Source organism: Protopterus annectens, chromosome 2.part0, assembly GCF_019279795.1.
Source record: "Protopterus annectens isolate FY-2018-M chromosome 2.part0, PAN1.0, whole genome shotgun sequence".
NCBI lineage: Eukaryota > Metazoa > Chordata > Ceratodontiformes > Protopteridae > Protopterus > Protopterus annectens.
The window spans coordinates 152,901,700-152,973,788 of NC_056728.1; positions in this window are offsets into that span (position 1 = coordinate 152,901,700).

The window sequence follows — 72,089 nt, forward strand, 5'->3', positions numbered from 1 at the left end:
GGACAGAGAGGGTGTTGGAGGTTTTGGCTTGACCACTCAGTTGAGATCTTAATCCTATAGCTGTGCCAGTGGGGGAGTCTTATTGGGGATCTGCAGAGAGAGGGAGAAACCAGCCCCAGACTGACTGTGATCTCTGTGTGCTCTTAAGGGAAATTGTAATTTACTGTGCATGTACTGTTCATCGTTCCAATGTGCAGATCCCTCACTGGTGTTAGTGGTGAGGATTGAGGCTCCTTGATTACTGGCCAGTGTATGGGCACCACAACAATATATACAAAAAGATTAAGAAAGGAAAATACTTCCCCAAGAAAAATTGTCAGAAGCTTCAAATAAAAAATTCTGATCATTAATAGAACAGATTTGTGAAAAACATTATACAGACCAAGAAACTTTGATCTGTTTGGAAAAAGAAGCATCTGTGGAAGGGCAAAAATATAAACAAACAAAACTAGAGATTTTTAAAAAGTATAAAAGAGAAATATGGACATGAGGAAAGAAAGAGAGATTTGATATGGTGAAATATTTATGCAAAGTCGAAAGTCAAATCAATCAGTACAAAAAAGGCAGCCTCAAAGATATTCAAAGAGAAATACAGGCAAAGACATCCAGATATGGAAAATTTCACAATAAAAATATAATATCACACAGAGGTAATGTAGAAAAGAAGATTAGTAAAGTATAAGCTAAAAAATAGATGTTGAAGTTATGGAATGCCTGCGAAGTGAAGGATTTGGTGTAGGAGGTCTAACATGGGTTACATCACAAATGGAGCAAGTTCCCAAAGTAAGGAGAAACAGGAAGATCAGGAGATATATGAAGAAGAAATATGGCCTTGGGAAAGAAAAAGAGATTTGATATGGTGTAATATTTATGTAAAGGAGAAAGCAAAACTAACCAATACAAAAAGAACAGCACCAAAGATATTTGAAAAGAAATACAGGCAAATGAATCCATACAAGGAAAACTTTACAATATAAAAAATAAGAAGACAAAGGAAAAGAAGATCAGTAATGGAGAAGTTAAAGAAACAGAAACTGAGGTTATGGAGTACTTGCAAAGTGAAGGATTCAGTGTAGAAAATCTAACTCAGAAAACACAACAGCAGGTTAGAGCAATGGACATCCAAATCAAGGAGAAACAACTGGAATGGGAAGCAACAGTTCAGCTGCCATATGAAGATATTTGGAGCCTTTCACAGGAAACCAGTATAAACATTCACTTGAAGCTGGGCAGCAAGGGAAGGAACAGGAAACTGTGGCAACTCTGACTCAATCAATGTTGAGGAGTGATAGGCCAGTTAGTTCCCATATGACAGAGCAATGTGTGGCACAGGATGAAATTGAAGAGAATGTGCCACAGGAAGATGCTATAGAACTTTCTAAAAAATGCCAGCAGGAAATGGAAAATAAAAAATGTGCCCACAGTTTAGAAGAAAATGACCTAAGGGAAGAGTTGGTTTATTTAACATAGATAGATAGACATAATAAGTCTGATGAAAGAAATAGACTGCAGAAGGTCAATAAAACCTCAAAAGTCAGAAGTTTGATAAAACAAATGAACACGTTAATTAGGACTGTCCATAGAGATCCATGTGATATAACAGAAGTAAGCAGAATATATTAGTGCACAGCTAAATTAATAACAGATAAAATTCTACCACAAGAACACAGGGTAGTAAAGGAAAGGAAGGGGAGTAATCAAATACCATCACGGAAGTACTATATAGAGAAAACTATATAACAATTAAGACAAGAAGTGTCATTGTTAGAAGAGTATAGAAGAGGGAACAGATCAACAAAAGTGCTCAGAAAGATAGACGTGATAAAAATAATATGCAGTATTATAACGGATCAGGATATATCATGCACTATCACAAATAATAAACTAAAAATATCAGCACAGGCAGAAAAACTTAGAAGATATTCAGATAAATATAAAGGAAAAGTACAAAATAAGAAATTTATTGATGACCCAAAAAAGTATTATAAAGAATTGGGAAACCATGCAAAAAGAATTGAAAGACCACCCACAAAAGAAGAAATATATACATTTTGGAGAAGTCTCTATGGAGATCCTGTGGAATATAACAAAGATGCTAAATGGATAGAAGAAGTAAAAGAGGAATAAGAAGTTTAAATGTACAGAATATGAAATGGGATGAAGTAATGGCCATAGAGATTGAAAAAAGTTAAGAAAAGCCTGTAACTGGAAAATCCCAGGCCCAGATGCAATACCTAACTTCTGGTTAAAAGTGTTAACATCTTTGCATGGAGATTTAGCCATGAGTAAGAACTATTTATATGTGCACCCCGAACAGACACCAACCTGGCTAACAACAGGTAAAAAAATGCTCATACAAGCTACCCTAAAAACTATAGACCAATAACTTGCCTTCTAACAGCATATAAATTATACACCGCAACTGATGTCAGCAGAGTTTATAGTGATTTAGAAGAAAACTCAGTTATAGCAATAGAACAAAAGAGCAATAAAAGAAAGTCATATGGAACAAAGATCATTTGTTGCTAAATAAAGTCATAATGGAGAACTATAAAAAGGGCAAAATTCTAAATACGGCATGGATTGACTACAAAAAAGCATTTGACAGTATCCCACATTCATGAATAAAAGAGTGCTTAAAAATGTATAAGATACACCCTACACTAATTGATTACATTACAGTGACCATAAAACAGTGGCAAACCACTTTGCAATTAAGCCATGATAAAGGAGAAATTATTATTCCAGGGATAAAAATTCAAGGAGGGATATTCCAGGGTGACTCCCTGTCACTGCTGCTATTCTGTCTTGCCCTTAACCCATTAAGCTGTCTACTTAACAGATTGGCTATAATTTGGTTCCTAGAAAACAATTAAGTGTAAAGACTTGTCATCTTCTTTTTGTTGATAATTTAAAACTGTATAGCTCATCAGCAAGTAGTCAAAACATTTTCAGATGATATAAGAATGCAGTTTGGTCTTGATAAATGTGCAAAAGCAACCTTTAAAGTTCCAAGAAAATATCAGTTTGGGACAGGAATGTGATATAAAAGAACTTAAGCAAGAGACAATGTATAAATATTTGGGAATTGATGAAGGATCAACAATAAAACATGAACAAATGTGAATAAAACTTAGTAAGGAATATTTTAGAAGACTTAAATTAATCCTGAAAACAGCATTGACATCTAGGAACAAAACTCAAGCTGTAAACCAATTTACTCTCCCTGTCCTAACTTATAGTTTTGGAGTGATTGACTGGCCCCAAAAGGTGTTGGATATATTAGACAGGAAAACAAGAAGGATGCTTCATGCTCATCAAATGATTTATAGAAATCAGTGCATACCAATATTATATATACCACGTTCCGAAGGAGGTATGGATCTCCTTGAAACTAATTACATGTATAGATCTGCAGTCATGAGACTGCACACATATCTGATGACTTCGCAAGACCCAAATGTAGTGAACGTTTTGAAATATGAGGAGAATAAATTTAAGATGACTTCCCTGCTTAATCTAGCAGAAGCGTATTGGCATCAAGCGGGAATGGAAATCAAACCAGAAGTAGACAAAAATCAGGCAGCAGCTGAATGTGCCAAAAAAACATAAGAAAGAATATAAGGTGAAGGATCAGATGATAAGGCAAGAAATGTGGAAAATGTATAAATATAAATGCAGGTATAGAAAACTATTAGAAGCACCTCATGTTGATCAGGATCTAATGCAGGAATGGTTAAGGAGAGGCGAATTCAAACCAAATGGTGAAAGGTTAATATTGACCACCCAAGATAGTGGGCTACGTAGACATTGGTTTACAAAGTCCATTGAACATGTGGGAGAAACAGACAAATGTAGGTTTTTTAAAACAGAATTGGAAACAGTCACACGCCTTGTTGCTGGTTGTGACATACTAATTGCAGAAGGACTGTATACTAAAAGGCATAATAATGTGGTAAGACTGATGCACAGGGGATTGTGCAAACATTATGGTATTGAAGTAGCTGAAAAAACACTGGAAACATGACCCACAAAGCATCATAAAAAATAATGAAGTCTATGCCACATGGAATCACCCATTACCAACAGTTTAAAAGATAGATGCGAGAAAAACAGATATAGTGGTTCATAAAAAGAAGGCAAAAGTAGCACTGATCATTGAAATCACTACATCCAGTGACTATAGTGTCTTGTGTACAGAGACACAAAGTCATAAAATATCAGGATTTGTAGGCAGAAATAAGAGCAATGTGGAAGAAAGATAGTCAGACAGTTCCAATAGTAGCAGGAGAACTGGATCTTATAAAAATTAATCTATAGTCATATTTAGATATGTTATCAATACATGTAACTCTGTATGAATTACAGAAGGAGTCATTACTGGGCACGCTGTGGGTGCTACAAAGAGCAGTCCTAGCTGACATCAAAGATTAAAATAATGCTAATTTCATTAACTTTAATTATACTGTGACTTAGGAATGGGGTTCAATCCTGTCATGGTATTAGAAACCCAAAATACTTGGTGAAATTAAAAAAGTGAACTTACAATCACACACCCAGTTGTCAAGGTTGCACTTGAATAGTTTCATTGAGGAACACTGCTTCACATGCAGTGGGAGCCTATTACAGAGGAGTAGCAATTGCTGGGAGATATATCTGTCTCCCCAACAAGTTCTGTTTATGTCACAGGCTATGTTGAGATTCCTGGAGCAAGTTATTCTTGTCCCATTTGATTTGCAGATGTCCAGCATTTCCAGTAGGGCAGGGTATGAGACTGCTCTGTAGGACAGGCATAGACACCTCTCAGTAGCCTGCATGTTACTGAGTACAGTGAAAGGTCTTTCAGTCTTTCCATGTATGTCATGTTTTGGAGGCCCTGGATTCTACTGGTCACAACCTGCTATGTTTTCTACAGTTGCTGCAGGTGTCTGGTGAGGTACAGACAGAAGGGAGCATTGTACTGAATTAGTGATCTCATAACGGAAGAGTACAGCAGAGCTATGACCTCCATGGTCTTGGATATGATGGCCTTATTTATGAGCTGTGCAGCGTAGAATATCTGTCTTACCACTATGGACACATAGTGATTGAAGTTTAGATTGCTATAGACATGTGCTCCCAAGTCTTGCAACACTGTGCTTAACTTTAGAGGGGTGCTATGTATATCATAATTAGAAGTGGTACTTCATTGCCAAAGGGGACAATAAGGCATTTTTTGCTTTAAGGTTCAGCCTATGAGTTTGGCACCAATCATTTGTCTGTGTCAGCCCATTTTGTAATATGTTACCATCACTGTGGGACTCTACACGACTGTGTCTGGTTGACAGTCATCTGCAAACTTGATAGACCACAGACCTTTGCCTGGGCTTCAGAGAAATAGTTTACAAACAGTTGAGGGCCCAGCACAGATCCTTGTGGTATTCCACTTGTAAGTGGTCTAGTGGTGGAGGTGCAGTCCCCACCTTTGACAGTTTGTGCTCTGTCTATGATCCAGTTGGCTATCCATCTAGTAATGTATGGGTTACTTTGCAAATGGGAGATTTTCTTTATGTTAGCTGAATGGGGGATAGTGTCAAAGGCCTTGGATAACTCACCATAGATGGTATGCCCTGTTATCCCTCATCCAGGTCTTTGGGGGTCATTGTCAAGTAAGTCCCACCAGGTTTAATAAGCATGATCTACCCTTGACAAAACCAAAATGGGTCAGGTCAAGTGTGTTGGAGGTCACCTATGTTCCTATGGATAAGGTTCATACTGATTCCTTCCCTAGCCTTGCAGTTAAGGCTTTTTAGGCTTATGGGTCAATAGTTCTAGTTCTGCAATGTTACCAGATTGATGTGCATTGCATATCGCACAACATTTGATATTAATTTCTAAAGTGTAGGTGATATATGTGTGGAAAAGGGGGGGGAGTTGCTGTGCTGGGGGGGAGGGAGCACATGGCTGTATTGTAAATATGTGACATATTGTTAGATAGGGCCTTCAGTTTGTTATGTTTTCACATGTCATTACATGTCATAGACAGGAAAAATACAGTAAACAGCAGTAATACATAATATTTTCTTTTCCACAGAGTGGTGAGCACATGTTTGTGCAATGGCTGGCAAAGTGATTGCACAAGGAAGATATACATTTCGATTCATTTTTCCTGTTTGTGCATAGTTAAGCAGTGCACAAACACATGCCACATTGCTAAAGTCTGAGAGTTAGTATTGAGTGTATGGCACACCTGCTGCTTAACTGACTCTCTAGTAGTAGGTGTAAATGCACTGACACGTTTCTTTTTGAGCTCAGATGATACTGGGTTCGAATTCAAGTGTATCTAATACTTTTAAATACTTTTAAATAAACATTGATAATGCAATGACATGAATTCTTTATAGTACATGTGTTGCTGTGTGTTGGCATAGCACAGCGGGGTTAAGCGGCATTGCACAGATGTACTGAAACTACAGAAGACTCTGCGAGTATGGCAGCTGCAATGTCTCAATATAGGAAAGGCACTTCAAAAAAGTAGAAAGACCAGCATACAATGGAACTAAAAAATACTTTAATAAAAGTATTCTTAAAAACAAACCAGTTCCGGCTATATGGATACAAAGCCTTCAACAGTGTGAAAAAGCAGCAAATTAAGAAATACTTTAAATACAAAAAGAAAAGGACATGTGATCAATTGAAGATGCTCATTAAGTCCTGGTTTAAAGTGATCTCCCAATTTAATAATCCATTTTTTTCTCCATAGTGTTTAACAAATCATGCCAACCCAATTTCTTGTTCCTGGGTTTCATGATTTTATAAATAATAGTGAAATTAAAATAAGCATTTTTGTGTGACAGGGTATGCTTATAAAGGGCATTAGTTTATTTATGGTGTTTTATCTCACTAAGGTGTTCAAATATTCTGAATTTCAGAAGTCTGGAAGTTTGACCTATGTAGAAATCTGAGCAGTTACAATTAGCTAGGTAAATCACCCAATCAGAAGTGCAATTGGCAAAAAATCTAATGTTGTAGACTTGAGGGGTGTTTTGACTTCTAAAATGTTTAGTTTTCAATAACCTGGGACAATGGACGCAATAGCCACAAGGATGGCAACCAATTAAAGGCTCACCTAACAAGGTGGTTTGAGTTGATTTTATATTGAGAGACTGCCCATGTTTGAAAAGATTGAAAAATGCAGCAAGAATTTTGTCGTTCCGGAGTGAGAAAAGACATCTGTCACCCAACAATTCACTCAGTCTAGTATCACGTCAAACTATTCCAGTGTTGTACAATATTCATTAATGCCTTGGTGTTACGTCCATAGGTGGTAATTAGTCTTGGGGGCCTACCCCCTTTATCACCCTTTTCTTTATAGAGAAGAAGGTTATCACGCTCCATGTTATCTACCACATGTTTCATGTGTATGACTTGACCCATTTTGTATCCTCTGTCCCTGAATCTAAGTACTAAATCATCCCTAAAATGTCTATAGGTGTTGTTATTAGAACAAATGCATTTCATTCTCATGAATTGAGATTTAGGGATATTCTTACAGATATGGGGGTGGATGAAAGCTGGTGGCATGGAGAAGCAAATTTTTTTCAGGAAATTTCCAGTAGACTTCAGTGGTCAATGCATGGTCGGGTGCTCTAGAGACCAAAACATCCAAAAAATAATTTTGTTTTTATTATAGCTGACCGTGAATTCAGTTCCCCATTTGTTCTCATTTAAATATGTGACGAATTCCAAAAGGTATTCCGTGTCCGATCTCCACACCAGCCAGCAATCATCCAAGTACCTTCTCCAAATATCCATTTCTTCAATATATAAGTTATGGGAGTTATCGTAAATAATCTGTTCTTCAATATAAGCCATAAATAAATTGGCATATATTGGTGCAAACGATGCTCCCATAGCTGTACCTTTTATCTGTAAGAAGCAATTGTCCCGATAGAAAAAGATGTTCTTTGTGAGCACATGTTGAGTCAAACACAGTAACAATGTATTGAAACCAGGTTTGTACATTTCTGTTTTATTTAACCAATATTCTAAGGCTCCTAACCCTTCCTAGTGTGGAATATTGGTATAGAGAGATGTAACATCTAATGTACACAACAACCAATCTGGTTCTAATTGTACCTCAGAAATGATCTGAATAAATTATGTGGTGTCTCTGATACATGCTCTAACACATTTGAGGAGTGGTTGCAGATATTTGGTAAGAAAATGGACAGAGGTTCAGTGAGTGAGTTTCTGCCAGAAACAATGGGTCTACCAGGGGGATTCTTTGGATCTTTATGTATTTTTGGCAGAAAATATATGTATTGTGGACATGGGTTGGTTATTGTTAGTTGTATTTTTGGTGTTATTACTAATAATACCCTCTTCTACTGCTAAAGAAAGGAAATCATCAATTTTTTGGTTAAAGAAGGGGTGGGGTCAATACTAAGATAAGGGAGGAACAAAGGAGAAGCAGTACAGGAATATGTAGGGGGAAGGTAGGAAACAACCACAGCTATACATTTCATTAACAGTGCAAAATGAAAATATGTAAAGAATATTAACTGATTTTGGATTGTCACCTCAACAAAGAGGGGTGACAACAATGCAATCATGTTGTATAGGCATTTGGACCAAATCAAGTGTGTCAAGAAGACAGATGTAAAAAATGGAGAGCTATGTATGGGACAATTTTTGTTTTTGTGGGACAGGTGCCCATTTTTTCAGTAAGAGAGGAATGTTCGGGAAGGGGCATAGGTATGTCTGGGTCTAGTAAGTTGGGTTGGTGAGGAAGCAAATGGACAAGACAAACAAGATTAAGACACAGGGATGGTGATGGACACAGAAGGTTGAGGACACCATGATTGGGGTGAGGAAGGGGACAACACAATCCTATGCCCATCAAGTTGGAGACAGTAAGAATCGAGTCCTGACCCACTGGATGGTCATCACTGTCACCTTACTCTGCTGGTGGCTGGAGTGCTTGACATCTCTACCTACTTCTATGGACCATGGAGGAGTGCAGCCTCTCCATCCAGTGTAGGCATACATCAATGGGGCAGCGCATGACCCTATGCACCATCTCTATCAATTCGCTGCAGGTGATGAAATCACCACCTCGTACACTGCTCCTGAATGGTATCATTACACCAGCTTCTGGGACACTACTACTTGAGGGCACAGGAAGTGCAGTGGTAGCAGAAGCAGTGCTGCCAGGTTGGCTCCCAGACATGCTGGCTATCAGTGATGGGGCCAGTGGAGCAGAAGCAGGCTGATCCACTGGGGATGGCGTACCTCACTGTGCTGTGCAGCATTTAGTGATGTGGTACACATGGATTGCCAACACATAATAGAAAATAAAAAAGAGAGATAAGGGTTGTGGTGGGAGTAAAAAAGAAATAAAATTGATAGCATCATATGTGACATACAATGCTTTAATACAATTATACAAGTCTTTTATCTGAAGGATTACATTTAAGTATACATCCTAACAGATGCACGCTATACTATAGATTGCTGAAAGTAATCCTTAAAATTTGCATATATTGCACATATTCGTGTTCCATTTATATGGATTACAGTTTACAGCAAGGCATTTGTGCCACTGGTATAGAGATTTTAGTGCAATCTAAATATTATTGAATAAATAACAGTATTGTATAGTTGTGAATTGTATTTGAGCCTACAATCTCTGATTATAGTCTAATATTGGATTCTTACAATTGGTTTGTGCTACAGTCTAATGCATGCTTACTGGCTTTTACATTTGGGATATGCATGCTCAATTTGATATAACTCTATAAAATACCAATAAAAAGCTATAGTTAACTTTTAATGGTACAATAACCCTTTTCTTCTGCTGCATACATACCACTTGCTTCCCTCAGTCTCTCCAGTTGAGTAACATGAGCTTGCCAAATGAACTCACACTCCTTGGCAGCTGGGGAAAGAACAAAACAGCATTATGCATGCCAGTCTTGTCTATATTAAGCTTTCTAAGTCTTACATACTAACACAGTTATACTAAGCATTCTCAAATTCCTCCAACCAATGGTTGGCAGTATCCCTTTTTTCCTGTGTAGGTCATTAAAATGATGCCTACATTGTTCTCCAGTGCACAGGATACCAGTGGCAACAGCCTGGGCCAAACTATTCCATACTTCAAACTTGTACTGGGAGTCAGACTAGACCCCCTGCCGAAGCCATTGGTTGTGGTTCTTTACCAGGAGTCCAATAATATCCTGGACTCCTGGACAACACACCTCTATGCCCTAAATCTGGCAGCTTCCCCTCTAACACCAGCCATGTCTACCAGCTAAACTAGAGAAATGGAGACTGATACTTTCCCGGCCATTCCAGTTATTGCATTTACTGGTAGTGCGCAAACCTGAGCAATGCATTTGTGTAATGTAAGGTGGAGAGTGCCAAGCAGGGAGGAATTAAATGGCTGAAACTGTAAGGTTAATTTGACACTTGGTCTTAGTTTGAGGGGTGTCTACTGATGTAGCCTGGAAATATGTATTGGAAATTGAAAGGTAACTGTTAGGTGAGTTAGGTTTGCAGACATACACTAGGGGCATAAATGTAATGACCGGACATACTTGTTTTTACATTTATACACTGATAAAATTGATTTTTACACAGTGAGATTCAAACATCTACAGTGTTCATTTTCTATCTTTGCCACAGAAGTGCTGCTCAGACATAATCCAGAATCACACATAAATACAGGTGACAGTATGAGCTGTTACACATGTATTTGTGTGACCAATGAAGTTATTGGAAATAGATCTATTTGTGTATGTGTCTTATGCAAATGTGAAGCCCATGCAAGTCCAGAGAGCAGAATTATACTTATAGAACTATAGTACACAGTATACCCTTAATCATACATCTGAAAACACAATACTGGTATCTCAGCCCTCACACATATAATTCATATCAGGTCCACTACTTAAAGCATTATAAGTGAGAGTGAATATAATGGGAAGAGGAACAACAGTAAAAGTGTATGGAGTATCCTGTATGAAAACCCAGGACCACGTGTATGGCAGTCCTACACTTACATCTGTTGCCACAAGAATGTTGAAATAGCACTTGTCTATTTTTAGTTCATTGCTATAAACTGCACTGTCACAACAGTAACAAAAAAGATTGCAAACCCTGTACTAGAACCCAGGACCTACATTTACACTTGCTGCTGCAGGACTTGTTAAATGACATTCCCTAATTTACTAATCATTCTTAAGGTCTCTGTGTTAACCACCATGTAATGCCACTTAGTGGGTTTGCACTGTGCCCAACAGAATTAATTGAATGCATTCGGTTTCAATTATTGTCTATCAGGTCTATATTAGAACATCGAAGTCTTGAAACTTTGAATGTTCTAATATTGACCTCTATTCAGCAAATGCTGAAAATAGCGAAGCTGCAGAACACCAAATATTTTCCTAGGGAAAGAATTTGGTTGGCCGTTTCTGTGTCTTCGCTATTTTAAGCACTGTGGTGGAAAGTTACGGGTCAGGTTCAGTAAGTGTGCGATTGTGTGGATGTGAAGGTTAGGGTGTGGGTTAGGTGAGTTAGAGTTAGGGAGCGGGTCAGGTAAGTGTGCGATTGTGATGGACGTTAGGGTTAGGGCAGGGTAGGTGAGTTAGGGTTAGGGCACGGGTGAGGTGAGTGTGTGATAGTGACGGACCTTAGGGTTAGGGTTTGGGTTAAGGTAAGTGGATAGATAGTGTATGTACAGTTTAGTGTAGGTTTAGATGTAGGATTTTAAGTGTATGTGTGTAGATTGCTGTTTTTTTGGTGTGCTTGTGTTGTGTGTATGTGTTTTAGAACAGCAAATTATTTCCTTGGGAAAAAAAATTGCTGTTCTGCCTGTTCGATATTTTAAGCATTCGCTGAATAGGGGTTGATATTAGAACATTCAAAATTTTAAAACGTTGGTGTTCTAATATAGACCCTGTCTCTCTAGTTCCTGTCTGTAGGTGTTCTGTTTGCTTCCTGGGTGGGCTAGTTGTCCAGTTTGCGCACTACTACACTTCATGCAAATGAAATAAGCACAGCCAAACCTGACATTTATTCTTATCCATTTCCTGTGATCACATGAAGAAGCACATTGCACAAACACTGCCCCCCAAAAAATAAAAAAATAAAAAATAAAAACAAGAAAAAAAAGAAAAAGAAAAAGAAAACAGGGACAAGTAGTTGAAATGAGGAAAAGCAATCTACTCATATGAAATACACACTAAAAATGTTGGTTCACAAGAGATATTTCTACATAGGTCAGGATGTGAACTTGCAATCCAATGAACCTTCAGAGCACAGGTAGGGTGCATTATCCATCTATGCCTCACAAACAGTGTTGCAGCAAGGAACGGAAATCATTCTGCATAAAACCAACTGCAACATCATCTACAGTAAAATGAAACCATACAACTGTTATTTGTGCATTTATTATTTTTGGATGTAGTGCATTAAGTGATCACACAACCATAGTTACAGTATGAATATTGCTTGCAAATATACAGCTCTGTCTTACCTCTATGTGTTTGCTGTTCATTCTTCTCTTATCTGACCAGTAATCTGAGATCTGCAGTCTGTAAACTATTTTATAACATTGGCCTTAAAATGTGTGAGGATATTAAATGGCAATGATATCATATGCAATTGCCAAAAAATGAAGGGGAAATTGATGTTAATGAACAGAACCTGTGAAATGTGTGTTGTTTACTTATTATTGCAACCTTACATCTATCACTTTGTAAGTCTAACCTGACACACTCACTGGATGTAGGGCAGCCTGCAGTGCTGTCATGTTTTCCTTCTCCCAACCAGTAACCATTCACAGTTGCAATCCATTAAACACAAACATTGAGAGAGTGCCTGCACTATGTTTACATCTGATACATGGAGCCAAGTATTTGGGATTCAGCAATTCTAATCAATTCATACCTGATTTACATATTCACCATGCTAACAGCCCTGAATCTACATCATATAAAAAGGCAACTGTGTAGCTAGGAAAACTAAAGTTGAGGAGACTTGTTTATGTGGAGAACACAGAACAGAGGCTATTACTTTGGGATATATCTGCCCAGAGGATTACTGAACTTGAGATGGTATGCTTGCATTTTGTCAATGACATACTACATATGCTGGAATGTAATTAAGAAAAATCTGAAGCAAATGCTTTTACACCTTTATTTGTATTCATTAGTTAGAAGTGGTGTACTGATGCCATGGGCATATTTGTCAAGGCATTTCACATGTATACATGATTGTTAATACCTTAAATTGGAATGTTCTGTGATAAATCTGTAGATACGTTTCAGGGACAGTTTATTTGATAGCACTTTTAGTATGTCAAAGATGGCTTTTTAGCAAAATGTGTAATTTGCTTGTTCTTTTTGGGTGGGAGAAAAGCTGCATTTCTGTTATGGCACAAACAAGGATATGTTGCTATTGTTACTCTCCTTTTTTGCATTCAGTCTGTTGTTTGTATTTCAGATCATTAGACTATCTTATGTTTCTCTAGTGGGTAATAATGAGATTCTACTTTTCCATTTTATCTTGGAACAGATATTTTGTAGTTATGTGATACCTATGTGCATTTTCCTTCCTAGGTGTCATAAAAGACAACAGACTATGCCACCCAGGCTTCTCAATCCTTGAAGATCACCCTTTACTGATGCTGAAAATCAGTTTGAGGTCAACAATTTTAGCAACTTGATGCGTTCCTGCTTGAAAGGCGAAGCGGAGGTATGTCACGCAGAATACAGATTTGGCGGCAGATTGTCGATGATGTTAATGTCATGAGTGGTCATAGCAGGACATATGAGCAGGTGCACCATAAGGCCACTGACATGATCTCATCTGCACGGAGGAGAGCAGCAGTTGTGGGCCCTGATTGGATGAGTACAGGGGGGTCCTGCTACAGAACTACCACTAACAGCAAATGAAGAGTTCCTGCCCACTGTCAGGGATCCAGACAGCTCTGCAGAAAGTGTAGAACAGCATGCCCTCAACAACAGCTTCCAGGTAGGCCTTTGTATCGCATTTGTTGAACAGTGTTGTGTAGTAAAACAATTTAAACAAATACATTACTTTTATTTCACAAGTATTTTTTGGGGAGAACTGAAGATTGCTACAGTAAAAATCACATTCTGATTGATTAGCTTAGGTTGGAATCATCATCCAAGATCTTGTTAAAAGTATAGTTAACAGACATATAAACAGGTAAAAGTATTACCCTCTGTGCTACTGTTAACTGTGATGATGTTGTCCTTACCTTTTGCCTAACTTCTTCCAGGGTCATCTGTGATGCAGAGGTTACCCTCATCTGCAGATGGTAAGCCAAACATGTTTATATCAGTACTGATGAGCTTTTCAAAGAAATATTTTAGTGTGTGATGTTGATGTCAGGATTGGTTTGTGTATTGCTGTACTGTCTAATAGGGCAGCATTTGTTATCATATATTGGAGTATAGTAGCTTAGGTATTAACTGTTCTTATGTTTGTTGCTTAATATCACAGGTGATCCTGACAGTGTTAGTGTGGGACTTCTGCCATCTGATGTAAATGTATCAGCAGACTCTGATGATGACGGTGACCAAACAGAGGCACATTCAGGAGGGTGCAGAGGTTGAATTTGACACTAAGGTTGGCATACATCCATCCACTGAAATTCCATTGGACACAACCAGTAGGCCTGTGGCTACCCATTCCAGTCAGCTCACAATTGATCAGGGTAGTACAGTTACTGCGGCTTCAATGCCAGGTGACTCTTGCTGTAGCCAAAGTATTGGCAAGGTGCCATACAGAAGGGTTGTTAGGGATGCTTGGAGGAGGCCTGCTTTCCATCCTCCACCTAATCCAGGTGTCTCTTCCCATGCCACTCAACATATGTTTAGGGCCATCATGGAGGCAAAGGCACATTCCCATAGGTGCTCCAGACAAATGTTTAGGGTTGTAGATGTAGCAAAGGCTGATGTGTGACTGCCTCCACTGCATTGCCAATTCAATGGATCGGATGAATGACACGTTGGAATGAGGAGTGTTTGCAATGGAATGAGTGATGTCTGAGATATAACATCTGCTGGGAGAGGAACGGCATCTTTGTGAGCATAGGTCAGCCATATCATCTGCTGTTACCCAATGTGGCCATGCTCAGTCACACACCCATAGTGGCAGTGCTTCCACTGCTCCATCAGTGGGTCAGCTGTTCTCACTCAGACATGGCAGGCAATGGGCTCTTGGGCCTGGGCTTCATCTTGAGGGGAGCTCATCCAGCAGACATCAGTCATGTTCAGGAAGAAGCAGTGCATCTGACCATGGCCATGGGAATGCCAAGTGCAACTCCTGGCAGAGCAAGTTCTCTTGCTCAGGGATGACAACAATCAACTGCCACCTCTACCATGTATGGCTCACACCTGTCTGACATACTAAGACATAGAGCTAGCACAGATCATGGCTGTGTTCATGTAGACACTCACACCCCTACAGACACATACACAGCAGTTACAAGGTTCAGCCGTGCAGCTTAAAACTCATTTTGTTTCACTGGCCATTTGCTGGTTTATCAAAATGTCTGCCTGTTTCTCTTTCTTACTCACACACATTCACCAATCTTTTATGTCAGCCTAGGCCTCTTGCCCCTCCCACACAACACCCTGTGCAAGTGACGATAACTCTGCCATATCCCTGTTTTGTATCTCTTAGATTCAGGGATACATAAGCTTTGTGTCTGATGCTCAGGGTGCATAGGTGACAATGCGTAGTATATCTTCATTTGTGACTTTGAACTGGTAATTGTATTTTTGACTTATACTGGTCTTAGAAAGTTAGACACCTAATAGCATCAAAATTTACCAACTTTAATTTGAACAATCTTGTGAGGGTTGTGAAGTCTGAAACAGAAGTGTGTATCATTACTTTCTAAGTTCTCTCTTTAATGATTTTCCAGTACAAACTAAACTAAACTGAGGGCATGCAGTGACCATCAGTACTTTTGAGAAGTATGACTGTGTGAATCTTTGATACATGAGGCCTACTACTTAATAATGGACACATCCAATTCAAATAAGTCTCTGCTGACACATGTTAAGGTAATTTCTGTACAAATCTCCCACCTTTTACTTCCTTACACTACAAAGTAACAAAGTGCAAGGATATGCCACTCATTCATATTATTACACAATATACTCCAGGTTCAATACTTACTTTGTAAATCCACTATTTGCAACAGTTTTAGTTCAGGACTGACTCTGTCTGATGCAAGCAATACACAGCCAATACATGGGGATGTAAAGGTTGTGAGAGTTGCCTGGCATCAATGTTACTATATGCATGTATATAGGAGGAAGGTTTTAGGCCCTTATGTGGTAAGTTAGTGTGCTATGGGTTATCTCTTAGCCAATGCAAGGACATGTTGAGCGCACTTACATCTGCCTGCACCTACAGCAGCTGCTGGTCCCCCCTTTGACTCTTCGTCTGCATGTGGCTGTGGTGACCTTGGCACTGGTAGTAGGATGTGTGCTCCTTCCCCTAGTTGATCCTGCTGAAGCTGTTTTCTCAGGATGATGTTGTGTAGCATGGCACATACTATGAATATTTCAGTACATGTCCATGGATTGTACTGCAGGGCTCCCCCAGTTGTATCTAGGCACCAGAACCATGACTTTAGCAGCCCAAACACATGCTGTATGATATTTCTGGTTTGAGCGTGTGCCTCATTATGGCATTCAATAGTGGATGTGTGTACATTTCTGATGGGTCTCATCAGCCACGGTTACAGTGCATAACCTGCATCTCCCAGTAAATGACCCTGTGGGGTAGCACCCCAGTGAACATCTGATATAGTTAGAAAACGTGCCAGGTATGTGAGTTGTGGTAACTGCCAGGGTTGCCAGCACACATTCAAGATGATTCCTTTGGGATTACACATGACTTGGCAGTTAATAGAGTGTAAGCTCTTTCTATTTGTATAGAGCTATCACTGCTCTCTGGGTGGTGCCTTAATTTCTATATGTATGCAATCTATGACACCCAGTACTGTAGGGTAGTGTGCTACAGGGTAGAACTCCTGCATATTTCTGACCTATCGTCAGGAGTATGGGGAAAATATATGTGGTCACTGGCATGTTGGAGCATAACATTCAAGAATTGATGGAGGATCCTAGATGCTGATGCCTGTGACACCCCCAACATGTCCTCTGTTGGTCTCTGATAGGTACCTGTAGCTAAAATTCTAAGTGCTACACATACCTTTGTCTCAACTGGGATGTGTTCCCCTCCATTTGCCCTGGCTCTGAGTTGAGGATGATAGAGGTTGCAGAATTTTTGTAGTGTGTCTCTATCCACCCTGTAGATTGTGATAAGTTAAATGGGGTCTGAAAACTCTTCTCCTTCTTGACCTTGGTCTAATAACAGCACTGGGACCATAGACTTCAACCTCTTGCACATACAGATGAATTAAAGCAACAGCAGCCCCTAACACTGTTTCTGTGTAGACTCCTTTCCGTTGCTGTATTCTAATAGGTTTTGGAATTTGCAGGGAAAACCAGCACTGAGTCTACATGGTTTCTTTATAACTTGTTGAATAGCTCCTCCATCTTGCATTAGTTGATTAGCATACAGTTCAGCTGCTTATGCTGTAATTAGCATGCCATGGTGATTACTTTGCGCGGTGGAACGTGTCACTTACTGAATCCAAAACATTGTGCTACTGTGTGTGCGTCGCAGCATGACATGCATATGGTGTAAATACACCATGTAGGCTTTATTGAATTTGACTGATAGTTCGTATTCATACAAGAAAACAAAAACACACTATTGCTGTCCTATAAATGCTAAGTTGCTAGTCTGGTTAAGTAAACCACCATCTATTTTTCAACTAACCTTAGATTTTGCAGGACAGAAAAATGACTGGATTTATTTTAAATTTGACTTTACTTCTGTAGATTAATTGGAGAAAAGGGAAAGCAGTAAAAACAGGAACACATATTAAAATATGATAATTATAGTATTTTGCTTCTTTCTAACTAATCATTTCTTATTTCTTAACCTATTTTCCTTTCTTTTATTACAATAGAGTAGAATTTTACAGCTATAAAATAAAGGTAAAAATATGCATTAAACATTTGTGTCTATGATATACTGTTCCATGTATAAATGTCTGACTTTATGGATTTATATTGTCCAATGTCTGTAAAGTATTTCTGTTTTTACTAATACTGTTATAAAATCCTTGACGTCAGATGTATTGTTTGCAATGCGTTAATCAAACATTAAGGTCTATAGAGACAGTGTTTTAACAATTGTAGACAAAGGGAATAACCAGAACTCATACAGGTGAGACAAAGGAATAAAGATATATAACTGTAAAGATAAAACAGAAAGAATTAAGATTCTAGCAGAAGAGGTGAGGAAAATGCAAAAGAGTGATACTTCTTTCCAATCAAAGTTTACGAATTAAGTTAAAATAGAAACCATCTTCTTTTTTCTGCAGATTCTTTCTGTCACTGGACCTTGTTTTTCCTTCTGTTCTCTTCCTTTTTTTCTTTCCTTTCTGTTGCTCTCTTCTCTGCTTTCTATCTGTTTTAGTTATATCGTTAAAATAACATTTTATCAAACTGTACAAAATGTTATGTCTATATTAACAATCACATCTCTTTGAATGCATATATAGGTTACAATCATATCTCTTTGAATGCATGTGTAGGTTACAATCACATCTCTTTGAATGCATGTATAGGTTACAATCACATCTCTTTGAATGCATGTATAGGTTACAATCACATCTCTTTGAATGCATATATAGGTTACAATCACATCTCTTTGAATGCATATATAGGTTACAATCACATCTCTTTGAATGTATGTATAGGTTACAATCACATCTCTTTGAATGCCTATATAGGTTACAATCACATCTCTTTGAATGCATATATAGGTTACAATCACATCTCTTTGAATGCATATATAGGTTACAATCACATCTCTTTGAATGCATGTATAGGTTACAATCACATCTCTTTGAATGCATATATAGGTTACAAACACATCTCTTTGAATGCATATATAGGTTACAATCACATCTCTTTGAAAGCATATATAGGTTACAATCACATCTCTTTGAATGCATGTGTAGGTTACAATCACATCTCTTTAAATGCATGTATAGGTTACAATCACATCTCTTTGAATGCATGTATAGGTTACAATCACACCTCTTTGAATGCATGTGTAGGTTACAATCACATCTCTTTGAATGCATATATAGGTTACAATCACATCTCTTTGAATGCATGTATAGGTTACAATCACATCTCTTTGAATGCATGTATAGGTTACAATCACATCTCTTTGAATGCATATATAGGTTACAATCACATCCCTTTGAATGCATGTATAGGTTACAATCACATCTCTTTGAATGCATGTATAGGTTACAATCACATCTCTTTGAATGCATGCATAGGTTACAATCACATCTCTTTGAATGCATGTATAGGTTACAATCACATCTCTTTGAATGCATGTATAGGTTACAATCACATCTCTTTGAATGCATATATAGGTTACAATCACATCTCTTTGAATGCATATATAGGTTACAATCACATCTCTTTGAATGCATGTATAGGTTACAATCACATCTCTTTGAATGCATGTATAGGTTACAATCACATCTCTTTGAATGCATGCATAGGTTACAATCACATCTCTTTGAATGCATGTATAGGTTACAATCACATCTCTTTGAATGCATATATAGGTTAAAATCACATCTCTTTGAATGCATATATAGGTTACAATCACATCTCTTTGAATGCATGTATAGGTTACAATCACATCTCTTTGAATGCATGTATAGGTTACAATCACATCTCTTTGAATGCATGCATAGGTTACAATCACATCTCTTTGAATGCATGTATAGGTTGCAATCACATCTCTTTGAATGCTTGTATAGGTTACAATCACATCTCTTTGAATGCATATATAGGTTACAAACACATCTCTTTGAATGCATGTATAGGTTACATAGTACCATTTTCCTGCAGTAATGATGCTGCATTTATCTAGTGTGTATTACATCCACTGTAAGGTAAGCCAGTCTTCAGAGCAAAACATTTTCTTAAATTGAAAGAATTAACAAATATAAATATTTTATTTATCATGCAAGTTTATTTTGTATAATGAGCTCACAAACATGATGTGCAATCTGACCAAACATTCCCCCAAAATAAAATATTTCTAAAAACAAATTAAGTATCTCTACGCAAGTATCATTTTCAATCTAAGAATTATGACATAGGGAACTCTCTATATGAGAAATACTTGACCGTCAATATTATCTGTAAATGTGTAACTGTATATGTATGTTATTTCCTATTATATCATTTTATACTTACAGATATATAATTTCTGCATTCTCCATTCTAAATATATACATAAAAAAATCTGAATTTTATTTTTAGTATATTATGTTGTTTAATCTCACACACACACACAACTTACCCTGTGTTGATATAGAAGTTCCAGTTCTTTTGTAGTTCACCATTAAGAGGAGCTGAAGACCCTTTCTGTCCTGCAATCCAAGGCTTGATTTTCTCCATTCCCTACTTTTCTAGAGGTAAAATTCTAGTTGTATCATGAACTCAGTATTCTTGTGGAACTAGATATTAACATTGTTCACATAGCTCAGCATTCAACTTCAGATGGCAGTTATAAACAAGGACTATACTATAGTAATGTCCAAGTCTTGCTATAACCTATAGATGAAACAAATAAAATATTTTATTAAACTAGAGGAATACTTTTCAATTAGCAACAACTTAACAATGAATTAGCAAATAGCTTTCTTATTAACACATCACACAGAATTGCACCAGACACAGTCACTTTAAAAATTACACATTATATCAATATCTAAAAAAATGGTCTGCTATAAATTTATATTAATATTCCCCAAAAGCAATAAAACCACTGTAACCATACTCAAAAATACAAGGCACAATATTCCTTAATGAGGCAAAATAACCAAGACACCAGGCAGAGTAAGGCAATTAGCGCATTTTCCTTACTCTGCCTGGTGTCTTAGTTTTTTGCCTCATTAAGGAATCTTGTGCCTCATATTAATAGTTAAAATATAAACATACAAGACCGTATTTATTTTTATTAGTAGGAAAATATGGTAGTTCTGAAATTAATTATAATATGCAAATACGCTATTGTTAACCTTGATAAAGACTGTTGGACTAAAATGGTAATTCTGTATATTTTAAAGGATTTCATTTCAATTCACTTAGCTTCCAACTACTTATCAAATGCTTCACTGTAATAAGGCTATGCAGTTATATATTAAATGCAGGAAAGGTCTAAAGCCAGAAACATGAAAGTCACTTAAAATTTTCTTCATAAGGCACTCTCTGGATTTGCTATTGTATAATAATTTGATGCATCCCAAGAGTTATATCATTACACAGTAATATCTACCCTATTTTGACTTATTGAGTGTGTAAATAATTGGATATTTGAAACACGGTGAGTGAAGAAAATTTTGAGGAAAAGCTAGATGCATTTATAGAAAAAAGATTTGCATTTCATTCAAGTATGCTGGTCATTAACAGATGTTGGAAAGTTTAGAAATTGTAGCTTTTCAGAAAATTGTTTTGGATAAGAGAGTACCTGTTTTTTTTTTTTTTTTTTTTTTTTTTTTTTTTTATTGTTTATTCTGTTGTGTCAGGAAAGAAAATGATAGAGAGCTACAGTATTGTAGGTTAGACAGCATTTTACATGAGAATAATTAGGGTATAATAACAAATCAAATAATACAAATTTTATTTTGTTTCCTTGATGAAATGCCAACTCACAAGGCAATGGTAACCACAATGCTGAACATTAATGTCTGAAATAAAATGGCAAAAACTCAAACAAGTGTATTTTGCAAGTGGCTGAGCCCCCATACCTCCAAGCCTACATATGCCAACTCCACAGTTGTAGAAACATTTAAAAGGGAGATATCTCCCAAAAGAAAGGACTCACTGTGGGTGCATACATAGAAACTGTACCAACAATGATTTCCTATGGAAAACTTTCATTAGCCTTTGGTTTCTATGTGTCATTTGATTTTGGCATTTGATGCTCATGGAATTTGATGTTAGCCACCTGTTTATACACCCCCTATTTTTAAAGGTGTAATATTTTGTCTTTTTATTGGCGTATTTTTCTACAGTGAAAGCATGTTGTTTTTGGTGATAACGTTGATGTTTCTTGCTTAGTCTTTTTTTTTTTCCACTTGCAGACTTGTTACAGCTTTAATGAGTAACTTTCCTGTTTTGTCAAACCCAGTCATCATAAACTCATGAATGCCTCATTTACCTGGTTTGATTTTATGACAGGTTTAATATGACCCACCTGGCCTGGTGGTGACATCTTCACAAATGAATACCAGCTTTTTTATTTTACATCCAGCATTAATCAAAAATTTGAAAATAGAGTCAAAGACTATTTTATAGGGGTTCCAGCACTATTAAAAGCTTTACCCACTGAAGCACTGTAAGAAATCCTAATTTTGGATATAGGTAGATGAAAGATTGCTGTTTAACAGCTGGCATATACTGGTTCTCAATCAGTAGTTCTTCCTCTTTCTATGCCATCCAGGTTCAGTCTATTAGCTGCATTCCAATTTCCTTTTCCTCCAAAAATGACCAGTACATTAACCCAATGAAGGTTATATTATTATGTCTCATCTCCAAAGCAGTCACCTCTCCTTCTTGTTAACTGTTTTGTTCCGTAAATTTGATACTTTCCAATACTTGGATATTCCTTCTGATTTCCCGCCCATTTTCCTCTTTCTGTATACTCTTTAGAAATCAGGGAATTAAAGGGATTAGTGGTGCTGCGGTAGCGTTTTCGCTTCACAGTAAGACGTTGTCCTGTTCGATTCTCAGCTGGAGCGTCTTCTGTGTGGAGACATGCGTGAATGGGCGTACCTTCGTTGAGGGTTGTGCGTCAGGGCCAGCAACTCGGCACGTACAAATCTACTGTCAATCATTAGTGGACCGGAGTTCCGCTGTAGTGACCCCTAACGGGGAAAAGCCAAAAGACACAACAATAAGTGCCTGTCAATGCTAAGTGAAGATTGTTTCCCTAATGCTACCACTGTTGAAAAATCTGTCTACTAGTAGTATGAGGTTTTTATTTTTTTATTTTTATGTTTTTGAATAACTGATTACAAAAAGAATTAGTTTTATGATCAGTACATTGTAGGGTATGGGTTGTTTGCAAGTTTTGGCATACTTATGTTCAGTGACTGTTAAGTAGGCAAAAGGTGTTTTGGCAGCTTTTTGTTGAGTTTTTGCATTTGGGAAGGTATGAGTTTGAGATTAGTAATGATAAACAATTTTTGATACAGAGCACTGATGTTGAAAAGTACATGTCCTTATTACAAAATACATAGTGCAAGCAATTAAATGCACTGTTTATTTCATTTATTTTTGTTTAGTGGGAAGATCTGATGGGGATAAAACCCATTTTCAGCAGAAGCTCTGTGAGAAAAGCTCCATATAGTTTTGCAAAATATGTTTTTAGAATACACAAATTGAAAAATTAAAAAAATGTGAAGATTATACATTTTTCTCAAGAAATAAAAATCACATTGAAACATCTTTACAGAGATTAATGTGTGGTATACAACAACGGAGAATAGAATTGTATGGACTCAAACTCATATGTGCGGAGTCTAGGATTTGCATGGACAGCTTTACAGTAAGGTTTACATTTGGCATTGTTTTATTGTGGAATCTGATTCACATAGATGCATGAAGACATACTTTAAGTAAGCTCTCTCATGATGAAAAAATGTATTATTATAGGTTGGAAAGGAGGTAGCTGTAGAGATGAGTGAAGAATTCTATCTGTTAGAAAGTTCAGACATTGTTAGAAAGTAAAGAAGTTCTAAGTTATAATGGCAGGATCTTTATATGAGAAAGAAGCCACTATAGAGAAGTGAAGTATAGCAGTGATAAGTGCAAGTGTAGTTTATAGAGGACTGAGGAAACAGGAGGAATGAGAAGTAGTGCAGAAGTGAAGAGATAAGACATATGATGGAGGGAAAGGGTAGGTGAGTGATGAGAGATATCTGAGATAGTAGAGTTAGTTATGTATACTGTGAGGAGAATGTAATGTGGGAGCGTTTTATTTGGAAAGGATTTACAGAATGTGTAAGAATGTGTTTGGGTAAGGAAAAGAGGAGTTGAATGGATGTTTGAGGAAAAAGTTGTAAATGGATAATGGAGTTTTTAGTAGATGGTGTGTTTATATAGATGGGGTGTGCTACAGGGCTATCCAGGATTAGTGCAAGGGCATAGTCAGTTATTGCTAAGGTATAGTTTTAATGCTGATTTGAAGGTGGTCCTCTTGTCTATGAGTTTTAGGTAAAGCAGCATGGGGTTCCACAGCTTAGTAATTTGGTGGGACTATAGGGGTTGCCAGCTGTGTTGTTAGGTTTAGTTGTGAAAAGGAGGGATTTATTGTTGGAAAGTAGGGATGTGGTGTTTGTGTAGGGTTGCAGTACATTTTTTAAAGATTGGCATTTATCTGGACAGTATATTGGATTCTAGGCAGTTACTAATTGGGAGTAGGATAGGTATTGTAGTAGTTCCAGCCAGTTTAGGTCTTTTAGGGCTTTATAGTGTGTTAACTGGGAGGTATTAACTGTGAATTTTGCTACTTTGTAATAGCATGAGTTGAATTTTGTTCTGATGCTGATCTTAAGATTGAAAAAATTGCTGGATTCTGTAGGAGGGAAAGGGCTACTAGATAACAACAGAAAGCCCATAGCTAAAATTTACCTATGAGAAATTGTTTGGCGCTGGACAGGGAGCCTAGCTTTTTTGTAAGTTTTTTTATGGCTTGTAGTATGTGTTGGTCATCGAGTAATGCTCCTAGACGTTTAGCTTGGGACATAGAATCTGGGGATTTTTATTAGTGTTTGGGGTTAAATTGCATTTATTTTATTTTATTTTATTTTATTTATTTATTAATTTCTATTTATTTATTTAGTTTTCTGTTGCAGGGAGAAGCAGGTCTGAACCAAACAGCCAGGATTCTGTGTCCTGGAAGTTTTCTATTGTATTAATTGAGTAGATGAGTGGCATCATCTGCATGCTGGGCTAAGGCTTTTTTCTTTCACAGTGGTGTGGAGTTTAAAGATGTTAAGCAGAAGTGGCCCTAAGATAGATCCTTAGGGTACTCAATTTAACTGTTAGGAAAGGACAGAATTCATGCTCCCATTTTACAACTTTCTGTCTACTTGATAAGTAGCTGAGAAACAAGGAAAGGGATAGGTTATCATGCCCTAGGGTGGAAAGTTCACAGAGAAGTTTTTGATGAAATACTCTACTGTATGCTTAGTCAAGAAGAGGGAGAGGACTGAAACTAGTCTGCTATTGTTTCTGTGGTGGTTAACTGTACTGGTAAAGTTCAGGAGGGCAGTAATGGTACTGTGGCTGTGGTGGAAGCAGTGTTATGTGTTACAGAGTAGGTTGTGATTATTAAGGTATTGCAGGAGTTGAAAGTGGGAAAATTTTTCAAGAACTTTAGGTAGTGGTTATAGTATGGCAATTGGCGTGCAGTTAGTTAGGCCAGTAGAGTTACACCTTTGTGAGGAGGTATTATGAAAGATTTTTTTCCGGATTTCTGAGTCATTGTTTTCTGTTAGAGATCTGTTGATAAGGAAGGAGACAGAATATGCTATGGTTTCAGTTGTGAATTTCAAGTATTTTACTAGTGTATATTTCACCTTATGAGTTTTTAAATTCTGTAGGAATATTGTCAGCAACCATTGCTGTTGGTATATGGTTTAGTAGATGTTCTTTAAGTAATGAAGTGGACTGATTTGCAGTTAAATTATACTGTATTATTGTTTTGAGCTATTGGGGTGAAGAGGGCTGAGTGTATCTGTTTGGTGAAAGATACAATATAGTTAATAAAGTAGGTGTTGAATTAGGTAGCAATACTATCTGAGTGGCTAATATTTGAAACAGGGGCTGATATTTGTTCCTGGTTGGAATAGTTCTTTTTTTTATTGTAGACTAGATTTGTTTGGCGTTATTTTGGTTGTTGATCTGTAGGCTGGAGAAATAGTTTTTTTATTGATGTTTATGTGCTTTTTGTAAGGTTTCTCAAGTGCCTAAAGGTTTTGAGGGCAGCCTCATTCTTGACTTTGAATCATGTTTTCCAAGCAAGTTCCCTCTGTATAAGCAATTGCCTACTGGATCTAGTTCGCCATGGGGCAGTGTTTGATCTAACCCTCTTAGTTCTAAGGGGGGTATGTTCATTTATTGAGAAGACTTGCTTTGTCTAAAGTCAGTCTTTTAAGGATGCTCAAGGTATATTAAGGGTTAATTTGAAGATGTCTGGGATAAATTTTGTTAGGTTGCAAACTTGCTTATAGATTATTTGCTTAGGCTATTTATTTGCTGTCTGATGACATAAGTTGTCAGGTGACCATTGATAATGTCTGGTATCGTCCTTACTGATATCATGGGCCTATTTCTAAGGATCAAGTCTAGAGTGGATTCTTTGTTTTATTATGTACAAATGTGGCAACATGTACTAGTTGTGTAAAGCCACATAGATTTATGTAAGCTGGTTTCCAGTCTAAGTTTACATAATCCATAATAATGTTTTTTTGGGGAATGTTATTTAAACATAGTAGAATTTCCTCTGCAGTGAATAATTCCATTTTTTCATCCATATTTTGGCATTATTAACTGCTTCTTGAACTAAATGTAGTAGTAGTATATTCTTGCATCTGTAAATATGTCTACATATATATTTTTAGCATATCTTTATATCTGTAAACATGTTTTGTTAATTTCTTATGTGGGCAGGACCTTTTAGATCAGTGCACTAACCCAATAAATATAAAAAATATAAAATGTATTTATTTATTTTACATTTGTTTACAGGGAAGGTCCGAATGGACAGAGATAGCCCATTTTTAGGGGAGGCCCAGGGAGAAAAGCTCCAAATAGTACATCATGATACAATAATTTTTCATGAGCATTCAATACAGAAAGACATGCAACATAATCACAGTACAAGCAATTTTCAAAAATTCTGTACAAAAAATATACAACATAGTCCTTTTGAAAAATATTTGAACAATACATAGAAAGTAGTATACCGATGCATAACATGAAAGAGTGATACACTTTGAAGTATTCTGCATGTTGCTACAGTAGAACTTAAACATTTAATATACCAACTGCAGTTAATAATAAGAAAGAGCTAGATATTTATTAGGTTAGTCTAGGTCTTGACAGTTGCATAACCAGGAATTGGATAGATATGACTTAAGCTGACTTTTGAAGTTAAATTTGTTATTTCTGATATCATTGGGGAGGGAGTTCCAGATTTTGGCAACTGCACTTGAGTAAAGGGAGTCAGCAGCCATATATTTTCTTAGATATTTCCAGTAGCATTTTGTTTGTGGATTTTATTTGGCAGTTGTTGTAGAGGCTGAGTAGACCTGTTAGAGCTGGTACTTTATTGAAGTGGTAGACTATTGTCATGGTAAGTTGGTTTATGTTTAATAAGTTGGGTAATTCTAGACAGCCTAATTGTTTAAGGGCTTGACAATAAGGAGCTGGTCACAAATTTTGCTATTTTGTTATAGCAAGTGGTTAATTTGTTTAAGTCACCTTTGTTTAGCTTGGTTAGAACATGGGATGACTATAGTAATATGGAGAGTAGGTGAGTTCTAGCTACAATAGCTTTACTGTCAGTGGTCAAATAGTTTTTGCATCTCTAAAGGGTGCTGAGTTTTTTATGAACTTTGGTTATGTTCTGGGCTATATGTTTATCAAATTTCAGATTTTGGTCAATGATTGTTCCTAGTAGTTTGGTTTGTGGCACTAGAGTGATAAGGGTGTTGTCTTTTGAGGATATTTTAAAAGGGGATGGGGTCAGTAGCCTTGTAGGGATAGAATAACATGAGCTTTTTTTTTTAGGATTTAGAATAAGCTGGGAGTTTGACAGCCAGGTTTCTATGGTGGTGAAGGATTCCTGTTTTTTTTTCTTGAAGAATTTGGTGAGAGGGAGCTGCACAGATTAGTGTGGCATCGTTGGCATATTGTACCAAGTTTGATGGGTGGCTATGTGTAGGTTGTTTGTGAAAATGGTGAAAAGTAGGGGTCCAAGTATAGATCCCTGTGGTAGTCCTAGGGTAACTGGGAGGAGGGGGTAGACAGAGAGTCCATCCACTTAGTTGCCTTCTGGCAGCTGGAAAGTCTTTAAACCAGAGCAGGGTAGCTTTATTGAGGTTACGTTCAGAAAGGCCAGTTAGAAGTTTTTTGTGAGAGGCCATATTAAATGCTTTGGATATGATTAGAAAGACAGTTGAGACTAGATTACTTAGGTTCCATTGCTGATTGACAGTATTGGTAAAACTGATGAGGGCAGTGGTAGTGCTATGGTGTGGATGGAACCCATGTTGTGTTTTGGCAAGAAGGTTGTTGGATAAGAGGTAGTTTAGTATCTCGGATTGAATACATTTTTCCAGTATTTTTGACAATGGAGAGAGTATGTCAATCAGTTGCTAATTGGAAAATGCAGTTGAGGTACCACCTTTATGTAACGGGATTATGTAAGAGATTGTCCACACTGAAGGCACTGATTGCTCACCTATGGATATATTTATTAAAATGGAAACAGGGTATGCTATGGCTTTGGCTGCAATCCAGTGGTATTCAGGTGGGAGTTTGTCTGCTGTGAGGGAAGTAGGTTTTAGTTTGCACAGGTGTTTCTAGATGACGCTGGTTGGGACTGGTTTGAGTGATAAGAGATTCTGGTTGTTTGGAGGATTATGTAGATTTGGGAGACTAGTGAGGGAAGATGAAGTAATCAATATAAGAATAGAGATGGAGAAGTAGACATTGAATTGAGTTGCTAGGTTGATGGTGGTATCATTTGTGTTTGGGGTGGCGTACTAGTTTTACCTGGTTGTAGAATTTTGTTAATAGCTGCCCAGAATTTCTGTGGGTTTGAGTTGTGTTTAGTTTGGATGTCAGAGTAGTACATTTTTTATCATTCCTTATTCATCTTTTTTGCTTTATTTTGTAGTTTAAGAAATAATTGTCTATTTGAGTTAGTTTTATTATCACACCAGATGTCCCTGGCCTTGTCTTTTTCTTTTAGAGGTAAACGAGTGGTTTTGGTGAGCCAGGGGGCATAGTTGGATTTGGCTCTAGTAGTTCTAGAAGGTTTTAGCTGATTAAATATATCTAGAAAGGTGCAGTTGAAGTGGTCTACTGCCATGTCCAGTGGAAGGCAGGTAAGTGGAAACCAGTTGCAGAAGTTTAATGCTGTTATGAAGTTTTCTGATTTGAAGTTTTTAGTGTAGCAAATTTATTGGAAGGATTTTTTTTTTGTGGGTTTAATATGTTGTCTTAGTAGAAAGGTCGGGAGGTGATCACTTAAAGTGTTCCGTAATGTACCGAAGTGTTGTGCTGAGAAAAGACGGTTAGTAAGGATCCAGTCAAATATGGACTGTTTGTAGATTTATCTATTCGGGTTGGCATTTGTATTAGTTGCTTGAAACCATAGAGATTAATATGGTTGGAGGGAAGGGATGAGTTGAGGAAGGACCAGTCTAAATTAAAGTACCATTGGATGAGTGTTTCCTGAGGGAGGGATAGAAATACCCAATGAATTATGGCCTCCAATGTGTTAGTGTTGTTCCCAGGAGGTATATATATATATATATATATATATATATATATATATATATATATATATATATATATATATATATATATACACCTAGTAGGCTCAGACTCGGCATTGTTAAATTTAGGGATGTCCTTGTTAATAAGGTTGACTGTGAGGGAAGGGCAACACCGCCTCCTCTCTTACATAGTCTATCTGTCCTAATTACATTGTACCCAGGTGGAAGTATTTTGTTATCTTTGATGTGTGGCTTAAGCCTTATTTCTGTAAGGAGTACTAAGTCTAGGGCATACAGTGAAAGAATAGCATGGAGTTTGTTTATTTTGTTCAAGAAACTTCTAATGTTAATGCTAAGAACTAGCAGGTCTGTATGTTTTCTTATAGAGATCAGGTGATGCATGCTTGGGATTAAAGGGGATTGGGGATTTAGTGTGGGGCCTGGATTTGGACAGATGTCTCCACTGAGTATCAGTAGATATGTTAGATTAACAAGAGTCGCCAGGTTTTTGAAAATAAATAGGTTGCATTGTAAACTAAGGTGCCCTTTGGAGCAATAGTTATATATTTTAAATGGGGCTAGATCTACAATGGAATGACTGAACATGGCATGTGATATGTAACAGAATTCAGAGCACAGTGGTAGACAGTCGGGTTCGGTGGGAGACTTAGAGTTTAGATTCCAGCTAAGGAGCTGTTGATAGGAGGTAAGGATGGTTGCTATGAGGAGGGATATTATGAATGTGGTCAATAGGAGATACATAATGGTTTACTGAGATAGCAGCACATTTTGGTTTGAGATAGAGCCTGTTGTAGGATGTAGGAAGTTCAACTTTTAGTTAAAGGCTATTGTAAAAGATAGGAATGGTATGATAGTTATCTAGGGGCTGTAGGCAAAAGGGGGTGGGCAGAGGCTATATGTATCAGTTACTGTTTGTATGGGGTGGCAGAAATGGGTAAGTTAATTAATTGAAGTGTGATTGGTAGGGATGGTTGTAAGAGTTGTACAAGATGTGGTTTTGATCTTGTGAAGTGATTGGTTGATGTAAGAAGATGCTGGTGTGACATAAAAGTGGTTGGGTATAAATTAAATGAAAGAGTGGGGGGGAGAAATGGGGGTAGGGTAGGAGATCAGAGTGAGCCCAAGCCTAGTGAGGGTGAACAGAGTGAGTTGCACCATGAAGTAGATCAGCAAAAAACAATCAGTTTCTATGAGCCTTCCACAGGTAACTACAGCAAAATACTGGGACAGGTTTAAAAGCTATTGTGGTCCGAATTTACACAAAGCTTTGTTCTTTAAGAAACTTTTATTTGAGGCAGAAACTTATTTTACAGCATGAAAGAGGGAAGAACATATAACAGAGAGTGGGGGGGATTACAACACTCCTATTAGAGTGCATGCCACAGAGATTGAATGCAAGGGAAATATCTGAAACAATATGTGTTAAGACATACACTTTAATCTCTTCTTTTGTAGTTTTATAGATTGTTATGAACGGTTTGCATTCCTGAACAACAGAGAAGGTCACTGGTGTAGGGAAATGCAATCACAATGTGGAGGTTATTTAAAACTGTAAAGAAAAGAAAGAGAATAAAAGTCATGGATTAAAGGAGGGGGTAAGGAGAGGAGAGTTTAAACAGGAAAGCGAAGCTTAGGGGAAAAACAACTTCGCAGTTAGAGTAGCAGAAAAAAACAGGTATTCAGGAGAGCAGATCCAAAGAAAAAATAGCCTTTAATGTTCACCAACACAGTAATAGCAGAAATTCACAAAAAAATCAGTTTAGCGCGCTTTCACCCAGTAAAATACTAGGCTTCTTCAGAACAAAGAAGGTCAAATCTTACACACGTGTTAATGCCAGGGGCATTGTTATGATAGTATCAACAGTGGTAACATACAGCTGTAAGCAGTGGGGATACTACTGTGGCACAGGCTGTTGTGGCACAGACCAGTGCAGATAAGCCCTTCAGTCTTGACAAATGATGCATTCAGGTGACTTACTGTATCAGACTTCAATCGTATTACTCTTTGTGGAGAAGATGAAGTCAGAGAGCTTTTGCTTAAGGATCCACTTGTTAATAGTAACCATAAAAGAGTGTGAGTCATGGGTTTCACTTTAGAACATCGAAGTCCCACAATCTCGAAATCTGAAATATCGAGATGAAAATAATGAAACAGCAATACACCAAAGCTTGAAAACATTGATACCCATAACATCGAAACAAACACACCAAACCTACATATCCCATACTTCACCACAAGAACATACAAAAACAAATATAAAGCAAATTGCTTCAAACTTCTCCAAGTATAAGCAGCGGGGCAAGCCACCTGCACCCCCCATATGGAGAGCTGTGCCCCCCACACCCCATGATACTTAAATATATCAACTCTGAGATCACACTACACAGAACAAAACAGTACACCCACCATTTCAAGCTATACGCCTGCCTGTTTAAATTGCAACAAACTCTCCTCATGCTTCTTGAAGAACCACTACTCCACTGCTGACAAACTTCACATTATTATAAACTCTCCGACACTTACCAGAGCTTAATAGGTAACCTCAGCCATGTTTCCTGCTTATTTACTATACTGACACGTAACATGTCTTAAAGCCATACTATCCAATGTACACATTGTAACAGTGTTTTACCTGCTGATTCGACATTCTGGCATTTCAACAAACTCCACTTTTGTAATTTTCATCTTGATATTTTGGATTTCGAAATTGTGGGACTTCGATGTTCTGAAGTGAAACCGAGTCATGTTACCTATGGAGAAGGACCTGGGAACAGCCCCTAAGATCCAACAACTGAGTTAATAGAGAAATTAAATCTGATAGAATAGCAGATATCTGGGAATGTGGCAAGAGAACAAAGGAATTCAGGAACTGTGGAGAAGCATAAAACATATTAAATGTAGAGAGATGATAAATAGGTCCAAGGAAAGCACAATGAATTAGTGTACTTCCATAAGGAAATGAGGACAGCCATTAAAGAATCGAGGAAAAATCATATGGGGCTGGACAAATAAAGGGAGGAATTTCACAGAAAGATACATGAAGTCTAGAAATTTGTCTGCCAAGGACATCAGGAAGGAGAAGGGGTAATGGAAAAATGTTAGCAGGAGACATTAAGAAAAGCAAGGAAAACCCTTGAGTAGTCAAAAAATAGAAATAAGGCAGGGAAAGAAACAGGGGAATTAGCTTGAGGGAAAACATTAGTAAGTTAAAGAGCAGTCAATATTATAAATTAATACTTTTTTATCAGTGACTACAAATGAAGCAAGAAAGAGATTACCAATCTAGGAAGGAAGGGCAAGAGCAGGAGAAGAACAGAAATATGATTACAGCAGCAGAACAAGAAAAGACACTGAAGGCCCTATAGGAGAAAAATGAACATCCGCCATTATCATCTCTTAAAGAGGATCCAAAAGGTTTGGCAGAGTTTGGTAAGATGTCTGTCAACAATTCTAGAGGACCCTTAGAAACAGCTAGTCCCAGTGATCTGAGGGAAGTGGTGCCAATTTACAAAGGTGAAGTAAGTGATCTTCCAGCAAATTGCGTTCAGGTGAGCCGCAGTTCACTGGTGGGTCTAATAAGAGGAATGGTACTAAAGGCTTTTGAAGATTCCTGGAGAATAACCAGTCTCATGGATATGGTGTAGGTAAGTCATGTCAGACTTCTCCAATTAGCGAGAGCATCCTCTGACAACCTGTGTCCCAGATTTCTTCCTCATTATTTCATTGTAATATCTCCTTCTTTATTGGCACCTTCTCTTACCTCTGTATAATAACACACATTGCATCTTTCCCAAAATATAATCTGTTTCACTCATTCAGTCTCATTCCGACCCATAACTTTACCATCCCCTGTTACCAAACTTTTTAAAAAGAGCTGTTGCCTCCTAGCTCCAGTGTCATGGTGAGGACTATGGACTCCTTTTTAGCTATTATCATGGATTTAGGAAGCATAGACCTGCTCTTACTTAGAGATTACCCCTTTATCACTGGGCTCAGAGATCTCTCATTGTTCATAGACCTTTCTAAGGTTTCTGAGTATGTAAATTATCTATTACTAATCTAGAAGCTCTCATTATATGATCTCAACTCTCTCTTTCTAAACATGTAATCTGACTACCAGCAGTGCAGTCATTTTAGCATAATCTGCCATCAGAGTCAGTCATGACTTCACACAGTACCATGTGAGACACAGTTTGGCCCCCTGCTGTGTATATTACTCATCAACTCATAGGTTCACAGGTTCATATGTAGGTACTAAGCTATCGTCCCTAGTGCCTATACAAGCCCAGCCAAAAAGGTACCATGGCTTTTGCCACCCAAGAAAATTATTTTCCTGTGCCACTGTCAAGCAGAGCCACAGAAGTGAACCACGGGGTGAATTTCCTATTTCCCATCCAATTATCAAGATTTTTCTTGAAGAGTACTAATGAGGAACTTTTGTTTGATATAGATAGGTAGTTTATTCCAGAGTATGGGGAGTCTCTGGTACAGGAATCTATCCCTCCGGCATGTTCTGTTTATTGTGGCAGCAAGGTTTAGGTCCCTAGAGTGTGTAGCTCAGAGGGATTGGGACTTCTTTAAGTGGAGCATGTCCAACAGCTCTGGGTTTGACACAGATTTGTATGTTAGGCAGAGATCACCTCTAAGTAGGCAATATGCGACAGAGTAAAGCTGGAGTGTTTTGAGATGGTCTGCGTAGGGCATCTGTTTGAGACCAGTAATCCTCTTTGTGAGGTATTTCTGCGGCCTTTCCAGTTGTTGTAGATGTCTTGTGAGGTACATACCAAAAGGGGCGTTGTACTCTATAATGGGTCTAATGAGTGATGTGTAGAGGGGAACAATGATATCTTTTTTTCTGGATGAGAAACCTTTTGTGATGAGGTGTGCCATGTAGAAGGATTTCCTGACTAATGTGGCGATGTGATTACCAAAGGAGAGACTACTGCCCACCTGTGTCCCAAGGTCTCTTATCACACTTTCATTGTTAGGTATACTACCGCCTATGTTGTAGTTCATGGGTACAGAGTTTTTACCAAAGGGGATGACAATGCACTTTTTGGCATTGAGTTTGAGGCCATTGCTTTGACACCAGGCATCTGTCTCAGTGAGGCGCTCTTGTTGGATGTCCACATCGTTAGGAGTTTCGATTATGGCTCCTAGTTTGGAGTCATCTGCGAACTTCAATTAGCCAAAGACCTTCTGTTTTATCCTGTACTTCAGAGAAGTAGATACCAAACAGGAGAGGACCCAGGACTGAACCCTGTGGTACCCTACTTGTCACAGGTCTGAAGTCAGATTTGGAGTCTGCTACTTTCACAGTGTGGGTTCCGTCAGTGAGCCAGTTGGCAACCCATCTTGTGACATAGGGATTTATACCTAGTTTAGTGAGTTTATCTGTAATTCCAGAGTGGGGGATGGTGTTGAAAGCCTTGGCAAGATCTAGATAGGCTGTGTGAACCACCTTACCCTTGTCTACGGCTTTGGTGACTGCTTCAAATAAGTCTATCAGGTTTAGGAGACATGATCTGCCTTTTACAAACCCAAACTGGGTGGGGTCCAGAGTTTGGAGATTACCAATGTCTTTGTTTATAAGTTCCATGATGATACATTCTATGGCCTTGCAGACCAGGCTCGTTGGGCTAATGGGGCAGTAGTTCCCAGGGTCCGTGGTGGCTCCCCCCTTGTGGAGTGAGATAACCATTGCTGTGTGGCATGCAGTGGGCAGAAAGCCTAAGGTGAGGCTATGATTGAACATGGTACTTAGGTGGGGTACCAGTTCATTCTGTAGTTCATGTAGAACGCAGCCTGGGATGTTGTCTAGTCCCATGGATGCTGTGTTCTTGGCTTTGGAGAGTGTGGTTTTACCTGTACAGCCGTGATTACAGGAACTTTGCATTCTTCCGGTATAGAGATGGGCTCTTTAGGGGGTGAGAGGGGGGTAAAGTTAGCACTGAACCTATCTACCAGGATGTTGGCAATATCAATTGGGTCTGTATATTTAGTGCCATTGCGCTGTAACTCAGAGCAGATCTGAGTGTTGCCATTGAGATTCTTGGCCTAGCTATAGAATGCTTTGTGGTTGTCTTTAGAATCAGTGGCAATTTTGTTTTCATAACTAGCTTTGGAGGATTTTATCAGGGATCACAGCTTCTTACTGAGGCTGACCAGGGAGCTCCTCCACTCATGGGATTTTACTCCCTTTTGCAACAGTTTCTTCTTTCTGTTGTACAGTTTGTTTATGGCAGGGGACCACCAGATTGGCTTCTTTTTTTTTGGAGGATAGCATCTTGGTTCTGTTTGGGATAGCATGATCCATGCACTCGTGTAAGTGCTTATAAAGTGCAATTGTGTAGGATTCAGTAGTTGTAACTGTATTGTACATCTGCATGGGTGTCATGAAGTTCACCACTTCTGTCTTAAGAAGCATGAAGTTGACTTTGGAGAAATTTTTTGCCATGGTTTCCTTAATGGGGGGTGGGGGAAGGATGTGGATATCTAGGGTAATTAGCTTATGTTCAGATTGGACCAAAGAGGCATTGACTTCAGGTGTGGAACACCGGTCACTCATGTTGGTAATGACTAGATCTAGGATATTGTTGCCCCTGGTGGGGGTGTGGATAAGTTGATCCAGGGCATTGGAGTTTATGAATTCCAGAAAGCGTTGAGCAAAGGAGTTGGTACATGAGTAGTTTTCTCAGTTAATGGTGGGGTAGTTGAAATTGCTCATTATTAGGCTGTTTGGTTGAACCCTAATATTTTCCAGTACATCAAGAAAAGAGGAGTGGGAATCCCAGGGCATGGTGGGGGGATCTGTAGCAAGCTACAATTTGGATTGCAGTTTTGCCCAGAGTTAGTTGCACTTGGATAACCTCGGCTGCATTATGCTGAGAAACTAGCCTGGAGGTGTGGATATCCTTAATGAATATGGACACACCTCCACCTTTGGTGTTCCGGTCCAGGTTACATGGCCGAAGAGTGTGGTATGAGTTATAGCCTGGTAGTGCAGGAATGCTCTCTGGAGCCTTGAACCAGGTCTCAGTCACTGCACAGATATCGATGTTCTCCATTTTAAGGAGTGCCTCGAGTGAGTGCATTTTGAGATTTAGACTTCTAACATTGAGTAGCATCACCTTCAGTTTTTTCTTGCCTGTTCCTGTTATGGTGGTGAATTTGTCATTTGAACTTGCCAAAAAAAGGTACCATAGGGGCAGCAAGAACCTTAGCCAGTATCCAGAATCCCAGGGGTGACAGGTGCAGGCCATCTCTGGCAAAGCATCGTGGTCTGTCAACCATGTCATCCCGGGCAGATAGATACCGGATCCCTTTAGAATGACACCAGAAGCTTAGCCAATTGTTGAACAAATCTTTTATACCCTTTAGAGACAAAAGCATAATCTTACATACAGATTTTGAGATCAGCTGGGAATTCATCAGTTTTCATACTGCAGTTTCTAGCTCATTAAGTTGCATATTTGCTTATCTTTGCCAAGCCCTTGTACACCTTAGTCATATATCAGTCTGAGCAAAGCAAAGAGTAATGATGATTAGAACACACAGATGACTTGAGTAGGCAAAGCAAAAAACAGAAACATATCTGGACCCCATGGTCAAGTATTTGAAAAATCTTCAGTCTTACACATATGTTGGTATCTGGCTAGATCCATTTCTCTCTCTCTCTCTCTCTCTCTCTCTCTCTCTCTCTCTCCCTGTTTAAATTCCAGAATTTGTGGATAAAATTGTACTATGTTAAGCTACTGTCAGTGAGAGAGCAACTTACCAAAAAGCATGGCATTCAGTTGGTAAAGGTGTTGGACTCCCCACCCTATAACACATCCTGCTAACTGTGGTCTAAGTATCTGGATGCAACTTCAAAACAAACTTGGACAGGATAGAGTAAAATCTAATGTTTTATTTCACTGGCTAGTAAGACACAATGTCACTGCCTCACTGCCAAGGAAACAAGACAGCTGTCCATTGCCCTGTAAGTCCCCTGACTGATTTTTACATGGATCTTTAAGTCGATCATCTCTTGACTATTTTAAATCTCTCTGTTGACTGATCAATATGGAGAAGTTTGTAATCCTTATGCATCTCTGTTGTGACCATCATTCCTCATTACCCTGCACAGACAATCAGAGGTTCTTTGTTCTGGCACTCCCTTCCATGTTCCCCTCACACAGTGCCTGCTCTGCCATTATTTGCTACACAATTCCTATCATTTCTCAGATGAACAGATACACATAGCGACACTCTTAGCTGCAGACAGATTTCATATTCAGTAGATGTTTTTGCTAATGGTATTAACTGCAATGTTTTTGTCCATTTTCCTTAGTATTAGTATTATCTCATATTCAGGTTAAGTTATTCCATATAGTTTCTATATACTTGTCATAATTCATGTAGTTTATATTATTGTAACTAGGTCATGCCAGAAAATGGACTAGCTCACTTACCTGTAGAAATTAATAAATATGTTTATGACTGGATTACTACAGAAATGAATAGAGGTAGGTCTGTGGTTTTGATCTATCTGGATTTCAGCAAAGTATCTAAAGTGAACCCATACCACAGGGTACAGTGTAGACATAAGAGAGACATGAGTGTGGACAAACTTTGTCAATGGGTAGAAAAGTGATTATATAACAGGGAACATACTATAATATCTACAGTGCTATAATTAAAGAGTAAAAATGTAACATTTGTTGATCAGGCCACAGCTGAGTCCTATTCAATGCACTTGTCTTAGATCTACAGAGACAATCACAGGGCATGGAAAACTGGTCAATGCAAAACACCGAGGTTCTCAGGGTGGTAACACATGATGTAACTTGTTTGGAAAGTGGTCTAATATGCCTAGACATGTGATGTAATAGGTGGCAGAATTACTTCAAACTTTACCAAAGGATTGTGCTGCTATGGAAAAAATTCCAGAGGATGAATATGTATTTGAAAATGTCAGACTAAAATGTCCAGAATAGGAAAAAAAGCTGAGGATTATCATCACTTAAAATCAAAATCACGGGCCCATAGTCAAGGCATAGTAGCAAAATAAAATCAAACAGTACAAGATATATATATATATATATATCTAGGGAAGGAAATCTACTCATTTATAAGGCCCTGGTTAAAAGGCCGGTCTGTGACTTGTAAATGCATTTCCCTGCATCAGACCAAAATCAAAACATTGCAACCTACTTTGACATTATCTACAATCCAATCCACAGCATCAATTTTCTTTAATTCATATCTAATCCTCTATTCTAGTCCTGTTTTTGTTCCCTTTGGAAATAGATGCTTAGGTTTGGATTCCTATATCATGTAACACTGTCTAGTGAGTCTTCAATGTTAGATTTCCATGTTAATTTCAAACACTACTACATAATTCCATATAATTACTTTTATAATTGTCTTTGTTCAGTAAGTGTTTGGTATTTCCCTTATAATTTTTGCTTTCAGCTCCAAGTTGTCTTGTAAGTCCAGTCATCAAAACTGCAGCTCTCCTTAATCTATTAGTAAAGTAAAATAACAGAAGCTCTTTAACTTTTATTTGTGCTTTTTATTTTACATTTTATTAATTTTAAGTATTAGTTCACTATAGTAATCTGTTAGCTTTACATAGCTCCACCCACAACAAAATACTGGCCTGGAATGTCATTTTCTAGTCAATACCCTAGTCCTTGAATTTGCTGTTAGAATTTCATAATTTGATGATTAATATTGTACTGATTAAATATTTCTACTTCACTCGTCCCCAGGTTTAATAAATTCCATGTAGGCATAGTGTAGATCCTACACGGAAGTTACCGTTTTTGTGTACATGGTTCCCTCTCAGTAGTATAGCGCCATACATATTAGTGATGGGGTGTTGCTGAGGGAGAGCTGTGGAACATTGTTATTGAATTAGTGTAGCGAGTGTGTCACTAACTGTGTCCACAGACGAGTAACACACCCCCTGCACTGTCCAAGTGCATGATATCAATGTATTTAATATATTTTTTAAGTATGCGAGGAGTGGCATGCAGCAGTTGACACATGCCAAACATCTGAAAATAGAAACTGGATGCTTTCAATTTTTGATTCAAAGGTCAGGTTTAAGCATTGCTTAGTGGGGTTGCATGGAGTGGTATGGTGCTTAGCAGTGCTTAAATGTGGCTTAGAAGTATATGTAAAAATATAGCAGCTTTCCAGATATCCATGTAGCCAAGTGGATAGAGTTATAGCCATATGTGCAGTAGGTGTGGGGTTTGAAAACTTGGAGGGGAAATGAAGCAATTATTATTGAGATATAAATTATGCCAATTATTTTTAAATCATGATCTGCTGCACTCAGTTATGTTCTGCTAAGTGTTGCTAAGACATCATAAGCACTGCATAAACAACCTCTGTTTAGGCACCACTTGGCTGTACTTAGCTGGTTTGTGCACTGCTAAGTACTGCTAAGCATTGCCAGTTTAAGCACTGCTCAGCTCAGCTGTTCTGGTTTACGTGGTGCCAAGAGACGTGCCACATTTTTAGAAAATTTCCCAATGGCATGTAAGGGTGGGAAAACAGCTATATTAAGTGCAACAGGTGGGAATGCAGCATAACCAGTTGGAGTTTGAATTGTGCAGGAACTATGGCAGGCATAGGAGAGGGTGCACACTTCTGGGCACAGAGGTGGGACATTAAGGAGTCCAGGGTTATGGTTAGACTACTGTTGAAAAAACATGAAAACCAGCTGCTGCAGGGGCAGTTTCAGGACTCAGAGTGCAAGGTGGAGGCCTGGGACCAGCTGGCATGCAATTTCACCAGAGCTACAGGTATCCCCTTCACAGGTGAGCAGGTCTGTCACCACTTTGATGACCTGAAGTGTCAGAAGGGGGATCTTCTGGACACCTGGGTCTGAGAAACTCGGTCTGCGAATGGCCCATAAGTTTGTAAGTACTGTTAGCATTGTTTTACCAGTACCTAATCTGAATGTTTGATATACAGGTATGCATAATGGTATGTTTCTCTCCCTACAGCTACAGAGGAGAGAGCTTGCAACCTAAAGGCACATGCAGGGCACTTGGCCAGGTTGTGCCGTGAGTGTGGTGAGTACAGAATAATTTGCAATCTATAGTAAAATAAGCAAGAAAGAGTAAAGCATTAACTGCCAGTAGGTACATACAGTAATGATTTCTGTATTGCAATGAATGTAGACATAGGCTTGTACAGTAATAAGTGACTACTGCAACTATAGTGCAATAAACAAGGAAGAGTAAAGCATTAATCCTGATAATGTAAATAAAATAAAGTTTCTACTGCAGTAATTGTGGAATTACAGCTGTACTGTAACACCTGCATTATATCAACTGTTGTGCAATAAAGACTTGTAATTATACCATTAACTGCATGCACGTACCCCTAATAAAGTTGTGTTGTGCCATATATATGTAATTAGGGCTGTTTTGCATGAAATCAATTATGACAACTGCTCTGAAATAAAAACAAAAAAGAATACCACTACCTGCCTCAAAGTATAGCTAATAAAGAGTGTTATGCAATAACTGTAGATTCAGAGCTGTAGTACAAGAAATGCATTATAACACCTGTTCTGCAGTAACATCTGAAGCAATACCATTAACACCCAATGTATATTGTGTATATCAGGATTGACTTGTGTTAACCATTGCATTTCAGCTATATGCATTTATGCTCCGAGGTATGGTGCTGCAGGCAAGTAAGACAGTTTTGTAGCTGTAGAGTACAAATATACTATTTGCAACTGTATATGGGTGAGCTAGCCAACCCAATAATCTGATATGGTTTGTAGACTTCACAGATATTTCCACCCACTAACAGTATATTGTGTACACTTGCATTCTATGTAGTAATGTATAGTTTATCTAGTATCTCTGTTATGCATGAATCATGCATGTGTGCTCAGCTGTAATAAAAAATTGTAGCACTAGTACTAGGTCATATTTTTTTTTCCAGGTGAGCTCTAGCCAGATATCAGTCAATCAGCAGTCAGCAGTGGCTCAGTAGCTCAGTTTGTTAAATGCTCTGTCTCAAGTACATTTTGCCACACACAGACCAGGGTTTGAATCCAGTGCCATTTAGTAATAAATATTACTGAATCAGTTTTGTATTCATGATAGATGTTCTGTCCACAGGAAATACAGGTAATTGTGTGAAGTAGCCCTTGTTATAAGTAAATAGTGTGTGTGTGTTCAGATGTAGCATTCTGTTAAGAGCATTGACCAGGAATGTGATAAGACTTAATAAAATAAAGGCAAAACATACAATAGTAATAAAATAAAATAAATAAAATGTGTAATCTTGGTATGGATGTATGCCTGGATAGTCTGTGAAAGTTTGCTGAAGCTCTATCCCCATGCCTGCCAAGGATGGCATGATAGTTGTTTGCTCTCTGTACTGTACACATACATGTCTCTCAAGTGTCATGCTGTCACAGACTGTAATTACTGTTGCATAATCCCTCTGTCACACATGTATCCTTGACATAATTATGTCAATAACACAGTCACACTACATTAGTCCACAGTACATCTTGGTAGTTATATAGGTCCACCTGATGTGTAAATGTTCTCTGTAGATGTGTACCTGCAGGTGATACTGCTTGTCACTTACTGTCCCATGCAGGTATGTAAATGCTACAGAAGCTATAGGGCACTGCTAAACATAAAGTAAGGATAGACCTGTAGAGTATATAGCAGTACTGTTGTAAACTATATCACCTATACCGGTAGTAATGGACTATCTCTCTCTCTCCTCACCCCTTATCTTCATGTACAATTATTATTGTTATACATTGGTTATGGTTTACTATTAACATATGTTGTTCTCTAAACATTATTTTGGGGCATGTGTTTTATTATTGTTATGTATTACAATGGTTGCATATTAACATATCCTGTTGAATTACCATGTTGTTGGCCTTATGCCATAACTGTTACTGGCATGGTGTTAATATACTGACTGTTATGTTATTTACTGTTCTGAATATAATATGCATTGATATGTTAATGGGTTATTTCCACTGTTCCGGCATGCTGCTATAACTAACAAAATGTTTTGTTCATAACTAACCTATACACATTGCTATACCTCTAGAACGACAGCACATCAGGGTAGGTCGGTTCCTGCTGAACCACCTTCCATGCCTCAGCCAGCCAAGGTACCGGGTCCTAGCATGTCTGGGACCCAAGCCATTGATGCCCCCTCCACTGGCCCTGCACTACCTTCAGGTGGAACTGACTCACTGGATGGAGCCCGTCCCCTACCCTGGGAGCAGTGGCGGAGGGGTGGTAGTCACCCAGGATCAACTACTGGACATGGTGTGCAGGATTGTGCATAGGAGTTATGAACAATGTCTGTGCCAGTTTGAGAGCAGACTCGACAACCTGGTGGGGCCTAGTGGCCCTGGTGCCCAGCCTCCAGCACACCCACCTTAAGGGCAGTGAAGGAGCAGTGTTGACTGCCCATGGGTCAGCTAAAGTGTTGACTGCCCATGGGACAGCTAAAGTTAACTTTGAGTATGTATCTACCTGTTTGAGCCAATATTCATTTTCCCCTGGAGAGCACTCTGCTTTGGCTTGTAAGCAACCCCACCACACAAACACTCAGCTTCCATTTTCTCTCTTATTCCCTTCTGTTAGCAAATAGTATCCATAACTGATAAATACTGTGTGTTTGTTAATTTAAACTGAGACCACAGTAGCCTACTGATACAAGGTTATCCTGTTTTTCCACCTGAGAAATGGTTAAGAAATTACTTACAGTTTCAGAGCAGTCCTTGATCAATTCTGATTGTTTCTTAAACACAAGCTTGTCTTTTCTTTGGCTCATTATCAGTAGTACAAAAGAACTGCCTGCTCACACCCTTGTTCTCCCCCTCCCTCTTCCCTGTTTATTACCTTAAGCCAATCCCAAAGTTAATAAATATTACCTGTGGCAGGCACCATTTTTAAAACTTCAACCACCCTTTGAGCACCTCATGCTCGGCTCTGCCATAGAACGTATTAAAACTGCCTGAACTGGGGCACAGCTAACTGAAAGTTTGTGGAAATACAGGGTACCTACCTGATTGTTTCCAGCCCCCTTATGAGAGCAACTAACAAGGTCTCTACCCGCTTCACTCCCCACCCTGTCCCTATTCCCTCCAGTCCCCAGTGGTCCTACTTTTATTACACTCACAAACCCCTCTCATCTTTCCAATAGCCAACCACACCACTAAACCCAACACTACCTCCTCAATCTTCCCACTACTATCACTCCTCCTCAGCTAACATGTACAAGCATACTTTACCTATACTCACTGCATGCACCCTCCTTGCATATCTTACATCCTACCAAAACTCCATCATTCCCCCACTCAACCACTACGACTGTACTACTACTCACACCACCACTCATGTCTCACCCTCACTTAGCTCCCCTCCCACCAACTCAAGAACCATCCCTATGCACACCCCGCATATTCTACCAACTATATTACTCAAACATAAAGCATCCCTACAACTTAACATAGTAACCCTCCCACCATACCTATTACCTACAGAGCACAATCATAAAGTTTCCCTAATAAACAAACACATTCAAAAACTGAGAAAACTAATAACCTCATGCATATCAAAGCTAGCCCTAAGTGGAGACATCCACCCCAACGCTGGCCCTACCATCTCCAACCCCAATTCTCATAATCAGACTAGAAACCACAACTTCTCCCATATCAAAGCCAATGGAAAGCCAAGTGACTTCCTTCTTTTAAGCCTAAATATTAGAATTATATACAACAAAGTCCATGAACTCCATGCCACCATAGACTTGTACTCCCCAGATATAGTCATCCTGACAGAAATCTGGCTAAAACCTCACATTACCAGTGAGCAAATCTTCCCTACCAGTTACAGCATACAAAGAGTAGGCCGACTAAACAAGAAAGAAGGCGGTGTAGCTATAATATTTAAACAGCATCTAAACATCCAGATCTTAAAATCATCATCTCCACAATTAGGCAATGAAGAAATAATATATACCAACCTCAAAATAAACCAAAACAAAACCATCAACATAATCGGATGCTGCTTCCCACCTGGCCAAAACATCCCTCCACTAGAAAAACTCCTCAGCTGGTCTACCCACCATCTCTCCCAAGAAATTATAATTTTAGGTGATTTCAATATTGACTGGCAATCCGGTTCTGGCAACCATCCAACCCATCATGTAAACCTTCATGGCTTCACCCAACTAGTCCAGCCACCAACCAGGAAAAATAAAAACTCCAGCATATATAACAGGCTGCTTATCAGATAGCCTCAGTGATCACTCCCCATCATTCCTACTCAAAAATACCTATACCAAGCTAAACCTGTCATCAACTGTTAAATATGTAAAAAACTAAATTTTAACCCACTCACATTCATCTCATCCCTCAAAGAATGTAACTGGCATCTTCTACAGTACCTCAGTATTGATGACACAGTTGAATTTTTTAATACTAACTTCCTGAGCATCCTTAATTACCATGCCCCCATAAGATTTTCCAGAACCAAAGCACAACCCTCCCCATGGCTACAGAAAACAACTAAGTCAGAAATGAAAAACAGGGATAAAGCCTGGAAGCACTGGTACAAAACCAAAACCCCCTGATCTAAACAGAAATTCCTAGAACTACTCAATAGAGTCAAAAAGTTAACAAAACAGGACAAATTCCAATACTACCAGTCTGCCCTAGACTCCTCCCAACACAGCCCCAAACAATTCCGGTCCTCCATAAACTCCATCCTCCATTCAGGTAAAGTCAGTACCCCTCCTCCTAACATCCCTCACTCCTCTGAAAATATTGCTATCTCATTCAAGACACACTTCACACAAACCATACTATCACTAGCTAAACAACACAACCCTCCTCCCCTCCACCCCACATCTTCAACTAGTAATCTCCCCACTGCCTTCTATTTTTCTCCTGTACCTACCTCCAACATAAAAAGACTATTAATTAAACTTAGGCCCACCAAATTAGCAGCAGACAACCTCCCAAGTGAATACCTACAAATCGCAGCTGATGCTCTGGCCTACCCAGTATCCATCTTGATTAACCGATCTCTGTCGGAAAGTTACGTTCCCACACTATCTAAAGTATCACATATAATTCCCTTCCATAAAGGCGGCCCATCCACAGAACAAATCAATTACCGCCCCATAACTCTTCTCTCTCCACTCTCCAAAATACTAGAGAGATGCATTCACTCTCAGATCTCAGACTACCTCCTTACTAACAACCTCCTTTCCAATACTCAGCATGGTTTCTGACCAAACCATAACACCACCACTGCCTTACTCTCCTTTACCAACACTATCCTTCAGCATAAAAACAATGGCTGTCTCTCCTCTGCTACTTTCCTATACCTATCTAAAGCATTTGACATGGTCCCACAAACAACTCATCTCTGTCCTCAATAACCTATCCTTGTCTCAATCAGTCACCAACTGGTTTCAGAGGTACCTGTCTGACCGCCAACAATCCATTGTATGGCAGAATGACATATCTCCCCAACTATCTGTCTCTATAGGGCTTCCCCAAGGATCCATCCTTGGACCCCTACTCTTCTCTAATTTCACCAATAATCTAGCCTCTGCCACCAAACATGGCACACTCATACAATATGCAGATGACTCAACCATCTTCTGCTCAGCCCAGTCCCTACCCAAACTGCAAAAAGTCACACTGGAAGCCTTTTCCTCTGTTGAAACTTGGTTATCCGATGCCCAATTAATACCCAACCCAAACAAAACTAAACTACTCATCTTCCAACCCACCAAACATACTCCAAACAACTCTCACTTTAACATCACAGCAAAAGACAGCACCACTATACACCCAACAGAACCCACCAAATTGCTAGGAGTGGAAATAGACAATAAACTAAAATTTGACATTCACATATCCATGACCATAAAAAAGTCCACAAAAAACTAGGAGTGTTATACAGAAATAAGTAACTTCTCACCAAAGCAGCAAAGATTTCAGTAGCAAATTCCCACCTTATCTCCACCCTACTTTATGCCTCTCCAATATATACCAACCTAAGGCAATGCAATCTAAAGAAGCTAGAGACCTGCTGCAACAAAATCGCCAAATTCGCCACAGGGGCATCCTACCATAGTCACCACTGTCTCTCACTTGCTGAACTGGGCTGGCTTGAACTCCCTCACCTCCTTCAACGGTATCAACTCTCACTCGCCCACAAACTAGTAAACCATCCACTAAATGTCCCATCCCTCCAGAATCTACTCCAACCCTATCACACCACCAGACCACTAAGATCCAGCAACAAAAATCACTTGCATATCACTAAAGCCAATAACTCTGCTGGTGAAGCACTATTCTCTTGCATCATAGCCAAATTATGAAACTTCCTCCCACCCACAATTACCTCTGTATCATCATGCACCCACTTCAAAACTTTACTAAAAGCACACCTAAAAACATGCTAGCTATACCCTTGCAACTCCCACTCTAATATCACCCACCCCATCCAACCACTACCTTTCTTTCCACCCCACTAACTACCTTGATTACAGCAAGCTCAGATGCTCATAAGCCTACTACTTATTATACAGCAGGAACTTCTTATTGTAACAATTGTTAATGTCTGTTACGTACTTCGCAGATAAAGATTCTAGTTGTCTACTGATATACTATGTTCTTCATCTGTAACTATGTTTGTAATTAATTGCTATGTTAATCAAATTGTTAATCGCTATGTAAATCCAGTGTAACTACTGTCTGTATATTTTAACTGTGGAGCTTTTCTCCCCAGGCCTCCTCTGAAAATGGACCTATGTCCAGTTGGACACTCCTGGTCAACAAATGTAAATAAAATAAAATAAATAAAATAAAAAAAATAAAATGGGTGGGTAGCTCAGTCACACTGCTGCCATCTGGGGGCACATGCATCTCTGATTCCACAGCACCCTCTCCGTCCAAGGTGTTTAACCCCCTCATGTGTCACACATTGCCTCTGTATGCTGTCTTGTCTCGCTTGTCTGCCTGCAAATGCAACCTCTGCTACCCAACTTACCTCCCCATACATACTTACATCCCTTTCCCAACCTTCTACTCTCTCCTTAAAAATAAAGTGGGCACCTGTCCCACAAAAAAAGAAAAACAATATTGCCTCATACATAGCTCTCCATTTTGCATGTGTCCACTGGACACAATTAATTAGGTCCAATTGGCTTGACAACACATTTATGTTGTCCTTACCCCTCTCTCTGGGGTTTGAGGATCCAAATTTATGTACAAAGTCTGTAAAAACTGCACAGCTGTACAAGAAATGGAAAGCTAAGGTCCTTTGCTACATCTTTACTGCCTTTCAGGATGCTTTTCCCCCTACTTGCCCCATTTCAGCACTGTCCTATCACTCCCTTTTTCTTTGTTAATTTTTAGCACTGAGTACTCAAACCTACTTAAATGTGCCTTGATGATCTTATGCATTTCGCATGTGTTAGGCACACCTACAAAGTAATCACCCCTGCCACGGCTCAGACCCGGGCCTCTGTCAACTACAACACAGTGCATTAGCCCACTGGGCCACTCACCTCTGAATTAAAGCAGCTGTTTCCAACAAAATATACTAATTGCCACTCACACATTGCAAGTACATATAATGAGAAAAATGAGAGTGTACAAAGACTGTGATGCAAACAATACACCAGTACACAGTCAGATAAATAATAATGGATGTACATGAGGCCTGAGATAGGAGGCATACCTGTCAACTGTACAGATTGTTGCAGACTGTCCAGAGTTTTGCCCCTATTTTTGACCCAGTTTTCATAAAAGCATATTTTTCTGGCAAAGTAGTGGCAAGTCATTAAAGATTGAGGTTAAAAAATCATGACAGACATTTCAGTGTCACATTTCATACCCTTCAGAAAACACATGTTAATGCAAAACCTATTATTCTATCAACATTCTAAGTTTGTAAGAGCAATATTTATAGATTGTCCCTATTCATGTGCCTTTGTCCCACTTTTATTTATGGCTTTGTCCAGATTTCTTGCTTTAACAGGTAGAGAGGTATGATAGCAGGTAATTGTTCCTTTTTATCATCAACATCTCTAAACACACCTGCTAAGGCAGTAATGGCAAAGTACATGTGTTCAAATGGGACACTGCTGCACAACTGCCTTTGAAAGCCATGCACATAATGATGGATGCAGACAATGTCACAGACTGTATATATGCACATATATCTTGCAAATACACCTGCTATAGTACTAAGTAGTTTAGTCAGTTAAATGCCATGCATGTAGTATATTTTGCCACCCACAGTCCAGGGTTCAAATCCAGTGTGTTGCACATCAATTACATTCTTGTGAACACAGCAAGTAATGACTGAGTCATGCAATTTTAACCCACGCAGTTTGCTAACAGCTACCCATGTTTGCAAGTCAAAGGCCTGTAGGTAGGGACACACTGCACATATTTGTGTAGCCAAACTATTTGCCGCCTATTACTCTGTAATTGGCATTGTTGCATAACAGATGCACCTTCTGCACATGCCTCGATTGGACCATCAAGGGTACCCTTACACTGTATCTGCTGTGACGACACCGCTGACCCTGCTCCTGCTGCCTCAGTTACGCATACAGCTTGCTGTCCTCAAGAGTTCACACTTCCCCCATGTGTGTTAGGCTACAGCAGCAACTGCAGCCTGGAACATACTCAGCTTTATGTTAAGCTAACTGCTACAGATCTACCATACCTGCCAACCCCCTAGAACAAATGATCCAGACACAACCATACATAAAGGGTGGGAGTAAAAGGTCCAGCAACATGGACATGTTTCAGAGTTTGCCCCTACAAAGCTAGTTAGCTGATAGAATAGCAGCTCCTGCATCAGCATGCATAGTCTGATGGGTATGATGCCTGACTTTCACATCTCCTTCTCTTTACTGACCTCAGCCCACAATGTGTATCACTGAACTGCCAGCTAACCTGTTTCTACACTCCAGCACCTCCCTGATATTCTGTCCAAGGCATTCCCCAGCTGTTTTCTGAATGTAATGTGTGACTCATACCTATCAACTGTACAGATTTGCACAGAATGTCCAGATATTTGCCTCATATCTGTGTTCCATGTTATATAACATTGTGGTTTTCTGGAACATTAGTGGCAAATCGTTAAAGAGTGATGTTAGGAAATAACAGACATTTAAGATTCAGAACACAGACACTTCAGGAGATTCATGATAATGCAAGACCTGTTTTTCTATCAATTCTTTACATTTGTAAGTGCAATATTTAACACTTGCCTCTATTTTGGGACTTTGTCCCATGCTGTAAGAGGTTGAGAGGTTTGATGTGACTGGGATACATGCTCTAACACCATGTACAGGGCGACAGTTTGTATACCTCTCCCTGTACTTATTTTTACAGAATGTCTGCCTATTGCCCCATATGTCTGCTCTGTTCCTCATACAGTTGTGGTTTTCTGGCACTGTACTGTAAAATGCAAACACTGAAGTGTTGCAACTACTGAGACATTTAAGTGATGGCCTTTACATCCTGCAGCTAATTTGACCTCTTGCAACCTGCTGTTATACTAGCCACCTTATACATTACTCAGACCATGTACAATGTCTGTTTGTAGGTTTGGCCCTCTGTCCCCCCATTTTCTCTGGCTTTGCTCAACTGTCTTGCAGTAACACATTGTGGCATTATGACAGTCTGTGGGACTCTTGCCATACAAGTAACTCACATGCAAAAGTTGTAGATACTGCCAGTTTCGAACTGCAGGGGTCAGTGTATGTCTATATGGTGTTGATGGTGTGAGGAATTAAACCTCTTTTCTGGCAGCTGGTGTGGCTCACTGGGCTAAGAACATTAGCATGGGTGTAGAGTACTACAAGGCTCCACCAGATATATCGAGGCACCAGAACCATGACTTGAGCAACCCAAACACACACTTTATATTTCTAGTTTGTTCATGTGCCTCATTATGGCATTATTTGGTAGGTATGTGTGCATTTGGGTGCCATCATCCACGGTTCCGGTGTGTACCCGGCATCGCCCACTAGCTGGCCATATGGGATCCCCCCCCCCGGCAAACATCTGGTAAAGCTGTGATGTGTGCCAAATATGGGAGTCGTGATAACTGCCAGGGTCGCTAGCACACACATTCATGATAATGCCCTGGGCATTGCAGATGACCTGGCAGTGGATGGAGTGATACCCCTTGTGGTTGATGTAGACTCAAGCTTCCTCACTGGTCAGTGCTTTTATGTGGACATGAGTGAAGTCTATGGCACTCAGTACCTCAGGGTAGTGTGCTACATGGCAGAAGAGATGCATACTGCTGGCCCTCTCTTCAGGGGTGCAGGGTAAATAAATGTGCTCACTGGCATGTGTTTGCATGGCATCCAGGAACTGGTGGAGTACCCTGGATGCTGATGCCTGTGAGACCTCGATCATGTCCCCAGCTGGTCTTTGAAAAGTACCTGTAGCTAGTATCCTAAGGGCTACACATATCTTTGTTTCCACTGAGATGGGTTCCCTTCTTCTGGCTCTAGGTCTTAGTAGAGGGCAGTAGAGCTAGGTGAGTTCTTATAATATGTCCTTGTCCACCCTGTAGCATTTTACAATCTCCAGCTCATGTAGCCCCTGGAAGGTTGCCCTGGGCCTGAACACTCTTCTCCTTCTCAGTCTAGGCCTATTGTCAGCATCAGCACCAGCACTGACCTCAGCCTCTAGCACATACAGATGTATCAGAGCTGCAGCAGCCCCTAGCATTCTCTCAGTTAAAATCCCCAAGTCTGTACTCCAATGATGCAAAGTATGGGGGGGAAATCAGATTGTAAGGTGTATGCATACTTTATAGTGCTCTGCTGCAGATGCAGCCTGCATGATTGGCTAGCTATGATGCGTTCCACCTGCCAAGTATATCACTGAGAGGTTGGAATGACCCAGTTTAGGTGGAACAAGGGTCATCAGTAATTTATATATGATTGTCTTTCTCAGCCAATTTCTGGTTTTGTTTTTTTTTGACAGCCTTTCTTGCTAAGCACTGCGGTATGGCATGCAAACCCGTACCACAAGTATAAACAATGCTCAGCAGTCAATAGACACACCCTCATGAAGGGGAAAACTCAGCACAGCCCAAACCAGTTTAAACACATGCCCTGAAGCTAAACACAGCTTAGCAGCACTGGACACAGCCCCTCTGCTCAGCTCGGTAACTCAACAGGTAAACAGACGCTGCTGTGCTCCAATGTGGTTAAAGAAATAGAGACACTCCTTTTTGATGTCAGCTACCTTTTCTGTGGATACCAACATGGTTCTGGGGCTACACAGGTTTGATCTGTGGGCATGGATACCCATTTTTGCTATTTAGTAACCCCAGCTCATTTGCATACAGATCAGTGCACACAACCTGGATACTACACTATTCCAGGACCTGCCTCCTTAGCAACCATAGACATCTACCATTGTACATACTCCATGCAAGAACATATAACGCATTATTGTCACATATTTTTTTTGTTGTTACACTTTAAAATTTTTGTTTGCATAATGGCATGTTTGCACACTGTTGCTTGCCAGGCAAACATAATATTGGTATTTAAAAAATATTTATTTAAAATTTTATTTCATTACTTTTTGAACACACAGGGCATAGTTTTGCACATATCTGTGTCTGCTTTGCTATTTCTGACCTTCTAACAGGGCTTTTACAGCCCCTGTTCACTTTTTAATTTAATGTATACGGAATATTTCCATGTGCACTTCTGACACCAACATGGGATTTGCACAACTGCCTATCTGTTTGCTGGATTTCTCTACACCCTCATTTGCATGCAATTCACCTGCTTATGAGGCACTTCTGTGTTGGCATGCTCGTGCATGCCCCTCGGCTTTGTTTACTGGACCGCACTGCTGCTTATTTCCCCGTCACTATGCCTACATGGAAAATTAGTCTTTGTAGGCTTTATTGAATTCCCCCTTCAGTCTTTGCTATGTTTTTTCATTAAAACTGTGGTATTTACTATAACATTCTCTAACCCATTCCAAACCTCATAATTCCCAACCATTCGGATGGCACAGTGGTGCAGCAGTAGCGTTTTCACCTCACAGCAAGAGGTTCTCTGGTTCTATTCTTGTCTAGGGTGCCTTCTTTGTGAAGTTTGCATGTCACCCCTGCATTCGTGTGGGTTTTCTCCATGTGTTCTGGTTTCCTCCCATGTTACAAAGACATGCATCTGGAGTGTTTCTCCCAGGGCCTCTGCTGAAAATTGGCTTCATTTCAAGTCGGACTTTCCCAGTAACCAAATGTTAAATAAAATAAATTTTGCAGAATGTCACTGATTTTGCCTCATGTTTTTTACCTGTTCCTAATATTTATTATTTTCTGATAAATTACTTAAAATTGCAGTCAGTCAGTAACTCCCGTCATTCGATATTTCAACCTGTGTTTAACTAATCATAAAGAGACTGGTGGGATGGAGTTAAGGGTGGAACTTCTAATTCTACTATTGCAGTGAGCTGATGCAGCTTTACTTCCTGCTTCCCAGAGGCTGGATGGTAGTAATATGCCTTTAGACTGGGGCAACTATCGAGCTTGTAGATACGTTTATGAGCAGTGGTGAGTTTAGATTAGGTTAGCTGATGAATATGAGGGGATCTTGCTATTTTATTATAGCAAGCATCAAGTTTGGACTTGAGGGTATTGTTAAGATTAGTGAAGATAAGTAATGCATACAACAGAGATGAGAGTAGGAGGGTCATTGCTATGAGTTTTTTTGTGTTTGTTTACAGAGGACCAAAATAGCTTGAGAACAGAATAGCTGGTTCATCCATCACCCACTGCTTATCCATGATCTATAATGATCCTCAGTCTGGCTCCCCTCAACTCTAAGCTGAGAAGGAAAAAGCAAAGTTTCCTTCTCCAAACTGGTGCTCCTCACCTCCTAAGGAACTGCATGGCCACTGTTGTGCTCCTTTGTACCATGAGGTGGAGTCAGCTACTTTTACAGTGTGTGTTCTATCAGTAAGCCAGTTAGCAACCCATTGGGTGACGTAGGGATTAATGCCCAGCTTAGTAAGTTTATCTATGATTCCAGAGTGGGGGATGGTGTCAAAGGCCTTGTCAAGGTCTAGATAGGCTGTGTGGACCACCTTACCCTTGTCTATGGCTCTGGAGACTGATTCGAAGAAGTCAATCAAGTTCAGGAGACAAGATCGGCCCTATACGAACCCAAACTGGGTGGGGTCCAGTGTTTGAAGGTTGCCAATGCCTTTGTTTATAAGTTCCATGATAATACGCTCCATGGCCTTGCAGATAAGGCTTGTCAGACTGATGGGACGGTAGTTTCCGGGATCCAAGGTGGATCCCCCCTTGTGGAGTGGGATAACTGTAGCTGTGCGCCACTCAGTGGGCATGAAGCCCGAGGTGAGGCTATGATTAAACATGACACTTAGGTGAGCTGCCAGTTCATATTGTAGTTCATGTAGTACACAGCCCAGGATGTCATCTGGTCCCATGGATGCTGTATTCTTAGCTTTGGAGAGTGCATTTTTTACCTGTGTGGCCATTATTGCCGGAATTTGGCAATCTTCTGGTATTGAGATGGGTCATTTAGGGGGTGAGTGGGAGGTGAAGTCGGCACTGAATCGATCTGCCAGGATACTGGCAATATCCTTGGGATTAGTATATTTAATGCCATTCTGTTTTAGCTCAGAGCAGACCTGAGCATTGCCATTTAGATTCTTAACATAGTTATAGAATGCAACAGAATGGTGGAAATTGCACCAAAAACACTTTATCCGACCTCTCCTTTGCACTTTGGAATTATTTTATAGTTATAGAATGCCTTGTTGTTGTCTTTGGAATCTTTGGCAATTTTATTTTTGTAACTAGCTTTGGAGGATTTTATGAGGGATCTCAGTTTCTTACTGAGGCTGGTAAGAAAGTTTTTTGCATCATGGGATTTTCCTCTTTTCTGCAACAGTTTCTTCCTTTTGTTGTAAAGTTTGTTTATGGCAGGGGACCACCAGATTGGCTTCTTTTTTTTGGATGAGAGCATCTTAGTTCTCTTTGGGATGGCACAATTTATGCATGAGTGGATGTGCTCGTACAGTGCCTTAGTGTAGGATTCAACAGTTGAACTTTCAGCTCCTGTCTGCATGGGTGTCATGAAGTTTGTCACTTCTGACTTGAGTAGCATGAAGATGGCTTTGGAGAAGTTGATGTAGTTGATAGCATAGGTTCAGTCATGGTTGACTACATACCCTGGGCTATCACTGCCATACAATTCGGCTTTTTCCCAAATTACTTCCTGGACCTGTTGCAGGTATCCAGAGTCTGGGGAGTCTCTGGGTCAGGAACCTATCCCTCCAGCATGTTTTGTTTATTGTGATGACAAGGTTTAGATCCCTGGAACGTGTGGCTCTGAGGGATTGGGATTTCTTTAAGTGTAGCATGTCCAACAGCTCTGGGTTTGACATGGCCTTGTATGTTAAGCAAAGATCGTCTCTGAGTAGACGATATGTGACAGAGTATAGCTGGAGTTTTTTAAGGCAATCAGCATAGGGCATCTGCTTTAGGCCTGTGATTCTTTTAGTGAGGTATTTCCGTGGCCTTTCCAGTTGTTGCAGATGTCTTGAGAGGTACATACCAAACGGGGCATTGTATTCTATAATGGGTCTAATGAGGAATGAGTACAGTGGGACAATGACCTCCTTTTTTCTGGATGAAAAGCTCTTAGTGATGAGGTGTGCACATAGAAGGATTTCCTGACTGTTGTGGTGATGTGGTTATCGAAGGTGAGACCACTGTCCACCTGTGTCCCTAAGTCTCTTATCACACTTTCGGTGTTTAGTGTACTGCCACCTATATGGTAATTCACGGATAAATGCTTTTTCCCAAAGGGGATAACTATACATTTCTTGGCATTGAGCTTGAGCCCATGGCTCTGGCACCAAGCATCTGTTTCTGTATGCCCTTTTGTAGAGTATCCACATCATTTGGGGATTCAATAATGGCTCCCAGTTTGCAGTCATCTGCAAACTTTGTTATCAAGTCCCTTAGTGTTGGCCTGTACTTCAGAGAAGTAGATGCCAAACAAGAGCGGTCCCAGGACTGAACCCTGAGGTACTCCACTTGTCACTTGTCTGGAGCTGGATTTGGACTCGGCTACTTTTACAGTGTGGGTTCTATCAGTAAGCCAGTTAGCAACCCATTGGGTGGCGTAGGGATTAATGCCCAGCTTAGTAAGTTTATCTATGATTCCAGAGTGGGGGATGGTGTCAAAGGCCTTGTCAAGGTCTAGATAGGCTGTGTGGACCACCTTACCCTTGTCCATGGCTCTGGAGACTGATTCGAAGAAGTCAATCAAGTTCAGGAGACAAGATCGGCCCTTCACAAACCCAAACTGGGTGGGGTCCAGTGTTTGAAGGTTGCCAATGTCTTTGTTTATAAGTTCCATGATAATACGCTCCATGGCCTTGCAGATAAGGCTTGTCAGACTGATGGGACGGTAGTTTCCGGGATCCAAGGTGGATCCCCCTTGTGGAGTGGGATAACTGTAGCTGTGCCACTCAGTGGGCACAACACCTGAAGTGAGGCTATGATTAAACATGACACTTAGGTGAGCTGCCAGTTCATATTGTAGTTCATGTAGTACACAGCCCGGGATGTCATCTGGTCCCATGGATGCTGTATTAACATTGGACATACCTGTGTGGCCATTATTAGTGGAATTTGGTAATCTTCTGGTACTGAGATGGGCCATTTAGGGGGTGAGAGGGGGTGAGTCGGCACTGAATCGATCTGCCAGGATACTGGCAATATCCTTGGGAATAGTATATTTAATGTCATTCTGTTTTAGCTCAGAGCAGATCTGAGCATTGCCATTTAGATTCTTGACATAGTTATAGAATGCCTTGTTGTTGTCTTTGGAATCTTTGGCAATTTTATTTTTGTAACTAGCTTTGGAGGATTTTATGAGGGATCTCAGTTTCTTACTGAGGCTGGTAAGGAAGTTTTTTGCATCCTGGGATTTTCCTCTTTTCTGCAACAGTTTATTCCTTTTGTTGTAAAGTTTGTTTATGGCAGGGGACCACCAGATTGGCTTCTTTTTTTTGGATGAGAGCATCTTGGTTCTCTTTGGGATGGCACGATTTATGCATGAGTGGACGTGCTCGTACAGTGCCTTAGTGTAGGATTCAACAGTTGAACTTTCAGCTCCCGTCTGCATGGGTGTCATGAAGTTTGTCACTTCTGACTTGAGTAGCATGAAGTTGGCTTTGGAGAAGTTTTTTGTGGAAGTTTCCTTACTGGGGGGTGGGGGTGGGATGTGGATGCTAAGGGTGATTAGCTTATGGTCAGATGTGACTAACGAGGGGGTGACCATAGGTGTGGAGCATTGATTTCTCATGTTGGTAATGATTAGGTCTAGGATATTGAAGGCCCTGGTGGGACTATGGATTAGTTGATCCAGGGTGTTGGAATTTATGAATTCCAAGAACCGTTGGGCAAAAGTGTTGGTACATGAGTAGCTTTCCCAGTTAATGGCAGGGTAGTTAAAATCACCCAGTATTAGGGTGTTTGGTTCTATCTTAATATTTTCCAGTATGTTTAGAAAGGTGTAGTGAGAATCTTGGGGTATAGTGGGGGATCTGTAGCAAGCTACAATTTGGATTGCAGTCTTACCTAGTGTTAGTTGCACCTGGAGAATTTCAGACGCATTGTGTTGGGCAACTAGCCTGGTGGTGTGAATATCCTTGGTGAATATTGGCACTCCTCCACCTTTAGTGTTTCGGTCCTGCTTTGGTGGCCGAAAAGTGTGGTAAGAGTTGTAGCCTGGTATTGCAGGGGTGCTCTCTGGAGCCTTGAACCAGGTCTCAGTTACTGCACAGATATCGATGTTCTCCATTGTTAGGAGTGCCTCAAGAGAGTGCATTTTGAGGTTTAGACTTCTAGCATTGAGTAGCATTACCTTCAGATTTTGCATGCTTGTACCTGTTACGGTGGTGGCTTTGTCCTTTGAACTTTGCCTAAAAAAGGCACTATAGGGGTGGCAAGAGCCTTAGCCAGTAACCTGAATCCCAGTGGTGACAGGTGCAGACCACCTCTGGCAAAGCATCGTGGTCTGTCAATCATGGTGTCCCAGGCAGACAGATACTGGATCCCCTTTGAATGACACCAGAAGCTTAGCCAATTGTTGAAGTCAATCATTTTGTCCTTATATTGTGGTATCATTCTGGGAAAGGCAGGATGCTACTCAGGGTTAGGGTCATACCTGCCTGGGCCACATGATCCGAGAGCTCTTCCATGTCTCTTTTCATGTAGTCCAGGGAGGAACATCTCAAGTCATTCACTCCAACATGGACAATGACAGAGTCATATTTGTACTTGTTGTGGAGTGACTTGAGTGCATGCGTTATGTGGTGGATCCTGGCACCCGACAGGCAGCTGACTGTAATTTTCTCATTGTTCAACCTGGTGAGAGGGACATCAGTGTGCCAGACTATAAAGTCACCTATGATTAAAGTGTTAGGTACATTGTCTTGCCTTAGGGGCTGTTGCTGGGTGGCACACAGGTGTTGTGAACTATGTGACACTTTGGTTGTGATTGGTGTTTGTTTGCGTTTCAGCTTCAGAGGTCCTTGTTGCTTGGGCAGGTTACAGTTAAGGGCCTCTGCATATGTGGATTTAGTGTTGCTATATGTGGGTGTTGGTGGTGTGGGTTTAGAAGGGCTATGTGTTGCTTGAGGTGTAGTGTGGGTGTTAACCTTCTCCTCTTGACTGTCTAGCACAATCTTGGGTGGAGAGAGCTTTGCTTCCATTTTGGCTATGTAAGTGCATCTCTCACAGGTTGTAGTGTTGGGTGGTAGGAGGAGATGGTTGTCTGTGTACATGAGGCAATTGCTGCATTGCCCCAGTATGCCCAGATTCACCAGGTGGACAGGAGAAATCACCAGAAGCTGACCCTTGGACATGCCTGGTTTGATGCTTTTTTTTTTTTTTTTGTAAAGTACGGGAGCTGTTTTCCCTTACTTTAGCAATGTACTTTGCAATTATAGGCTGTTTAGTTCCTACTATTAATTTCTCCTTATTAACAAGGAGAGTTGAGTGCTTGTATCAGTTTAAGGCTTCCTAGTGCTTTCCAGCAGGTTTTAGAGAAAGTGCTAGTCAAAGGGATGCTTAAAAGTAAGATGAAAACAAAATGCACACTGCAGTATGCACTAGAGAAGGTAGACGTGACCAAACCCATGATCTTAAATATAACACTCAAATTTCATGACCACGGCAAAGAGGATATACATTACTACCACTTTGGCATTGGATTGCAATCTTGGTGTTGCTATAACTAACTTTTGGCAACATGTAGTGTAAGAGACCTTGTTTCTCAGCAAAATTCTTTAATTTCATTATGAATTTATTCACTTATTCCATGTTTCAGACTCTTTTGAATATTGCTTTTCACTAACTGAAGTACTTGATGGACTCAGTGAGTTTAATAATATTTAGGTTGACCCAAATTTTTACTGATAAAAATTAAATTGATTTGGAAATAAGAAGCTTCACAGCACTTTGTTTCTGATATAGTGCCAGGGTTTCTGGTAGTGTTGCAACACTCCTCAGAATTTCTGCACATTGCCTTGTGCACTGCCCGTCTAGTTACACAAAGGGAATTCTGCATAATAAAAGTATCTAATTCCAAGTTTACCAAAAATGTTTCCTTCTAGACAGGTATTGCAGTGTTATATCCATGGACAGTATTTCCAGCATCATTTTGCAGATAGTATGCATGACATTCTCTCCCACTTGTAACCCCCTTTTGTGTTTTTGAACTTAAAGTACATTGTCAACACTTTTCTTAGCAAATGTAAATAACCAGCCAGTGTTTGAAGCTAATAGTGTGCTATTTTCACAACTGATTTAATTCATAAGCTCCAGCCCTTGAAATTTTTCTTGAAACTGAAAATGTCTGATATGACATCATGAAAGTGTACCCACAATCCCTCACTACCTACATTAATGTATAAATGACCACTTTTCCATGCTAGATGTAGAAATAAAGGAGTCTTATATCCTAATGAGAATTGGTCAACTATTTTTCACATGTGAGACACCCATCCTTGAAAAATTTAACACATTTGATACTCTATTAGTGAAGCCATAATGTAAATGAGTTCCTATGGCACTTTTGATTACCCATAATTTAGCATGCATATGTAAATTATGGCCTACCTAACTTAATGTCATTTATGGTTATGGCTGTAAAGACAAAAAAAATGAGCTAGCAGTAAATCTAAACCATTAAAAAATGTCATAATCTTTGTTCTGCTTGCAAATCAAGTGTTGCTTTAACATCACGAGTGTATCCAGAAATACAATTAACTATAAAACACAGCTGTATGAAAAGTGTAGTAATACATTAAAAAATGAACTGAATTCAGGATTGCTGCAGATTCCACAAACCGACTTCAATGGATTATAAAATCTTTAGTCCAAACTCCTGAAAATGATCTTCCCAGAGAATAAACTGTTAAAAACTGAAATTGCTAGAATAACAACCTTTGCATTAGCATACATTTTCTGAAGGGTATGAAGGCTGAAGTCCAAATGTCTGTCTTGATTTAATGATATCAATCCTCAATGATTTGCAAGAAAACCACAAATTTTATGAGTAACATGCCAAAGGTGTGGCGGGTGCAGTCCCCAAGGGTTTATCTACCCGAATAAACATAATCTGTAGTAACAGCGTCAACAATGTAACAGCTTTATGTTCCACTGGGTCTTTTCAGTTTGCAACTAAACACCAGTTGAGTACACTGCCTCATGCATTTTTTATACATTACCTGTGAGCCCTAATGAAATACATCTTGGGTACACCTGAAAAGCACATGAAATTATGCATAAATGCAACAGACATGTAAGTAGTAATACTGTTCGGTAATAAACATGCATTGATGCAAACATTGTTGCTGTTATGGGACGTTATGGAGTGTGTAACATACAGAAGGTGGTAAACGACCTGGTGAAAACTATGCAAATAGTAAACAAATGACAGAAATAGTCAACACTGCATTTAGTTTTACTGCTGACCATATTCCAGTGCTTTCAAATATATATCTAATGTGACTGAATAGTGTCATATCATAATATTTTTGGAGCAGTACTGACAACAGTCATTTACTATCCAGGATATGTGAATATTCCATAAATGACATTATAATTAGGAAAAGTACAACAGCCCTGAATATCCCTTTATAGTGCTATTTTTTTTTTACAGAAGTACAAGTCCCATAGGAAATTTTTAAGAGTGAATGACACTTTGTAAACAGCTTGGCCATCAAATCTTACTTAGACACTGCTTATCTTATTTTATGTGTTAGGAATGACGTTTGTATTATTTTATACTGCCATTATACATTACCAATGATTTTTCTCTGTTGCCTTATCACTACACAACACCACAGTGCTGTAGATGTGACATCATAGAAAATACCTTGGCCACTGTCTGTCATATCAGTAAGTTATTAATGCATATAATCTCAAAATAAATGAAAATGGAAAAATATTATATATTCAAGATTATTTTTATGAAACAAAGAATTTCAAAATGCAGTATTTATAAATAATTTGTGTGAAATGCAAATGTTGCTGCAAGTTGTCATAATGTTTGAAAGTTTTCTCTGAGCTGCCAGAAGCTGTTTAAGGTCAAAGGTATTGTTCTACCAAGAAATTAACAGCTTAAGTAGAGGGTAAGCATTAGTACCTTATACATCTATGATATAAAGATAGAAAAGGGAGCATGCATGCGATGCAAGGTCTAAGTATAATAAGTTACCTCAAAGAATTATTTGTAAAAATTAGGATCCTCAAGTTGCAACTTTTTGTATGGCTTCAATAGAGAATGTGCACAGACAGTTTATAACACCTGAAAATATGGAGAAGTGGTCCTGATGTGCAAATTGGTCATCCGACCTAGGTCTAGGGGCAAAAGACTAATAGAACCATCTAGTAGCTGGCTCCCTCTGAAGTTTCCCTTGTAGCTGGCACTCAGCAGAAGCAGTTTTATCTGGTAAAGCGAATGATTAGAGGTCTTGGGGCTGAAACGATCTCAACCTATTCTCAAACTTTAAGTTTGTAAGAAGCCTGACTCGCTGGCTTGGAGCCAGACGTGGAATGTGAGCACCTAGTGGGCCACTTTTGGTAAGCAGAACTGGCGCTGCGGGATGAACTGAACACCAGGTTAAGGTGCCCAAAGCCTACGCTCATCAGACCCCAGAAAAGGTGATGCTGATTCAGTAGAAGCTGCCAGAACTGGAGTTGAGTAATGTTATGCAATAGCCAAGTGTATGATGGGATGTACTTGACTGACTCTCATGTACCTTGCTGTTAGGCCATCACTCTAAACTAGCTCAGGATTAATTAGATAAACAGGATACGAGAAGCATGCATGCAGTAGTAGGTTGTCCTTTACATAAAAGCTGGGTTTAATATTTTTTTGGAACCTGTTTTAAAAAATATATATTTTTGTCACTCGCTTTTCATACACAACACTTCTGATCTGTTATGTCTCTAACCAGTATTACTCTGAGCAGAGTTGCCAGTTTGATACAATATTCCATTTTTAATTAATATTATGAGCTTAAAGCAGTTAGAACATGTCAATAACTCTAAGAAGAAGGTTAGGCAAGCCATATGTAATCTAAAAATGGCCACAGCTCTGTTGCTGTAGTAAGTGTGACCTACTTTCCAAAATTCCTGCCTCGGTTAAATGCTTTGCCTTAGTCTGCTAGTATATGTCTTGATCCTGACACTCTTCCATAGGTGCTGAGCCTGCTTAAAAGGAAATGTTGCACATCCCCACCCCCAAATAGGCATGCTGCTTTCAAAGTGCTAATCATAACTGTAACACAATAGTCCAATTTATAACTCATTGCATGCAAAAAAAAATGAATTATTCTTACAAGTAAAACACTAACTATAATCCTTGCAAAAATTGCTGAGCAATGCAATGAGCTCAACATTATTACTTTTGCAGAGGATGAGAGTATTGTCCACACTTTATTACAACTCCTCTAAAGCTGGACATATAGAGGGCCAGATACTGTCTTTGTATGAAATGCAGATATTAATTCACTGTACATAAACAACCAAGCAAGTGCAATAATATAGAGATTGCAGTAGCACTTTCCACCTACAAACATCACGTGCGCTCGTTGTTCAACATTAATTACAATGATCAGCCTATGGCAACCAGTTGGCATTGCTTTAGGAAGAAGACCTCAGTGTCTTTAAGCCCTCAGCTGTGCCTAGACCAAATAAGATTCAGTCAATGTGAATGTTTCACTTTAAAGGAGAATACTGGCTTTGGACAAATATCATGGTTCATTCAGGATACAAGTAACACCCGCAACTTCATAGGAGGTCTCTACAGAAAATATATGTATGCAAGCATGTCTCTTGAACCATATTCTTCACAGAGGAAGAATACCAGTAGATATAAGAGCATGGGAGAATGCCACCCACATATATTGTTTTTAAAGAAAATTAGGTAATCTACCAATCATGGAGTCTTACCAAAGCTATAACTGAATAAGCACTTAAGAGCTTATCTGTAAAAAAAAAAAAAAAACTTTTTACAGTTTTGATTACAGGAGAATAGAGCCAAACATAAAATACTTATATATGTTCCATAAATTGTTGAGTAAGATACTTGGAAAAACTATGAGTATGCAACAGAAACAGCTGAAAATTATTATTTCCAGGTACAGTTAATAACTAATACAGTTAATAATTAATAACAACATAATACATTTTGTTCTTATATCATACATTTTGAGGTGTCTATAACGAAAAAAATCTAGCAACAATGGAGCTGAAGTTCATCTGTTGATTTTTCAAACTGTTTTATCCATATTTTTTTTATTTTTTAAATTGATGTTCCACATAGCAATTATATGCTGTATATAAAAGTGAAGAAAAAAGCATGTTAATTCAGAAAGTGAAATTACCTAGCCTAAGACTAACATTTAATTATATGCATATTTAAATGGCCTATTTTGCCCAGAAGTAGTTATTATAACTCTGTTTTACATTTTTTGTCAGTTTTTTATAATCTTTGAACCCGGGATGCTTTCTGCTTTATAATTGTTTGTTACATTATTGTTTTCACCTTTTTTCTGTTTAATGTGCATACAGCAGGACATATCTTGGTTTTAAGCCAGCCTCAGCTACATCTACTTAAGCGTTTATAGCTGAAGATTGCTATAATTATCAGAATACCTGCTTATTTCTGAAGTGTTATCCTGGCAACCAGCTGGCATTTACAGCCAATTAACAAAGCTTTGCCATTAGTTGCCTAAGGAGTATCCGATAGTATGGTCATTGTGTGCTAATTTTCTGTCTTAGATAATCAGTCCACTCCATGAAAATGGAAGAAAAAGAAGAAAAGAAAGGTTTGACACACAGTGCCAAGCATGTAAAAATTACTATGTGTCTCCTATAGACAAAGGTATCTAGTGATTCTCTGATTGCATTCTCTGTCTGCGCTGTTGGTTCTTATGTACTCCCTTTGTCTCTTCTTTGAGAAAAAAGTAGCTTCTGCAAAGTAATCATGTCTTTTTAAAACATGGACTGCCTTATCTTAGCATTTGTGTGCTGGCAATTTAATGAAACTGTGCAATTGTTAGGCTAAACACTTTGTAAGGACTGGCCGACAGTAGAAAATGCACCTACTGCAATTAGAGTGAATTAATGACAATTTTCGTAAAATACTTGCAAAATTGTTTTCCCTGCTGTGTTTTGTTAAGGTAATGTGTATTTTAACCAGTCTCAGATATTAATATAATATGCTGATGCTGATTTGATGAAAGAAACACTGGGGTCCACTTTACAGCTGCGGAATCTTCAAAAGAACATCTACCCTCAGTGAATTGGAAGCCAAAACAAAGAGACCTTTTTAGCTTTGTCCTCGGAGAGAGCTAAAACTCCTTGCCAGTACTGGTTGTAATAATACTTTCTAATACACTTCTTTTTTGTCTCCTTGGATGTTGATTCACTGTCTATTTAACACTGCTGTTTCACATTTCCTTTACTGCCTGGCTCTTGGAAATGAGTATCTGTAACCCTACTAAAGCTGTAAAAGTGAATATATATTTTTGAGGGTCCAGTTCTGTAGACTGACCACATAATATAACTGGTTAGGGAGGGTAGTACGGTCATTGTGTATGGCGCATCTTATCTGAATGACATTCATGCCAATAGTTTTTCCAAGAGAATTAAATGACTAATAGCTTCATTTTTCAACCATTAATATGAACATGACACTTTTCCTTAACATGTTGTACCAGCTACCTGCTGTGATAAAAATAGATGGACAAACATTGTCTGAGCATAGAAAATAGAATGTGTATATATATATATATATATATATATATATATATATATATATATATATATATATATATATATATATATATATATGTATATATACACATACATACATAATACATACACACATTTCAGTGCCTTCTGTTTGAAGTCCACATGTCCTCCCTGTGTTCGCATGATAAATGGTAAATGGTCTCACTTCATAATGTTATGAGTAAATTAAAGAGTAAGTCCCCTATTCCAAAAAAAATAAAATAAAATAAAAAGAACACAGTCCTTGGGGCTGTAAAAATGTTAATGTGAAACTTTAAATGGATGTGATAGAGGTTCTTTTTAAACCATATGCCACAGACAGATGTGATTCTCATGTTAACAGGGATGCTGGTGAAAATGTCTCCCAAATCAGGACTTTGCAGATAAACACAGCTGGAGTACATGGAGAGCTGGAACAGCAAGGGGAAATATAAAAATATTAGAAAGTAGAACAAACTGAAAATTTCATTACAAGGAGAAAAAGGCCGGGGTTTAGAAATGACATAGTGCACACTTTACACTGTGTCAGAAAGTTGCACAATGTACCTTAACATGTTAATAATAGATTGTACAACATAGTGAAAAGGAAGGCAAAAAGGCAGTGCAGACTTGGGAAACTGGACGCTATAACTCAGTTTAAATGTAAAAGCATAACACTGTAGATAGGACAATGCTATCTGTATCAAGATGTGACTGCAAGACTCTACAATGCAATATGTTTCCATACTGGAAATTAAACGAAAAATTAATTGCGACAATAGTCAGGAAAATAGGGAACAACTTATAAACATGCAAAATATGAATCTAGAATGCAATGGCCAAAATGTAGCAATAAAACATAATATATGGTAAAAAACTCATACTGAAATAATCAAGAATAATTCTGGAATCAGGATGCATATTCCATTAGTATAATAATATATATATATATATATATATATATATATATATATATATATATATATACACACACACACACACACACACACACACACACACACAGATATATATATATATATATATATATATATATATATATATATATATATATATATATATATATTTTTTTTTATTTTATTTATTTTACATTTGTTGACCGGGCTGGTCCAACTGGATATATGTCCATTTTCAGCAGAGGCCCGGGGAGAAAAGCTCCAAGTGAAATGCATTAAACATTGAGCATTAAAAACAATAATCATTAAAAGCATTAAACATTAAAAAAGTTACAAATATAGTTCAGAGGAAAAAAATATATAATAATAGTATTTTTACAGTGTCTGCAATAAGCAAAATAAGAACATCAAAGGGTAAAATTCAATTTCGAAATTAAATAGTAAGTTTTTGAAAAGATTTATAAGCAAGATACATGAGAGTTCTAGGAGCAGAATGCTAGCTAGTCAGGGTTAGAGCAGGGGCAGAGCCAGTGAGTTAAGAGGTGAGTTTTGAGTTGGGATTTGAAGCTGGGAAGAGAGGAGATAGCAGTGAGGTTGGAAGGAAGGGAGTTCCAAACTTTTCCAATTGTTTTAGAGAACAAGAAGTCACCTGCTAAGTTGTTGGATTTATAGGTAGATATTAGAAGTTTGTTAGAAGAACGCAGACTTTTGAGATTACAATAAGGGCTAATGAGGGTAGTGAGTATAGGGGTGTTTGTAGGTTTGTAGAGGATTTAATGGGCTAGGGAGAGCTGGTGAAATAAGATGGGATTTTGCAGCTCAAGCCATCCCAATTGTTTTAAGTTTAGGCAGTGGTGAGTTCTAAAGGTGGAGCCAGAGGCAAATCTGGCAATACTGTTGTAGGCAACAGTCAGTTTGGAGAGGTTAGTTTTGGACAGATATGTATAGATGGGGGAAGCGTAAAGTAGGGTAGAAATCAAATGGGTATGTGCTATGGAAGTTCTGGCTAGTGGTGTAAGAAATGGTTTAATTTTAAACAAGGAGCCACGTTTTCTATTGACTAACTGACAGGAAATACCCAATGGATATAAAACTTGTAAAATAAACAGAACCACGACCAACCAAGTATTTCCAAAGCATTTTAATAATCCACACACTAAGCGCTTTCACCATCAACACATGGCATCATCAGAGTGTATAGGAATCAAGTTGAACCAATGCTTTATACATTTTGGTTAAACACTAATCCAATTAACCAAAGCATTAATTACCTTGCCCTTAAAGAATCATGTGTCAAATAAATACAAATACATATACTGTCCCAGCCTCAAAATTGACAATAATTGTAAAAAATATATACATAGCAAATACATGAAAATACATACAAAAATATGCATATCAAATAATTTACTTTGTGATTTATGCACTTAGTTATGATGTCATTTCAATGTTTAAATAACATTTGCCTTTTGCTTCAATATTGGTTTTTAAGGAGATGTATTTGTTGAGCCCAGGTGGCATAAAGGCATTTAACATAATCTGCCATTTGTACTCCAAAAGTTCCACCTTTAATTTTTCATCTCCTCCTCTTTCGCTGTACAACACCCTGTCTATAACAAAGAATACAAATCTCCTAAAATTGGTACACTTTGTACCGTGTGTATATAAAACGTTGTGTGCATCATGACCCTTGATAGCCCTAAGATGCTCACCTATCCTGTCTTTTAATCTCCTAATGGTCTTACCAACATAGTAAGCACTAAAGTTGGTGAATGTGGCTAAATAAAATTAAAGGTGGAACTTTTGGATTAGTGTTTAACCAAAATATATAAAGCATTGGTTCTGTTTATTTTTCTGTTGACTAATTTTATTGTACTGTTAATGTGAGAGTCAAAGCATAGGTTGTTGTCTATCTCTACTCCGAGGAGCCTGGTGGAGGGGTCAGGAGATATGTAGGTGCCATTACTAGAGAAGACAGGGAAGTTGAGTGGAGAGGATTTTTGGGTGGGGGAGAAAAGTAACAGTTTGGTTTTCTTGGGGTTTAAGATTAGGCATATTTTTAAGAACCATTTTTCAACATTTTGGAATGTCTGTTTGGTGATAGAGTGCAATTTAGAGGGGGATGAGGCAGAACAAATCAAAGTAGAATCATCAGCATATTGTATACAGGTAGCAGAGGACAAACTGGTATGTAGATCACTGATGAAAATAGAGAACAGAAGCGGGTCAAGTATTGAACCTTGGGGGACTCCAAGGGTAATAGGTAGGAGGTTGGATAAGCTGTTTTCCCAGTGCACTGCCTGTTGTCTGTTATGAAGTTATGATTTGAAACATTTTATTGCACCAAAGTCAAGAGCAAAAGTTTTAAGTAAGTTTAACAGTGTCTGGTGGTTGACCATATCAAAAGCTTTGGATAGGTCAATAAAGAGAGCAGAGGTTAGTATGTTATTGTTCCGGTTTTTGTTGATGCGGTCAGTAAAGGAAAGAAAGGCTGAGGTGGTGATGTGGTAAGGCCTGAAGCCATGTTGACAATCAGCTAGTAGGTTGTGATTTAACAGGTGTTTAAGAAGTTGTTTTTGGATGCATTTCTCCATGATTTTAGCTAAGGGGGAGAGTAAGGCTATGGGACGGTAGTTTGAGAGTTCTGTAGAGGTCCCTCCTTTATGCAGGGGAATGATATGTAAAATTTTCCTAAGTGAAGGAATGCACCCTTCAACAATGGTTCTGTTAATCAGAATGGAAATGGGATAGGCTAATAGATTGGATGCAATTTTTAGAAACTGAGCTGGTAGAAGGACAGCAGAAGGCAAGGAGGTTTTAAGTTTGTGGAGAAGAGAATGGATAAGTGAAGTGGGAACAGGTTGTAGTTGAAAGGTGGGAATGGAAGTGTTAGAAGAGGGGGACTGAGAGGAGATATTTGGGGCTAATTGGTTAGCTAGAGACTGGACAGTTTCAGTGAAGAAGGTATTGAAGGTATCCGCAGTTTGTTTTGGGTTGTTTTTAGAAGTGCTTAGGGGGTGTGGGGTGTCATGCTTGCCCAGAACTTTTGCGGATTATGTTGGTTGGTTTGCTGTAAATGGCAGTGATAGTTTCTTTTATCTAGTAGTACAGCTTTTTTAGTGGAGCTTCTTATTTGTCTAAAGTTAAGTTGGTCAGAGGGATCTTTTGTGATACGAAATTTGGTCCAGAGTTTATTTTTCATGAGGATTTTATGCCTTGTATCTTGTGAGAGCCAAGGGGCAGGTTTTGATTTAATTCTAATAGATCTTAAGGGAGCATGAGTGTCTAGGATAGAAAGGAACCTGGAGTTGAAGTAAGTTACAGCTTCATCCGGTGGCAGTTGTTTAAGAGGAGACCAGTTGCATGCATTTAGTTCTGTAAGGAAGCTTTCAGGGTTAAAGTTTTTATTTGATCTGACCATTCTATATTTCGTTAGGTTAGGGGAGGTAGTTTTATGTCTGATTAGATAAGTAAGGGCTCGGTCACTTAAATCATCGGGTAGTGTCCCTACTGCATAAGTCTGGGAGTGACTATTTATTAGAATCCAGTCCAATATGCTTTCTTTGTTGTTAGTTTTGTTAGTTCTGGTTGGGGTTTGAATGGTTTGTGAAAAGCCGTGAAGATTTAAGAGGGTGGGAGGGTATGCAGAGTTACAGGTTTTCCAGTCTATATTGACATAGCCTAGCACTATGGTTGCTTGTGGGAATTGAGTCGAAAGCCAGCTAAGGATCTCTTCTAAGGAACTAATATTATTTCCAGGGGGAAGGTAGGTGGAGATTATATTGATGGCTTTGTGTGTATTAAGTTGCAGCTTGGAGATAAGGATTTTGGCATTACTTATAGAGGGAGGTTGTTCATGTTTGATAGCAATTTGCATGCCTGTTTTGTAAAGAATAGCTATCCCACCACCCTTTTTGGCTATACGGTCTAGTCTGAAGATGTAGCCAGGGGGAGTAATTTCATTGTCTAGGGTTTTATATATATATATATATATATATATGTATATATATATATATATATATATATATATATATATATATATATATATGTATATATATATATATATATATATATATATATATATATATATATATATATATATATATATATATATATATATATATAGGTCCCCATCATAAGGACAAAAGTTCACAAGAACAACTGTCAAAAGACCAAACTAGGAACATCACAAATCCAGATGATCAAAAAAAAAAAGAAAGAAAAACACACATCTATGTTTTTGAAGGGAGACAAGCCTTCAGTGCCCCCACACCCCCTGCTAAGTATATATACAAACTCAGAGAACACATTACAGTGGGAAAAGGAGCAAAACCCCAATTTCCACTGTACCACAATCCTACGCAATCAAGGTCTTTGTTGTTCAACCTTCCGGGTTTTCAATGTTCGCTTTTGTGAGCTTTCATCCTTCTCATAGGGAACTGTGTGTGTGTGTTTGTGTGTGTGTTTGTGTGTGTGTGTGTGTGTGTGTGTGTGTGTGTGTGTGTGTGTGTGTGTGTGTGTGTGTGTGTGTGTGTGTGTGTGTGTATATATATATATATATATATATATATATATATATATATATATATACACGTGTGTGCACATGTGTGTGTGTGTGTGAGTGTGTGTGTGTGTGTGTGTGTGTGTGTGTGTGTGTGTGTGTGTGTGTGTGTGTGTGTGTGTGTGTGTGTGTGAGTGTGTGTGTGTGTGTATATTATACGTGCACATAGTTATACATGCATACAGAAAGTAAGTATTTGGCTTCAACCAAATAGACTTCTAATAACCTCCACTTAACTAATGTAATGCTATGTGCAATCCCAAAGAAGCTTTCCTCTGTACCGCTTTTATTACCTATAGACCTGAATGGAAATATCCCTAGTGTTAAGGTTCAAAAATACCTATGTCTACCGAAGTCTAATCCTGGATCGTGTCCTCAACTTTACAAATCACAGAGAGTATCACCTCCAAAGTACTCTCACGACTAAAACTATGTTATCATATCTCTCCTGCTTGCTCCTTTGCATGTAAAACCATAGCCAAAAATGGTTTATTTCCTTAAGCTGAATATGCCCTACCACCAAATTGGGCTTTCAGTCAGTCCAACACACCCACAAGCTACAAATCACCAAGTCACTGATCTGTAAATCTGCCCTACTAACAGGTCATGATTCACATCACAGTGACATACTTCATAAATACCACTAGTTGTCTATTACAGGCATAACTAGACTGCTTCTAGGCACCCTATTATTCAAAATACTCCATATGGGTTTCTGCCCACCCCAAGAACAAAATTGCCACTTAGAGAAGAAAAGTTAATCTCTGAGAGGAGATACTTGCTAGACCACATATTATGCAAGCCATTGGAGAATAAGCCTTCTCTAAAAAGCCTTCTCTAGATACAAAGCAAGAGATATGATTTTCTGAACACTGGAAACTATTGAAAACTGCAACATGGGATACAGAAGTGAACAAGCACAGATAAAGCAAACACAAAGAAACAGTCCCCTTGAACTTAAGCTTTCCAAATAGTAGCCCTAGTTGCCATGTTAGCCCCGTCCACAGTTGAAATGTTAAAGTCAACAAGTACAAATGGAGAAAATGCTTGTCTGGGCTAAAACCAATGTGGGATGAATGGCTTAGTTCATCCTGCGTCAATCACTTGATAGCAGTTCATTCTCTTTGATCATCTATCATTGAAAAAGGCATGTATCCTTTTGGTGTTGCAAGATAAACCTCCTGTTGGGGGGGGGCGATGGAAAGGAGAAATGGGACCCTTGCTCATTTGGAGGAAAATTGCTGCAGTAGAGAATGGGGTAATAATCAGAGGGTAATGTAATAGTGCATTCTTGTAACATCAATTAGCATGGAAGATAAAGAATCACAGATAACAGTGCTGGATATGGTGAAGTGCTTTCAATTCCAGTACACTTTTTATGGAGCAGCTAACGCTGAGTCCAGGGATATTGCATGGATTCAGAAGCATCTGCCACCCCAGCTCTTTTTTCACCAATAGT